A 72,089-nucleotide genomic window follows, 5' to 3' on the forward strand; every position below is an offset into this window, starting at 1 on the left:
ATGTTTACAAATTAAATTTTCTACAGTTTGGAATATGTTGCTCCTGAAGGCAAACAAGGTCAAGCTTATAATTTTCATAAATGTGATTTTGCAAATCTCATAAAAACTAAAACTCTTTTTACTTAATGTAATGAACAGGTGACATGCATAATGCAATTTTCACAAATGAAGGTAAATGCAAGTTCATATTTCTGTATTCAAGAAAATATGAACTAACTCAATAAAGATGAGCAATATTAACCTTAAGGAGTTAATCATCAGAGTGAATGAGGGAAAATAGTATAATTAGCAATATATGAAGGTACTCATTAAGGTGAACCAAGGCACGTAATAGAGTTTGCAATAGAATGTAAACAAAAGCCAAAGTTCCCATAGCAACACAAACTTTTCTCCAATGTACACATACTGGGTCTTGGATTGCAGGTTAGAGTTCTAAATTTATAGTTTCTTATGTATATGTGCAATAAGGGTATTTCAACATGGTTTCAGAACAATCAGATTTATAGATTCAGATTCAGATGAGTTTAAATTTGTAAGCTTCACATTTAATTTTCTGTATGATTGACATCACCTAATATTATACTTTATTTCAGGTGGGCACCATGAAATTATATTTGTCTTATGTCTGGCAATGTTTGTAAGCACCTTTATTGTTTAAGCCCATATGTTTTAGTATACACATATTATGTCCTATGTAAAATACAATTAAGAAGAATTTTGATGATTAAATCCAGTGGTGCTTAAATGTAAGGCTATGGCAATTAGGAAATTTAATACCCAGTCTAAATTATTTCACATAAGTGGTAAAATAGTACATACCAGAAAATGACATTCTTTGCTTAACATGGACAATTCTTTCTGCCAGGAAAAACTTGTTCCTTCTACAATTCTAGCTTAATAATGCACCCCATAATAGCTATATTTTTACTCTGAATTTTTTCTTTATACAATAAAACAGGGCCTTTTAAATATTTACATGTAAAATGTGCTCTACTATCATGTGTATACTAATCCTCATAAGATTGTTGTGAATGTGCCAGGTGGGTGATAACAATTACTTCTATTTTACATATGGGAGAAGAGGCAGACACTCAAGTTTACACAACAATGACAAATTGCTGATGTAGTAGTTTCTCAGAATGTTAAGTCCTACATTATTTATAGTAGGTGGGGAAACCAAGGGAATATATTTTGCATTTATTTCATAGTCACATATTTTATTCATCTACATATTAACACTTATTCATTTTGATTTAGAATCAACAATGGAACATTTAGTAAATCCTAGAGAATCCTACTGGCTCTCTATTTCAAAAAGTCCTTGGACTTTTAGAGGTTTAAAACAATTGACAGATTTTGTTCATTGTAAAAGAGTGGTTTAAAAGAGGCTTTAATTTTATTAATCTTTCCGTCCCCAATTTCAATTCTTCCACCTATTTATCTTTTTTGGAATTATATTGTCATAATGAAGGAAATATCAGTCTTTAAGTGAAGTTTAGTGTGATGTTTCAAAGTTAAACCATCTTATAATCAAAATTCTTAATGCCATGTAACTGAGCATATGATATATGGGAGGTAATATTATTTGCTTATAACTTGAAAAGGCAGAAAGAATATAAAAATCTTACCAAACTTTCCAGAAAACATAGATTTCCATTCTTCCATTGGGTAAAATAAATGTATTTGATAAGAATATATATAAGAAGCTAAAGAAGCTAAAAAGTAAGGCTAGGGATTAAAATTCCTCTTCAGTTAAAATGGAAACAAAATAACTCGTGGTAGGACAAGTAGAGATGACATTAATATTTTAGAGTTTTTATCACCTAGTAATGTTCTCATTCTGGTATGAATGTAAATGGTTTCATTCATGTTGCTATTAAAATGAAAAATACATGTGTCAGGATATAAATTTTAAAACAAAAACGTCCGATTTCAGGGGGAAAAATCATCCCTTTTGGAAATAATGATAAATATTCAAGTTTTCCTCCATGAAGGTAATATTTTTTGTCTAAATCAACATACTTTACCATTTTTAAACTTTTCTCATCATATTTTTGACAGCAGGTTTTCCAATTTTGACAGCTCTTTAAAAGTAATTTTAACAGCCGAATGATTTCTCTTCTAAGCAAAGTCAGATTATGTGAAATGTCAATGTAAAAACTATACACTCTGACACATAATCATTTTTAGTTGAATTTACTGATTAATTTTGCTTGCTATTACTAATAAAACATAAGTGCTTAGCTAATTGTATTGCTTTTTGAAATCTTTTAAGTATTTAAAACTGAATGCTTTTTACTACAAAATGTCTCACTTTATCACATTAGTTACCCTTCCAAAAATGGAAAAGAGGAGGGAATAGCAAGGCTAAATAGATAAAAGTCAATTGAGAGACTAAGTAAAGTGGCTATTGTAAAGCAAAAGTACAGACCTGCATTGGCCTAAACCAGGATGGAGACATAGTCATTGCCCGGAGAACCTCTGAGAAATTTATGCATGTCCCTTATCCCCTTAAACACACAGCCCTGTCCCCGTATTACAATCTCTGACATTCTGATATGCCTTCAGGATCGAAGAATAGAAAGTATTTCTTACCTAACCTTCCACTTAGTGAAAGCCACTGGAAGCAATTTAAATAAAATCTGACAATTCTGTCTGACTTAATCCAGTTAATTTCCTCAAACCTTTACTCCTCAGCCAAAGTGTTGCAGGAGGTGAAGCAATTAATTCATAAATATAAATAAATGGATTATCAATTCAAAAATCATCTTCATTTTATAATACTTTACTTTGGCGGTTGAAAATTTGCTTCTGCCAAAGAATGACCGTAATGATTTCAAAGGGAAAAAATAGTTTCACAGAGAAAGGTTGTAGTTAGTTGATGATCTACCATTATGTGTTAACTACCAGCTGACCACTATTCTAAGTAGAATAAAAATTCCAATAGGCCTAGCAAAATTTAGGAAAGTCAGATTAGTTTTATTGAATAAATTAATTCAGGATTTACATTGCCTAGATAATTATATGGGATTCTTATCAGTTTTTTTTTTAATAAATTCATTCAGGATATACATTGTCTAGATAATTATATTGGATTCTTAAATTAGCCTATGTTTCCAATCATTGTAGAAATACTCATTTTATAATGAGTAGACTTGTCTTAGGGGAACATTAATTATATTGTACATATAAACAAATAAATTAAAAAGTCAAAATAAAAAATTGAAGAAGTGGAAGTTAATTTAAGCTGTTTAATCCAACTTTCTAGTGCACAATATGCCTAAGAGATTGTGTCCCATCTTCTAATGGGGAAGAAATTACCATCATCCAAAGTAACACATTTCAGTTTTTAACACAGTCAATTTTTCGGTGCATCTCTTCATTTTAGAAAATTCTACTCTTTATTACAGAACTTCTACTTTCAACCAAACATTTTCCATTAATTGTTCCTAATGGTTCCAGTACCAGTTCTGCCATTCACCTTCTGGGTTACTCTCTCCACGTCTTTTTGCTTCTCTGGGTTCACTTTTCATCCTTAAATTGCTAGCTCTAGCTCCAGTCTTTTAGCACTCCTACTTATGCTGAACCCCATATTATCTTGCCTCCCTCCTCAAAAATCTTCAGTATCTCCCCATTTTCTAAATGCATGAAGCACAAACTCCTCAAATTGAAAGAAAGTTCTTTACAGATGGAATTGGTAACATTGCCTGAAAGCTTTGTTTGGTAGGTAGCAGGAGTAGATATTTTCACGGTATTCTCAGTCTCAAACAATTTAATAGATTTTCTTCCCCTCCCTAAATTCAGGCTACACTTCTGGAAATTCTTTATTTACCTCAGGATGCAGGCTTTCCTGGTCTTTCTCTTTGTACTCTCACTTCTCTTTCCTAGTCTTACTCCTACTCTGACTTCTCTTTCCTAGTCTTATTCATAGGCTCTTTGCCTATCCTGCAATTGTTGGTGCTTTCCAGATTCCATCTCTATAATTCCATTCACTCTCCTCTTGTGCCTCAATTTATGTTTCACCAGAGCAGTCAGTGAGTCAAGTACTTAAATGTAAGATCATTTATTTCATAAGTAATCCTAGGAAGCACATGTTAGGAAGTGGAAAAAGTGAAAGATGGAAGACTGTGTTAATGTATGGCCCACCACTACAGAAAACTGAAATTGAATACATTGGAAACCGTTTGAGGTGTCATGTAGAATGTACCTCAAGGTTATTAAATTGGGAGATAAGGAACGTGCATATTTATCACCTGACTTCTACCTTTCATTGTCTAAGGGTTTTCCCTAAGACCATTAAATCCATGCTACCTGTATGCTGGCTGAGCAAGCTCTTATTACACTGGAGAAAATTCTCAGGCATTGAAGCAGAGAGTCTCAGGAGCTTGAGGTAGAAACCCCCCAGTGATAAGAACCATCTACTCCGGATACAGGTGAACTCAGAGACAGCATTAAAAACTATGGGGTTGGGCATTACAGAGTCTGCCTACTGGATGATCTTATCCACACTCATAGCTTCATAAACTATGTGTATGCTAATAACTACCAAATATTCATCTCCATTCTTGACCTCTCTTTTGAGTTCAATTATTTATTGGTCTTCAAAATCAACATGTGCAAAACTGTATTCGCCATACATTGCTTAAAATCTTATACCTATCCAGAATAACCTAGAAGTCAACCAAGACCTTTTCCTCTCCTTTACCACACATGTCTAAATCATACATGTTATCAGGTCAACTTCTAAAAAAAATTGTAAAGTACTTTCCAACATCCCCATTGTCATTGACTTAGTTTGAGTCCTCATAAAAATGTTTAGCCTAGACTACTACAATAGCTATCTAGTTTGTCTTCCTCCTTTGAATCATCTCCAAGCAAATACCCTCATAATCACCAGAATCATTTGTTTTCATAGTGTGCAAATTTGATGGTGTCATTGCAACTCAAAATACTTTAGTACCTCATCATTCCTTCTAGGAAAAGTCCAAACCCTGTATAATGGCATATTATGCCCTTTGTGACTTTGCCTTTGCCAGTTTCTCCAGTTTCATCTCTTATCGAAAGCTCCCCCATTTCTGTAACTTCGTGTGTGCAGACGCAGATATCTAGAGATTTCTTAACTGCCTTGCTCACTTCATTAGCTTGTAGTAAGACTTTCAGACCCTAGTCATGGCATCTTCTCTAGGAAGCATTCCATGATTCTACCAAATAAAATCTACTATGTATGTGGGCAAAAACTGTATGTTAAGGATGTCAGAATGGAAAATCCCAAAGGAGTCTGATTCTAAAACCCAGCGCTATTTCCACAAAAAAAGGGGGAAGGGGAGGGGGAAATGCACATGTCGGCTGATCCTACTTTAGCAAATTTTCTAGAAGTGCAAATCAGTGACTTAAACTCAAGTTTTATTGGCTAGAACTGTGACACATGATACCAGACAAGGTTTTATAGTGTGCATGTTTCCATCCAGAAAAAAATCAGGACTTTATTAGTGAGGAAGAAGATCACAATGGATATTTTGTTGTCAACTAGCAGTGTCTTCTATAATAAGTGGTGTTATTACAGTCTTGTTACAAATGAGGAAATTGAGTCTTGGAGAGCTCAAGTATTTTGTCCAAGGCTACACAATTAATAATCAACGATTAAACCCAGACAGTCTGTCTCCAGTATCACTGCTCATAGCACTCACCATATATTTAGTTTTAATATAAATTTAAGTTCTGGCCCTCTGGCCATCCTGAGCTCCATAAGACAGGGATGATATATTATGTTGTTGGTATCATCACATTGCCTAGTACAGGATTTTACTCACCAGAAAATAAATTTAGACTCATTTCTGGATAATGATGATGTCGTTGAAGATTGTTCTATTTTATAAAATAATGGAAAACTTACATGTAAACACGTGTATGTTTTTTGAATGCATTTGTGTATCTCTACTCCGTCCACAAATTCTATGAAAATGACAGTTGAGCATGTGTGTGGGTGTGTGTGTGCACGCGTGCGTGTGTGTGGTGTGCACATAAAGGCACTGCAAAAGAACAAGAATAAAAGGAGAGGAAGTAAATTAGATAAAAGATGTCAACAAAATTTAGAAACTGCAGGGAAGAGATAATGCCACTGACTTACTTGACTATAGGCAAGGACATTGGAGCCAAGGGCAGAGATAAGTTACTACACTCAAAAAAGAACGGCTGTTGTAAGAGCTTACAGTCTAGGCTCCAATTTTCTGATAAGTACTTTCTGAAAGAGACCACAGTATATTTGTTCTTTTGTTTCTGGCTTAATTTGTACAACACATTGTCCCCAAGTTTCATTCAATTTGTTGCGGGCCTCATGACCTCATTTCTTTCTGTAGCCTTACAGTATTCCATCGTAAATATATATGTCACAGTTGGTCTTTTGGCTTCTCAGTGTGAATCCCTATAATGATATTTCTTTTAGCTTCCAGTGTTTTGGAGCAGCTAGAAGAAAAAACCTGAAAATGTGGAATAATAACCCATACTAATCTTTGGAATCTGTTCTGTAATTACTTGTTAAAATGTACTTTGAAAATTATTGCTACTTTTTTGTGTATTATACTTCACAATTTTTAAAAGTTTACAAAGAGAGAATACTCAATTGCAAGTTTGAATATGTACTGTCTCTTCTCTGCTTTCAGAGTACTAGAAACCTGAATTATCCCCTTCTTAAAAGAGATTGCAAGATTCCTCTGTAGGGAATGCTAAAACTTGGGGATCCTCCCCCCAAAGAAATACCCCAGTCTCTACCATCTCACCTTACAGAGAAACCCACTACAAACTGCCCCATCAGATCTTTCCCAAACAGATTTTTGATGCTGTTTGGTTGGTAAATATGAATGGAAAGCCATCAATAGTAAATACAACAAATAATACAAACAGAAAAAAATGTACTGTGAGGAAACAACCTCAATACTGGGAAATGAATATCTCTCAATAACTATACTGGATATCATGAGAAAGATAAGAGAGGATAAGTGCATCCATGGAAGAAGATCAGAATATTCTAAGACCAGGAAAGAGATCTTGGAAATTTTAAGTATGAGACACAAAATAGGTTATCATAAGTTAAGTTGACTGTATGTTAAAGTTGAAGTAATCTCTTAGAAAGTAGATGAAAAAGGCAAAGAGAGAGTAAACTGTAAGGAAAAAAAATGGGGGCCACAAAATTTGGAAGTCAACCCAGAAAGGTCAAAATCAAATAACATGATTCCAAAAAGGGAGAACAGAAAAAAATGTGGGGGAGGAATTTGTCAGGGCAACATTATAAGAATATTATGCACGTGAGGTTTCAGATTGAAGGGCACAGCAAAGCACCCAGAAAAATTAATAGAAAAGGCCCACACCCAAGCACATCATCATGGAATTTCAAAACAGAGATTGAGAAACAATCCTAAAAAGGAGAAACAGAGAGAGGTAGAGAGAGAGGGAGGGAAAGGGAGAGAGAGAGAGAGAGAGGTGTCACATACAAAAGATCAAGAATCAGAATAGGCTTTGACATCTCAAAAGCATCACTTTTAGTAGAAAGTGGAAAACAATGAAGCAATACCTTTAAAAATTCTGAGGGGAAATTATTTCCAACCAGGCTATCAATCAAATGTGGAAGTAGAATAGAATCTTTATTAGGTAGGCAATATCTTTACTGGGAATCTTTATTGGGAAGTTGTTAAAAGATGTTTTCCACCAACTTGAAGGAGTAAATCAATAAAAATAAAAACAGCAAGCAAGGAATTAACCCAGGAAAAACGAAGGTAATTTCCAGAAAGATGAAAACATATTTGAAAAAAAATAGCAATGCGGTAGGCTTAATGCCGACAATTCAGCCTGAATCAGATGAAAAGACGTATCCAAGAAAAAAATAAAAGGAAATGAATAGAATACCTGATATGTTTGAACATATAGAAATGAGTTTTACACTCTTGGTGGAAAGTTGGTTTTCTGAAATAACAACGGTCACAGGAAATAACTAAACAAATAGTGAAACAATTTAACTATGAACCAAACTCTAGGAAAGACAAAAGGTTGCATAAGAAAGGAAATGCAATCACAGGAAATATATGCCTCAGCTGTGAACAATATTTATGTAGTAAAAAACATGCAATCACAGATCATTGTTTTTAATAGCTTTATTGAGAAATAATTCACAGGCCATTAAATTCACCCTTTTAAAGAGTACCACTCAGCAGTTTTTCAGTATACTCACAGTTATGCAAACACCACCACTACTTAAAATTGGAATATTCTCACCACCCAAAAAAAGAAACCCTGTGCCCATCACTCTCTATCCTCCCATCCCCTGACCTCTGTTACCCACAAATCTGCTTAGTACCCATGTGAATTTACCTATTCTGAATATTACATATAAATGGAATCATATGATAAATGAATTTTTGTGACTGGCCTCTTTCACTTATCATGTCTTCACGATCCATTCAAGTTATAGCATGTACTCCATTCCTTTCTATGGCCAAATGATATTCCATTGTATGGATACACCATATTTTATTTCTCACTTATCAGTCAATGGACACCTTGGGCTATGATGAATAATGCTGCCATAAATATTCATGTGCACATTTTTGTGTGAATGTATGCTTTTATTTCTCTTGCAAATAAAACTAGGAGTGAAATTGGATCATATGATAACTCTATGTTTAAGATTTTGAGGAACTGCCAAGCACTTTTTCAAAATGACTGTCCCATATTACAATACCATTTGCAATGTATGAGCATTCCAATTTCTCCACATCCTTAACAAAATGTATTATTGTTTTTTTAATTTTAGTCATCCTAGTGATTGTGAAGTGATAGCCTAGTATGTTTTGATTTCTATAATGACTAATGATGTAAAGCATCTTTTCTTATGCTTCCTAGTCATTTGTATATCTTCTTTGGAGAAATGTGTTTTCAAATCTTTTACTCATATTTTAATTGAATTATTAGTCTTTTGGTTTTTTTGTTTAAGATGTCTTTATATATTCTGGATACAAGTCCAATATCAGATATATGATTTACAAATATTTTCCTCCATTTTGTGGGTCAGAATGTTTTGTTTGCTTGTTTGTTTTTGCATGGGCAGGCACTGGGAATCGAACCTGGGTCTCTGGCATGGCAGGTCAGAATTCTGATTGCTGAGCCACCATGGCCCGCCCAAGAATGTTGTTTTAATTTTGAATTTTAATATACTTATATTTTCAAGATAGAAATGTGGGAAGTGAGTGTGTGTGTATTTATGTTTGAAGAAGGAAATTGATTCACCTAGCAATTTTCTAGAACTTGAGAAGAGAACAACAGTAAACCCAGTTCCTGCCATTGAGTGATATAGATTCCTTTCATACAATGAAAATAATATGCAACTGGTGAAAAGGAATTTTTCATGTCCCTCATTTTCTCCATGATATCTGCTTTGTCTCCTCCACTCTATACCCCTTGCAATACAGTTGTATAGCAGGGAGCTCCAACAGAAAGAAACTGGACATTTCTTAAAATATTATTATAAACATAAAATAAAAACTGGTTCCCTAGAACTACAGAGTTAAAAGAAATAAGTGGGCAGGCCATGGTGGTGCAGCAGGCAGAGTTCTCATCTGCCATGCTGGAGACCTGGGTTCAATTCCCGGTGCCTGCCCATGCAAAAAACAAAAAGAAAGGAAGGAAGAAAGGAAGGAAGGAAGGAAGGAAGGAAGGAAGGAAGGAAGGAAGGAAGGAAGGAAGGAGGGAGGGAGGGAGGGAGGGAGGGAGGGAGGGAGGGAGGGAGGGAGGGAGGGAGGGAGGGAGGAAGGAAGGAAGGAAAAGGAAGGAAGGAAGGAAGGAAGGAAGGAAGGAAGGAAGGAAGAAGTAACTATGACAATAGTTTAATAGTTTTATATGTTAGACTTTCCAATTGAGAAAGGAAGATAGGTAGTGGCTCCTTGAAAAACTTCATTGTGGATGATGAGAGTTTAAAAATTATAATTAGGAGGAATGTGTGATGTATATGTATATATACACATGTGCCTATGTTCATTCTTAATTTTACTATGTAGGATTGCATTCGCTTAACATCCATGTATTAAATACTTGTTATGCAGCAAACGCAAGGAACGTGACAATGAAGAAAGCAGATACAGCCCCAGTTCCATTCTCTCAAGTGTTGAGTTTCATCCCTGGAAGGCAGAAGTATCTAGCACACCAGACCCTTATTAAATATTTGTTCATATTTTGGGGACTGATTATATGATGTGTATACAAATCTGTATGAGACAAAAAAAAAAAAGCACTGCTGTCAATAAGTTTAAATTGTAGTTATTATAAGATAATGAAAAATAGACATTTTCAGCAAAGTATGATGTCTTATGATAGGCATAAGTATGGCACTAACCTAATCTGCAGGGATGGAAGTGGTTAAGGGAAGCCTTTCTCAAAGAAAGTGACATCTAAACTGAGATTACAAGGGCAGATACTGGAAAGATGAAAATGGAGCAAAAGTACAGCAGGCCAAGGGAAAGATAAGTACGAAGGCCCAGAGGGGACAGAGCTCATCACACATTCCTCCTAATTATAATTTTAAAACTCTCATCACCCACAATGAAGCTTTTCAAGGAGCCACTACCTATCTTCCTTTTTCAATTGGGAAGTTTAGCATATAAAATTATTAAATTATTACATACATGATATCAGAATTTTGAAATTAGATACTGCATATAGCAGAACTGACAGGAAAGGCCAGAAGAATCAGAGAAGAAAAATATATAATTAATTATCATTTCCTTAATTCATGATACACAATATAGTTTATATACAATTGCAAAAAATTAAAATCTAATAAAATGTTTTCTTTTAGGCAGCCTTCCCAAAATCTTTGATTTCTTTATTCATTCGTTCAACCATCTACTCATTAAGCAGATCTGTATCAACTTATCTTAGGTAGTTTATGAGCACTGGAGATTTATGACTGTAGAAAATAGGATGAAAAGGACAAAATCATTGCCATCATGGAGCTTGCATTCTAGTAAAGGAGTCAAACATAAACAAGATAAATAAGTAAAATATGTAGTGTGTTAGTTAAGCATTATGGAGAAAAATAAATCAGAGGAGGGTGATAGGAAGCAAAGGAGTTGAAATTTTAGATAATGTGGCCAGAAAAGGACTCATTGACATTTGAGTAAAGAAAGTAAGGAATGAGGCATGTGTGTATAGGTGTGCAAAGGAATCGAAAGACTTCCAAACAGAGGGTGCTAAAAGTAGAAAGATCCTGTGACAAGAGCAGTTTGGGTGTCTTTGAGAAACAGGGAGGAGGCCAAAATGGCTGGATTGAGTGATGGAAGAGAGCAAACGGATATGAAATCAGAAAGGTAAGGAGGGGCACAGCTTACGTAGGGTCATTGCAAGAACTTTGGCTTTTAGTTTTGGTGAGATAAGAAAATAGTAGAAATTGGGCAGAAAAGCAATTATGTAAGTTAGATTTTAACAAGATTTCTTTGCTACTTTTTGAAGAAAGACTAAAGAAAGACAAGAGCAGAAGCAGCGGCTGCTGAAAGAATCAAGATGACTTGGGCCTGGGGTGTGGCAGTGAGGGTGATGAGAAATAGAGGAATTTAGAATACATTTTGAAAGTAGCACCAACACGAGTTACTGGTAAAATGAGTATTGGAAGGGCAAGGAAGTTAACCAAGGCAACTCCAAGGAGTTTTGGTCTATGCAACTCCAAGAATGGAGTTAACCTTTCTCTGCAAAGGTGAGAGCAGGTTATTGGAGAATACCAGAAGTTTGGTGTAGGCATGTTGAATTTAAGATACATACTAGATATCCAAGTGAGGACGTCTTGTGGGCAGTTGTAAGTAATGGAATTCTGAGAGATGTGTGACCCAATGATTTGTATTTAGCAGTCATCAGCATATCAATGGCAGTTAAAGTCTTGAGATTGGATGAGTATTGAAGCCTAGGAGCATTACAATATTTAGAAGTCAGAGAGACTAGAAGGAAACAAAAAGAAATCTGAGCTGTACCTTCCAGAGAGGTAGGAAAATAAACTAAAAAAAAAAAAAGCCAATATTGTAAGTTTGGAATCTTAGAAATCAAGTGAAAGGAACAGCGGCCATTTTGTCAACTGCTAGAGAGTGGTCAGGTAAGATGAGTCCTTAGAATTGACCACAGGATTTGGCAACAAGGAGTTCATTGATGACATTGGTAAAGGCAGCTTCAGCACAGCTCTCATGTTGAAGATCTGCTTAGAATGATTTCAAGAAAGAATAGGAGGAGAGAAATAGGAAACAGTGTGCATAAACAGCTCCTTCAGGGAGCTTTGTTGTACAGCAAACCAAATAGGAAGAAAGATTTTTAAGAGAATGAACCAGAAGGGAAAGTGAGTCAAAAGCAAGTTTTTTTTTAATATATGCAAGAAATAGAAGCATTTTTGCATGCTGATATGAACACTCCATCACAGAGGAAATATTGGTGGTATAGAAAAGGAGAGAATTGCTAGAGTCATGTCTTAGAATAGACGAGAGAGGTAGAATCTAGTACACAAGTAGAGAGCTGGCCCTTTCTAGAAAGAAATAAAAATTGAATGAATGAAAGTTAAAGCAAATTAGTCCGCATTCACTTAGGTTAGTAGATGAAGACGTGGGTGCTTATGGAAAGTCTCTTCTGTTTGTTTCAATTTTCTAGTGAGATAGAAATCATGATAAACAGTTTAGGACAATGATGGGGAAGGAGATATTGGAGACTTGAAATTTGAGGAAAGAAGGTATAAAACAATCACGTAAGTCTGAGTGAACAAAACTAAAAAAAATGCAGTATAATTGCCAGACAGCATTACGGGTCTGCTTAAGCTAAGTGATTTAGAGCTGAGATCAGTTAGCATTATATATTTGTCTTCTGCAGTCACTTTCAATTGCAGGTGGGAAGACGCAGAATAGGTTGAGGGTTTGATTTAACAAAGATTATGCTTCAATCAACTGAGCATGAGGAAGTAAGAGTGGGCAAAGGAGCGATGGTGTTTGCTGACCATCAAGAGTAAATCAAGAGACTTTCATAGAGATAAAAGATGTTTCCCTAATATAAGGACTTTAGAAATCATACCAGAGTAAAGTCAAGACACAGTTTAAGCATTTTTGGGATATTGTCAATCGTTAAGTGTTATAGTATTCTTTGACAGTATAGGAAAAACAAAACCACCAAGTTTTATGTGAAACTTCTCATTTTGGGGTTCTAGAAAACTTGCCTTTTTTCTCCAGAAGTATTAAACTGCATCATTTGAAAATCAGAGTCCTCCATCATCAACAAAGGAATTGGCAGACGAACTGCTGCAGAACAGCAGAAAGTGAAAAAAAAAAAATCAAAAACAAAAATCAAACAACCAGTAATGTTAAATTATCCTTAGAGTGAAAATAATTTAGTTCCTCGTTAACTTAATTGTTTTCCAGTAAAAGTGAAATGTGCAATATGCAAATTAAATAATATTACATGTCAAAGTTTGAAAGAAATATTCATTTAACATTGGAAGAGTTTTTTTTTTTTCTCCCAGGAAATCTTGTTCATTTATTTTGCAAGAATTTTTGTTTGTCGCTATTTGTTCAAAACATAATACAATTGTGAGACCCAGTGCCTGCTGGCAAAGTTGGAATAGCTGTCAGCAGGAAATGGCAAACTAATAATAAGTGCTGGTAAAATATTTATATTATAGTTTACTGGGAAGCTGAATGTATTTTGTATTTCATTAGTGCTTGAGGCAGTGCATAGTAACATATTTGTGCTCTAAAATAAGTGGATAGAATTCTAAATACTATAGTAACTTATCTTTTCACTATCTGCTGGGGGATAAAAAGAATTCATAATAATAAAGCCTTTTACTGGTTGAAATTCAAGAAATTTTAAAGGAGGTTCATAGGGCAGTAATTAGCATCATCTCACATTCGGTGTTATTGGACACTAGACTGCCAGATCAACCATTTCTGTCTGTGGCCTAGTAATTTAGCTCTGGTTCATAATTTTCAATAACAGAGCTATTCAAGAGGGAGGGGTGGTCTTAAACCACCAGAGGACATAGAAGTCTGGTGATGTTCAAGTACAACGCTGTGTTTATGTACTCCCCAAAGTGTATCAAAGCTCAGATCCAGAGAAATAAAAGAAAAGTCAAACAAAACAAGCATTAGACTGCTTAAAATAAGGTATGGACAAGGCAAACAGGTGAGGCATTGTTTAGGTGGCTAAGGTAGATGAATATCTATTCTTGCAAGCCAGGAATCCTGCCTGCTTTCCTCTGGCGCTCTGCAGATCATCTTACGGCTTGCAGACAGACTGTCGCCTAAACCCAACTGACAGACAACCTATTTCACCCTGTAAAAATCATACCCATCTTCTTTCTTTGTGATTCACTGAGGGGAGAAAAAAATGTAACTGCCAAAATAAAATAACACCAGATTGGCTTAACCACACATTAACACCAGTTTTCATTATCTTAATTATAAAATACTGGGTCCATTTTGTCTTCATATATAGTTTTAAGCTACTCAGTAAGAGGCAAGGATATTATGAGCATAGCAATGTGTTTGTGTGTTTTGGGTGTATGGAAAGGTGACCAAATTTATTCAAATAGTAAACATATGTAAAGCTCATAATAATTACTCAGTAAATATTAACTAAAGTCAATATTCCTGTTATAATAATTTTTAGAACTTAACAAGGAGGAGTCAAAGCAACAGAGACTGAGAAAAAGGTATTTATATCCATATTATAATTAATGGAAAAGAGGGACAATATTTAAACAATCTTGAAAACATATTTAACAAGCTCATAATAGCTGAACTTCGAATAAGTGAAAGTCCAGTTCTTTAAGTTTAGTGAAATTATAACATCAGTTTGCCTTGGTTATTCTGGTAAACTACAAGCCCATGCATAACTTCTAGTAATTTTTAATTTTTACTACATAATGTTTTATTCCAATGGAAAAATCAAAACTAAGAATTTTTTCCAGGAAAAGCACTGTACCGTAATTATATAAAACCAACCAAACTATAAAATTTGTCTTCTACTTCCATAGTGCATTAGAAAATTGATTATCCAGACTTCTAAGCAAGTTGAGCAATTCATAAATTTTTTACTTCATGTGCATAATTCTTACTGTAATATTTCCACTTCAAAACTTTGAAAGTTAGGGAACTGCCTTTCACCCCAATGAACGCAATGGTAACCTCTACAACAAAAGCTGTGTATAAGGAAGAAATCATAACAAAAGCCACTTAATAAAACAAACTATAAAGAATACACAATCCTCCTAATTCTGCTTTGGCAAATGGGAGTCATATCATATTTTTTTATTCTTGAGTATAGCTTTTATTGAGGCTTATCATTTTTCATATGTATACAGTAAGTTATAGATTTCATTTTATCCAGATTTTCATATCAAAATACATCCTGCTATATTTTCACCTGCTGAACTAATAAAAGGAATGACAATTTTAATGTAGTACTTAAAATACTAAGTCAAGATTGAAAATCATTATTTTCATGGTTATAGAGATTTTGCCTTAATCTTGAAAGTGGAAAGGTCATACTTTGTAGATGGATGCATATCATATCTCTAAGGATTAAGTGTATGTATTATATTCACTGTTTTAGTTTTCTACTACCTCTTTATGGCAGAGGAAATGTAATTTACTTGTCAGATTGAAATGTTTGATATAAATCCTTATGCTATTTTTCTGAACTAGTATTTCTGAAGCACTACGTTATCAACAACTGTCCTGTTTAATTAAACAACTACTTTACTCCTAATCGAACAAGAGGATATGATTATATTAATCTAATAGCAAGCTGTATGAATAGAATTTAAAGAAAATATTTTCAACTCGGCAAGGAGATATGATTATACTAATTTAAAATCAAGACACTTGATCAGAATGTAAACAAAATATTACAAGTTCCTGTCTTCATAATATTAAAAATAGTTTTATCTTAAGAGTTAAAATTGATCTGCTTAAGAAAATTTTAGTTTATATTAAGATTTCTTTTCCACATTAATAATTGACCTGCCAAGGTAAATTTAGAAGTCAATCAATAGTTTACTGTGATGCTTAAAGCTCTGTTTAGAGTGTAGAGGTAGTTCAGTGGTAGAATGTTCATGTTCCATGAAGGAGACCCGGGTTAGATTCCCAGACCAGTTACACACACACACATACACACACACACACACATGCACACACACCAGAAAAAAAAAGAAAGAAACATAGTTTAAATGTAAACAATTGTGATTTTACCAAGAAATTCATTTTACTTGTGTGTGTGTGTGTCTGATTTTCACAGCTACAGGTTAGCAATTCTGAAACATGTCGTAAACCTCTATTCTAACAAGAATGACAGCATGGAGAGGTAAATTCAGCTGAAGAATTAGGCATACTAGAATGTACATTACATATTTGTGTGTATATGCATATATAATATACATTTAAATATATATATGTCATCGTTTGAAAGTCAAATATAAATTTTACCTTCAAATGTCAAAATATGAAATAAAAGATTTGCTGTAATCATCCAAAGACACTTGATACAGAAGGTCAGTTTATGCTTAATGATCTATGGGAACAAAGAAAAATTAAAAAGTGGGTCCTGACCTAATCAAAGCTATAAGTTGTTTTTTAAAACACACATTGTTAGGATACTAATTATCTTTGTGTTTATTTAGTTAGGTAAACAGATGAAACATTTCTGATCCAGATGTGACAATCTCAGTGCTGTCATTTACCTTTCAAGGATCATAGAATTTTTGCTTTTAACACATTCCCTCGAGTACCTACATGTTTTCATATAAACCAGTAGTTGAGAAAACATGCCAGATGCTAAATACGAAATCCACCATGCAGGAAACATGGGGAAGTATAACAACCCTTTGGAAGAATATGTCTTGAAGTCAACTTACATTAAATCGTAAATGATTTGCCAATGAATTTTAATTAGCATTTACATTGCACACAACTTCAAACACTAAACAATTTCTGCTTAACTACTATAGGACTGAAATTATTTTTGTCAAATATGCTTAAAACCTTAAGCTAAAACATCTATGTTCTATAATATAAAAGTTTAGTGATGTAGATGTAGAATTTATAATATCAATTTAAGTTATGACACAAAAGGAACAAAATAGTTTAAAGTCTAGAGCACTTAAGCCCTCTTAATACTTAATAGATTATATGAAATCTCGTACAGAATATGCAGCACTTTAGGTAGTAATTTCTTATAGGAATATTCAATAACTTGTATGACCAACTAGACCAAAAACTTAGAAACTCTTGAAATGGTTCACATGAGCTAAAGTAGATGAAAATGAATGTTTTAGAATGGTTATATAAAGGTTATAATGGCTCAAATTGCTTTCTCAGTAAATTCTTCCTTGTCTTCATTATTATTCTTAAATTTCAGAAAATTAATTATTTAACACAACCAATATAATCAATAAAAAGCCATATACAAGGTAGGTAATGCAAGACAACTGAGTTTATAAATGCGTACTGCCTAAAATATTTTATCATCGTTCCTTATGACTACACACTTAACAATATATTTCTACTTAATAAAATTGTAGAACTGTCATTTCCTACCTTTTAAATGTGTATTTGCAAACATTTTCTATCTCAGAATTGTTCAATTAAATAATATGCATTTCCAATTAAAGAATTAATGTATTAATGGATATTCATTTTTCTACATTTATTTATTTAATAAAGGCTAAAGTTGGTTAGGCTAACACAGAAACTGAAATTATGATGTTAATTATTTTGAACTCTCTAACCTCCTTTAATTTGCAAACAGGTAATTACATGAAAAAGTGTAAAGTATGCTAAAAAAGCAGTCAGAAAACAACAAATATTTTATGTAAGAAGTATTAATCAGTATTATAAACACTCAAAATAGAAGTATGTACATGAATATATAATATAATCATCTAAAAGATGTCAGTTTTTAACTTCACTTAATTACTAAAATGGTCATTTCAAAATGTATCTTTATAAGTATTGTAAACATCTCTTCTGATTAAACATGGATAATAAAGGATAGTTTAATTTCTAATAGAGGATACAATTTCTTATCTGCATATTAATTATAAGAAAGTGATTAAACAATTGATTCCTTCCAAATAGTATCAATATAAATGAAAATACTCTAATGGAAAGGAAAACCTTAATATATATAACCAGTTTCCAACAGATTATTAGTGTTATTAAAATGTGGATGTTTGTTCAGTGGTAGAATGCTCGCCTTGCGTGAGGGAGACCGGGGCTCAATTCCCTGACCATGCACCCTCCCCCCCAGAAAAGTGGGTGTTTAAATTTAGTTGTTATCATTTTTAATTTATTGGGTAAATTGTAAAATAAACAGGGAGTTTGAATTCAAAGGCCATCATGAAAACATTAAAGTCTGTCTTATGGAAAGCCCTTGAAAATTTATGTGATAAATAAGTTTCAGTATGGAGAATTCTGTCATCAATAAAGTGGAACTTTAAAAAAAATCATATTTTGGAGTATCATAGAAAGATTACACTGTGAGTAAAGTTTACCATCACAGCAATTCTTTATAAAAAAAAAAAAAAAAAACTCACACCTAACGTTTCAATCCACTGTTTTTCGAGTATTGTAGTCACTTAGAAATCTCAGTTAACAAAAAAAAACCTTAAAAGCATTGACTTTTGTACCTCATTCTTAAGAAAACAATTCTCTATTTACTTATTTTACAGTTAATCTCCACACTAAATCTAAAAGTATGCTCTCAGTAGCACTAAATAGAAGAATGTTGGGATAATGACACAAGATGATAAAAGCAAGGAAAATGCTCATTTGAGGATATAATACTAGCTTTAAGTAGAAATGAGTAGGATAAATGCTCCGCAAAAAGTTACCCAGAGAATTTTCATAGAACAAAAACTTATCAAAAGATAGTAGAGGGTGGGCCACGGTGGCTCAGCAGGCAAGGACGCTCACCTGCCATGCCAGAGGACCCGGGTTCGGTTCCCGGTGCCTGCCCACGTAAAAAATAAAAAAAATAAAAATAAAAAAAAAGATTGTAGAAAGCCTCCCCAGACTCTAATTCATATTGATAAAGGCTTTCTAATATAAGATACATAGCTCTATAAAATTAAGTGCAAATATATTTCATAGTCAAGAGTTCCTCATCATCTTTAACTAATTGATGAAAATTTAGAGAAGAATCATAAAACAGTGGGGTTTTTTTGTTTTTTTTGGCATGGGTAGGCTCCGGGAATCGAACCCAGGTCTCCAACTTGGCAGGTGAGAATTCTTGCCACTGAGCCACCATTGCACCACCCAAGACTGTTTTTAGTAGTGGGGTTTGGTTGACTGGTAAAGCAGAGATCATGCTATGTGTTTAGTGAACCTATTTCATCTCTTTCTAAACACATGGCTTATTCTCAAGCCCCTCCTGCAGTTAGGTTGCACCATGTGTCTAACTTCTGGATGGTGAAATGAGAGATGTTTTTCAAGGTCCCAACCCAATACAGAAAATCCAGGGGAGAACTCCAAGGCCCTAGAGGATGGCAGAGCTGCTTCTGGGTCCCTAAATGACTAAATTGAACTGAATGGAACAAATTCCCACCCTCACTCTTCACCCAACTCACACTGGAATGTGACATAAAGGAGTAATAAACCTTGATTGAATAAAGACATTGAGACTTAGAAGAGGCTAAAATATTATTTATTAATCAATGTATCTATTCCTTGAATATTATAAACAAAGAACTATAAAGAGTTAGAAAAAATGTGATACTTCAAAGGAAGGTAAAGGTCAGTGATTGTATTGAACCTCAATATTACAGTAAGAGCAGTTTATAGAAACCATATGATCTCGAATATTCGGCAATTGGTCCCTGTTAGAGTCTTGCTAACTCAATAATATTCCAAATCTATTTCATTGCATGATTATATCAATATTAATTCTCTTAGTGATAAATGCTCAAAGCATTAGCTACTATTTATTGTTTTCCCCACTCTCAGCATAGTGCTCAGCACTGTGTGTGAATTATTTCAATTTAGTGTCTAAGTGACCCAATAGGAAGGTTTCAAAATGTAGTCATCATACAGAGAAAAAGGATACCTATACAAGTTAAGATGACTCACAGTTAATAAATGGTGACTCCAAGACTCAAATGGTCTTTTTCACTCCATTTTTAATATAATATATTGAAGTGTTGGCCCCCAAAAATCATTTGAACAATGGCAATGTACTCTTCTACCCACAAATAGAATCATGCCATTGTGTATGCATTTTCTCTGTCATGGGAAGGGCTCACAGAGCAGACCTTGGTGAATGTACTATAATCCTGGATCTGGTCATTATACTAAAATGATAGAAACTGGCTTTATGAACATGATGAAAGTTGATCAATCTATCAAAGGTAATAAGTAGTAAAGAAATCACTAATATTCTGACCCAAAATTCAAATGATCAATTTATGTTGAATAAGTTAAATGAAAATCGTCAATGAATGTCTGGAACATGATAATTGCTCACTAAAAAGTAACTACTTTTAAAAAACAGCATATCTAAAATTCATGTGATTAATTTCTTTTCTAAGAGCAGAGCTGCTTCAGAAGCCAAATCATAGGCAGAATATTGTTTAAAAAGCATGGATTCAGAATTAAGGCATGATTTATTTATTTATTGCTTTGAGGGAAGGAAGGAGGGAAGATAAAGAGAAATAGAAAAAGAGAGAAAAGGAGAAGGGGAAAAGGAGGGAAAGAAGAAGAGGGTAAAAAGGGTGTATTATTGGCAGGAGAGCACCATATTCCCCATCTGTTACCAAAATCTTCATCCAGACCATAATAGAACAAAATATCAGAGGAAGTTGCATTTTTATGGATAGGATGTGTAATAGCATCAAGTTTAAACAGCGTGATATTCATTCACAATAGGAAGGGCCTTGCCATTGGAATAGAAGTCCACTGGTCTGAAGTTCACTCCCTCCTCTCTGAACCATATTTAATAGGCTTTACCTACATTGTCTCTGAATTTCCTATATCTAACCTTTCATGGTTAATATTCCATCTGTGGATATGCTAATACCTTCAAATACTTAAATCAAGTCCTGCTGCAAAGGAGTTAGTCTACTTTTTTTTAGGTAACTTTGCACATCTTACTGTTGATCCATTTTGTGTTGACCTTGAAGTTTAACTTTCAAAGAACAAGCTCATCTTACTGGTACCTCTCTCATTATAGCCTATAAGCAATATGATAAAGGAATATCAAGAATTGGAAGAATTGATTCTAGGATAAGATAATCATATTTTAAAATTCTGCCTATTTCTAAGAAATCAGTGTGGATAAATAATAGCAGTTGTGTTTCTTTATCCTTTCACTTAAGGTAGAAGCAATATAGTCAGAGGATTCAAGTAACTCTCTTAACACTCCTCTTGATTGCTGGTTTGAAACTTGAGAAACTTCCTCTACAAGAGGTACCATGTCTCCTTATAATGGTACTAAACCCCATCCTAAGCTAGACTCTTACTCTGGAAGATGTGGCCCAGAATAAAGCAAAGTAAGTACCCTATGTCAGGGTCATGCCATCAATCTATCAATGAAACAACTAAGATGGTTCAGATTTCATGCTGCCACAGCGCAATGCACTTCAAGAGCATAGTCCAGTACCACATTCCTAATGGTACATTTTCCAACTAAGCAGATGCCAAGAGGAGCACTTTCTCACACACACACAAAAAGTGTGTGGGAGATACTAAATACAATAATAAGACTAATTAACCCACCAGGGTGCTTCAAGACTGGAATGATTCAGTCAGACAAAAACAAACAATTTTTATTCCTTTATTATTATCTCTTCTTTATCTGTGGAGCCAGAGTGTGGGAAAAGGACCAAGAATTCTAGACATAGACAGATCTGGATGAACTTAAAGCTTATTTAAAAGTTTAGAGTCTGGAGGATAACAAGGAAAGAAGTATTCAAAAACATAGAAAAAATGCTGAAGTGACTTTCTCTGGAGACACATGAGCACTGAAGTGACTGTCTTTCCTCCCAAAGGACTTTCTGCCTCATCCAGGTACTTTTCTTTGAGTTGGAGACGTCATACTTGGAAACCTCTGCTCGACAGCAGCACACCAATGAGTAGACATCTTCTGATGCAAAGTGGATGCTATGCCATCAATCTTCATCATATTGTCCAATGAGAAACCTCTGAAAATAACAACATGAAAAGGACAAGAAAATAGATGATCAGTACAGAAAAGGCCAAATTTCTTAGTAAGGAGAGAAAAACAGATGAAGATAAAGACTAGGTTGATAAAGCATACACAAATGTTAAAGTATACTAATACTGCATTTGTTATGTTTTAAATATGGCATTACATAATAAGTTTACAAAATTTTACTTCTATTAGTAGGATGAATTTGATGATAGAATGAGAAGAAATTCCATTAAAATAAGCATTGTCTATGGTCACAGAGATCTGAATACTCAAGCTGTTTCAGTATAGCAATAAAGGACACATATGAAGAAATTGTTGTATATACCTGAGCATATTCAATGTCCTCCCGCCAAAAAAAGAGAAAAAGATGAGTAAATAAATAAAGAACTTTCAAAAGAAAAAATGTTAAAAAAAAAAAAAGGTAAAAGAAAAAATGTTGAGTTATTTTTGGAAAAAAATTGCAGATTCTAAAAATTTAATTGTCTTAGTCTATTTAGTTCTTAGCAACTGTACAACTGGAAAAGATAAATAAGATACAGCAAATCAAACTTTCCAACTATCATGATTTCACTTGATTCTACTGAATAAGTTTCCTATAGTCAACAAGCTGAACCATATTAATAAAGAGAAATAATTAGAAACAGAGACAATTCTAAAAGAAAAATACATATTCCAGAGAAAAAAAACAAACAGCAAATAAAATACTCAAAGTCAGAAAGAACTATGTTTAGCAGAACTAATGAATGGAAAACAATAAAAAAGGAGTGAAACTTTACCATGTTTCCACTACAATAATAACTTGGGATACTTGTTCAAAAGCTGTACTTTTGGACAATCTCTTTTGGTTATTGTTTTTTCCAGCATTATGACTTAATAGTATGTCCGCAATAAATAAGTACTTGGTGTCAAACTTTTGCTAAGACTTTTAAAATAAAAATTACTTTCAAGAAACAATCTCAATCTTGATTATAATGGTGAAGGAAGCTTCCATTTTAGACTTGTCATTCCTATATAGTTATATTCCAATAGACAGGATTTGACTTTTAATTTTCAAAAAGTCATAATGATGAGGCTCTAATTTGGTCATGTAACAATGCTCTTCATCAAAGCATATTCTTCATAAAACTTCTTAGGGGAAAATCTTAAGATGCGTAATATAACTGCAAAATTAATTAGTATTTCCATTTCTAAAAATGGGATAGCAAAAGGAATAGAGTACTAGCCATACTTGCAAACTTTTCTTTAAATTCATGGGAAACTTGGAGCCTATGATCCATTATTTGAGTGGGGCATTTACTTTGTCTTGCCTACAGCAATTAAATAAGGTAATACACAAAAATGAAGGTCCATTCATCTTTACCTTTTTCAGTAAGAAGAGAAACTGCTTAGAGTCTGAATTACCTGTCCTGTTTCATAGGTAGCACCTGTATTGCTCTGACACATCTGTGGGAGCACAGTATCAGCCAACTGTTAATCAAGGATCACTTCCCTTCAAAGTGACTGATGATCCACCGTTAAAATAGCTTATAAAAATAACTTCTCCTTCAAAAAGGTGCTTCAGGGTTTTCAGACACATTTCACCATTATTGCTGGCTTAATGCATGTTTGAAAGTTAATTTCTCATTAATATTTAAAGAAGAAATGGTTTCAGAACAAATTTAAATGATCCATTACCTTTTAGAAATAAAATATTATTGGCATTATTTTCATTTTGATTACAGGGAATGATAATGTCCAAGATTAGCTTTTAAAACTGTTAATGAGCCCTGGCAATGTGAAAAAGATATGGATTAGGTAGATGTAATGAGATATGATTAAAAGGTGCAGGCACTGAAGGGTGTTGGAGAAATTCTTTTCAGAAAGAGTATAATTAGTGTCTGATAAAAGTACTTAGTAGATAAGATTTTTGAAGAAGAAAGGTTAAGATAAACACGTACTTTATGACAAACCTGCTTAATTCTTTCCCTTTGGTTCTCTTACATGCTCAATATTATGTTGAAGTTTCATACATAAATAACGTTTGTCGAATACTTGATGCAATTCTACCAGACAATTAGAGTGTTTTAATTGCCAGACACAGAGAGCAGAAAATGTGTTGAAACATCTTATTCCATTTTCAGTGTACATTTCTTTGTTGATTTATGTAATGTAGCTAATAATATGCAACGTACCCTGGTTTTAAACAAACAAATGAACTTCTAAAAAGCAAGCTTTCCATAAGTTGCTAAGCAACTCCAAAGGCACATTTGGTTAATAAATAACGTTTATATGACAAATCCTTAAGGAAGATTTCTAACTCCATTTTATGAAAAGTAGAAAATCCAAGGAGGTACTATTCTGTATGTTTCTTTCCAGGGCCTCAAGGATAGAGACACTGTCATTTTCAACAAGTCAGGCCCAGAGAATCACCATACAGCTCTCTAGAGTCAGGGCTCATGCTCTCTTCCCATAACTCGGGATTTCTCAACCTCAGAACTATTAACATTTTGGACTGGATAATTCTTCATTGTGAGGGGTTGTCCTTTGCATTGTATAATGTTTAGCAGCATCCCCGACTTCTACTCACTAGATGCCACAGTTGTGACAATGAAAAATGTCTCAAGGCATTGCCAAATGTCTCCTTGGGGCAAAATTCCACCACCATCCCCTCCCTGGTTAAGAGCCACTGCAACTGAATAATGGGTAGGTAAGTCAAATGAGAAAAGTGTCTTGAGCTTAACTGGTGACGAAAATGTCTTCGAGTTAGTTGCCATTCAGTCAACACCTACCATCCCCTATAACCACAAATAAGGAAGAATAAGAGGATAGAGTTGCCTCCAGAGGAACTGTGGCTCTTGTTCTATTCAAGGCTGACCATCATGTTCATTTCATTGTAATTTTTCATGTATAAAAACTGAGGAGAAGGAGCCTAATGATGGCTTTGTCTGTAGCACCTCTCTAGCAATATCACATCCCAAGCGGCAGCAAATCTTTTCTCCTGCACTTTATCCCTCAATTTTCCCCATAATCAGTAGTGTGTTAAGAATCATTTCAAAAACAAATCTCAGTTTTAATCATGATGCAACCTCTGCTCCTAGGCCCACCATAGGTCTCTCTGCTTTCACATACAAACTCCTCTGCTTGACCTTAAAGGGTGCTTGCAAATTTCCACGGAACTCCAACTCATCAAACATCTTTCTCATTCTCCATTTATACCACCAGTAAACAGTTTGCATATTAAAATCTCCATATGTGACATACAAAGGAAAAATTCATTTCCTCCATGAAAGTTTTCCCAATTAATTCTTCCCTTACTTCTTACCAGTATTATATAGCTATTAAAAGAATGACATGACGGCAAATTAATATGTGAAGCAATCACTGAATGTCTTCTATATGTCAAACACTGAACCTTGCTTAGTAGATGCTTCTATCAAATTTCATTTATATTATTTATGCCTAACTGCGAAAGTTCCCAAAGGATAGGAACCGGTCTTATTTGTTGTATTCCTCTGACACTTTCTAATAATGACGCTAATAAATATACTTCACATTTGATTAGCAATTATAACCTTTCCAATTGCTTTCATGGGTATCTGATTGGCTATATATTTTCAGTGTATTTACAGTCAATAAAAGTGGAACATTAAATACTATAGGGATTGGTCTACATGTCATTCAATTAGTGCTCAGTAGAATATGCATTTAAAACACGATAACTGAATCCAGTCTCACAGATTCACAACACTAAAATCTCTCTCATATTATAAAAAAATGTTCTTATGGCATTTAAAAATAAAATTATAAAGACCAAGAATGATATTCTGATGAAGGGGAACACAAAAGATAAGTGACTTCAGATTGACAAGGGTGTAACTATAATATAGCAGGAAAGCAAAGAGAAACATCTTAGTTTCTGCATAATGCTGGCTACAGTAGATGAACTTCATTCTATAAAGTCCCAAGCTCTTACCAGCGAAAGTAAAGCTGTTTCATAAGAAAGCAAAATGGAAGAAAAATCCACAGAAAGACTGATAAGCCTCCAAATTCTGAATTTCACATTATTTTACCTCATATGTATGAGGAAAGTCAAGAAAACATTTTCTACAACAGGAATTTTCCTTGTTTTTGGAGTGCCTTGAAAAAAGCAACACCCAAGTGCCTGAAAAAATTACTTATTTATCAACATCTCACCTGAACGCAACAAAACGCCCCAGAAGTCAGAGATCAGCTGAAGTTTGATGAGCCCCACCAACTCTAAGAACGACGTGGCCAAAGAAGTGACGTTTATTGCAAGCCTAAGGAGTGCAGGCACTGGCCAAGGCCCTGGGGGGGGAGGTGGGGGAAGAGGCCTAAATCACAGTTGCTGGCGTGAATTTGTGTACTGTTCCTCAAAAAGGAGCAGGTGACCTGAAAAGAAACGAGACAGTATTTAACTTCGATGGGCCTTTCCCTCCACTCCCCCCACCGCTGTGCCCTTCACCCACCCAAACACAAGGAAGTGAAGTAATGACAGGAAGTGCAAAGTTGGGAGGAATTAAATGAACAGGTAAAATTCCCACCAGCCACCATACAGATATAGAAAGCCAGTTTCCAGCGCCATTCGTGGGCCGGGTGCCTGGGAGGGAGCGCGGCGCGGGGGAAGCGCGGGAGAACCGCCCGGGCCCGGCTGGCCTGCAGACGCGCGGTCGCCCGGGGCTCTCGTGCAAAAGCGTCTGACCGCCAGTCCCGCCACATCACAGCGCGCCTTTGGCAATAGAGGGATTTTTTTTTTCTCTTTGAGCGTTTCTAAAGAGATTCCTCAACGTGGCGGTATCCTGGACGGGCTGTTCTCCGGGAACGATCCGCGCCCGCAGACCCTGGCCCGGAGAGGACCTGACACCGCGACTGCAGCCGCGCGAGGAGCGGGGACCTGCCTGTCGTCTGCCCCGCGGCGCTCCAGCCCGGAGCGAGGAAGGCTGAAGGGGGAGCTGGGGCGGGGGTCCCGGCGGACGCGACGCGAGGCAAGGGTGTCCCCGGAGGCGTCGGGGCCCCCAGGGGGGCACTGCAAAGCTGGGGAAGGGCCTTGCGGGGAGGCGGGCGAGAGGGGGAGGGGGCTTTGTTCCCGCCGCCCCCGCTGCCCGGAGGTCCCAGCCCCGGCCGCGGGACTCGCTCCCGCCGCGCTTTGTGAGCGGCCTGGGCGCGGGGGAGGCAGCGCACCCGGCGGGCTCTTTTCAAGTTAAATCGTTACGAATAAGGTTGTCTCCGTTTTTTTTTTTGGTTGTTTGCTTGCTTGTTCGTTTAACCATATAGAAAGAAGATAGAAACTCGGAGTCTTTTATCTTCTCCCACCCGAGCCCCAGTACATTCTGAATATAGCAGCTTGCCCTGCAAATGTGGACACCCGAGGAAAGGGGGAGCACCTCTGTCTTCCTCTTAGATCTCTCTCTCTCTCTCTCCCTTTCTCTCTCTCCCTCTCTCTCTCTCCCTCCCTCTCTCTCCCTCCCCACAGACCGCGTCTCGCCGCCTGTTATCTTCTTCATCCCACACATTTTCCTGTCCTATCTCAGGCACATCTTCCATATTCCACGAAACGTCCAGAGCACTCCACTTCGCTCCTTCTCAGCATTGGCCGATCTGTCTACATCAGAACAGGGAAGTTAGAGGGTTTCTTGCTGGTCTGAAGATAGTGAAAATGCACCATCCTTGCTTGTTCCCACAGGCGTGTGAGGGAGAGTGGGCTTGGCGCTGATGGTCAATAGATGTTCACAACATGGTTTACAAAATTGCTTTGAAGCTCTCCTTCACCTAGTCATCCCTGAGAATTCATTTGTGCACGGAAATTGCTTTCCAAATGTTTTGTTTTGGTTTGGTTTGGTTTTCTCGCCAATTAAACATATGACTTCGTCTCAACCCCCTACTCTGTTTGAAAGTCCAAAATGGAAGGGAAACTCTACGTTAGTTTCCAAAGGTCTCATGGCCGAGAAGAGTCTCAACTTTCCTGCACTGTCTGCTCCCCACCCTTCTGGAGATGAGGAGAAGCCCTGAGACGAATACTTCTGATTGTTGAGAGGGCGGGGGCTGGGGCGGGGAGGGGCAGGGGGAAGAGGACGGAGACGCATGAAGGAGAGAAATGGAAAGACAGAAAATACATTTGTGTTCATTTACACATTTCCTTTGCAGAACAAAAAAGTCCCACCATCAGCAAAAGAAGTCTCTTCATCCAAAATAGCAACTCAAGAGGGAAAATTAGAATATGCATAAATTCCTTCATTTTCTTTCTCACAGAACATGATTTCCGGCAGATTTGTATTTAAACTGCTCGATTAATCCCAATTTCTGAACAGCATTTTGCTTAACATCTTCCTAAAACTCACCTAAAGAATTTTGTTCTCCTCTCACTAAGCTGTTTTAGAGACTCCCTCCTGTCTATTCCCTAACTGCCAATAAAAATTTCATTGATTATACTTTAGCTCTATTTTTCCTTTCCATTGTCTTTTTAAAATTGGACTCATGCATTGGACCACACTTTTAATGCAAGCTGTGTGCTTCTCTGAAGCCGTGACTGCAAATGAGAGTCTAGTAAAAAGATGTTTTTGAAATGTGTATCTAATAGAGAATGAACATAAGTCCAATAGAATTGGCAGGTCCTCTCATGGGACAGAATCCTTTCCTATCCTGCCTAGGTCACATCCTCTCACGATTAACAAGAGCTAGGATGTTTGGACATCTACACACTCCACACCCACCCTCCCACCTCACCCCCAAAAAAGCCTTTTTTAAAAAGCATGATAGACAATTGCACAACCCTCTTCAAAGGAATATTACTCTTCATAAATATTCAGAGTGTCAGTCCATTAAGTTCCCTCATGGACCATTTCTAAGATATTTTGCTTTGCCACTTGAGCAACAGATCTGGCTCTATCTGCCTTGAAAACTTCTTTGTTGGAAAAAGATGTTAGTGAACATTATTTGAAATCATTCCCTTTCTGAAATAGAGCCCCTTAATTTGAGCTTACACTCTCCTGTTTATGAAAGTGTATGCTTATTGTATTTAATATTAGAATATGAATATTTAAAGAATGAAATTATTACACATTAGTTTAAAGGTAAAAAAGTGTATAGATCTTAATTCCACATACCCCTAAATTCCTCACTCTTGCACACCCCAAGACAATTTCTAAATCTCCATCATAATATAATCTGAACAGAAAGCTGTGGTTCTGATTTTCCTTCCATGTTTACAGGTCATATACAAACCCGATTGCTGGTGGTTAAAAAGTGATAAATATCAGTATTGTTAAGGTCTTCATTTCTACATTTAAAAAATCAACAAACATACATGTTTGAACCACATACAGCATGGGGTACTTAACATTGATGCATATGTATTTAAATACTGGTTTGCATTGGCTAAAGATTTCTTAAGGTTTTGGGATACGGAAGTCTATTAATTTTGTTAAATCAGTGGATGAACTCTTTACACATGTATCTCCATGACTTTTATTACTTCATGAAATTACTGCTTTTGTTGTTTCTTTTCTTTTCATCAAATAGCCCCATTACAAAACTGTTAAACTTTGCTTCTTTTAGTTATGAAAGACTCCATTGACTTGGAGGTTCTCAGTCATATACAATTAAAAGCAAAATGTTGGAAAAATAAATGATCAAATGCAATATATTAGGGAGTATACATAACAGGATTGAGGGCAACTTTTACTGGCAATGATGATTTCTTTTAATTTTCTTATTATAACAAATGATATGTTTGTTAATTGAAAGAACAATATGAACAAATAAAACTCACACTAGCTGGGAATATTTTCTTTAAAATAGTATCTTACGCATTACATTTTCTATGGAAAGCTCCAGTTTGATTTCAAGTTGCAAAGGAGCACTTCCAGAAGAGTTTAAGTGAATTTAATAGTTATCATTAGGGCACAGAGGAAGTCTGTGGTACCATTTAAGATAGAGTGGTATACAGTTGCAGCCAGAGCCGCTTTTGTCCCGTTGCAGACTTAGACAGGCGAGATAAAACTGAGCATCACTTCAGTGAAATAATTCCCAGAAATGAGAGTTCCTCGTTTTCTGCTGATCTTTCATGAAATAATTTTATCATGAATTGGATTTTTTTCATACTTTTTAAAATGAAAAGACGGAAGAGAAATGAAAAGTATTGTTCCACCTCCCTGCCTGGAAAGGTGCAGCGATAGATGCAAGGGCCTCCCAGCAGGAGGTTCTTCTTTCCTTCCCTTCCTTTCTTCCTTCAAATACTGTTCGGTTTAATGTTATGAGATGTGTGCATATGCAAACTTGATGCCAATAACTAAAGAAAAAAGTTTTGTAGAGGACACAACTGGCTATTGATACTTATGATTTTCTTTTGTAGGTCTTTTTTTTTTTTAAGGCATGCAGGGCTTGTTTTCTCATCAATTTTCAGGGATACCTCAATTTGTAGGAAAACAAAATAAAGCAAAAGCCTTTAACAGTCACCCTTCCTCACTCACAAACTGTCCTTCTTCTTTCTATATCTAACTTCCTTCTCCATTTGGCCCTAGCTGTTGGGCTGCCAGCATCCCCTCCTCTCAGCTTTCTCTTCTCTCCCATAACTGCCCTTCCTCTCCTGACCAGCTTTATTTCTTCTCTCACAAACGAAGGCAATTATCAAACAACCTGGTTTAACCCCAACATCTGCCTAATATACTTTGAATATAATTCTCTGCCCACCTGCTCTTTTTGATCAACTATCATTTCCTTTTATGGGAGGGAGGGGCACAGGAGATGGGGAGAAGGTTGGGCTGAGAAGAGAGTTGGATTTCTGCAGGTACAGACTCACCAGCAGCTTCTTTCTAGCCTGGTCTCCGAAACTGGTAGCTGTTTTCTTGCCTAGAATAATAAATCTTACCAGGTTTATATTTGATCAAAACCCCTCTCCCCACTTTTGAGGAGATGGGCTTAGCTTTACTCACTAGGCTACTATCAAATTCAAATCATCAACCTATTCTTCTCCTTCCGCTTCTACTCCCTTCACTTTACTGCTCCCTTCCATCATATATCCCAAAAGAAATCAAGAGGTCATCCTGGGGATCTAATCCCTAGCTTTTGTACCTTGCCCCATGGGCTGTTCCTCAGGGCCCGTGCTCTCTATGAGTTCACAGGAATTTTGGTTATTCTGCCCTTCTAAAATTCTTCAGCTTTGTGAACATGCTTCCCAAATATGGCGATTTGCCCACTCACCAACAAAGCTCCAGTCGGAAGACACCAGGTCCTTCCGTCCAGGAATTCCCTCACATGTTTGTCTCTGCTCCCAGCTATGATCCCCGACTGATTTATTTGGGAATGGCTACTGCAGCGGTACATATCCATAGAAATGAAGGAGGGGATTGGGTACCAATGCACTCAGTTTTATCGCCAACGGTATTACACCAAGGGAACCTCTATTAGGGAGCTTGGGCTGGGCTGGGACAGATCATCCGTCTAACCAACGAAACAAGAAGTATGAGGAATGCTGGCTACAGCCATGAAACACAAATTTCAGACTGAAATGCATTCTGTCTTCACCCTGTCAGAGAAATTATTTTATAATTGTTTCTGTTATTATTATTTGCATTATTATTATTAACACTTTATTTTTGGCATTACTGTTGCAGTTTTTAATCTTTGTTGTTGTTGCAGCTATTATACTATTCAACAGAAGTTTAGGAAGATTAGTCAGTTTAATTAGTTTATTGGTAATTTAAAGCTGAAAACTAGTAATTAAGCCAAAAACTGAAAATGATCAGAGATGATTCATACCGTTGCAGGATTTAGGAGGACGAGGATCTAAATTTTGAACATAAAATTTTGGCAGCTGTAAAATAAACACGACTTGGGGATCAAAGAATATAACTGAAATGTCCTCAGTCACCTAGCCTACCTCCCATCCCCCCACCTGCAAAGATTCAGGGAAGTTCATTACGTGATTTGCTTGGTGTGTGTGTGGGGGGGAATCGTATATTTCTGTGGACAGAGAACAGAGAACAAAGGTCCCATGTATGGTCCTCATGTTATTTGCATTTCCACATGGATTATTTCAGCTCAGGATCATCCAAACATCTAAGATCACTGCCCTCCAAGTTTGCTTCCTTCATCTTATGGCTCTTGTTACACATCTCACAGAAGAGGGGGCATCATATGAGACAGGTATACAATTTCAGCCCTCTCCACAGGCAGATTTCTATGGAATAAAATTCAATAATCCAGTTCTCTCCACAAGCTCTCTGCTCTCTTTCAAATATAATTAATGTTTTGATAGTGTAGTTCTTTAACTACATATATACACACAAAAACAGACGCACCCTCTAGCTTTGCTGTTTGTGCACCTAAAACAGAAATGGATGCAGTTCTTTTAATGACTCCTAAAATTCCACAACTCAGTCAGCCCACAGAGAAGAAATCTGTTTAGGTAATAAATGAACAGTCTGTTGCGTGCCCGAAAATATTTAAAACAAGAAGAAGATGCAAGACTCTTGTTTTTGATAGCCGTTTTTGGTCAAATTTCACAGAAAATAAAGGATACTCGGAATTGACATTCTGATACAGACATTTACTAGATATCAGTCTATATTAATAAAGCACTGTCCTAAACTCCTGGTTGTCATTTCCAGGTTTTGAAGATGAAAACTGAATTTCAGTATCTTCAATTTTATCTAGTTCAGGCTAAATAGGCACTGATGTATAAAATATTGCAACCATATTAACACAACTACAGCAAGTTCCACCAGAAATTGATTACTCTGTCAAACATTGTGGCTATATGTTTTAGGTGGATTAATTCATTTAATTGCTATCAGTTGTATATTGACATATTCATATGTGAAATAGAAACACAAACAGGCAGATAGATAAAAATAAAGCCAATAGGAGATGAGTGAGCAAATGCTGAGCTTCCATATTCAAATGCATCATGCTCTCACATTTCATTTCCCCAAATCTATTACTATTATAAGAGAATAAATAACCTTTTAGACTGTACGAGATGTTTTCATCTTTCATAAAAAAATAAAATCTATAATATATAATCCGATAAAATATGAATTTTAATCTCACATTGTTATTAAGTTAGAGAAGCTAGTTATTATTTGCCATCAAGACACTGATTTCCAAGCATCTTGGCTATTCTATTTGTTAAGTACATATAAAATTCTGGCAAGGGAAATATTTTACAAGTTTCTTCCCTCCTTCAGAAACTTTTTAGAGGGTATGCGTAAAAGGACTTAAAAAAATCTTTTGAAGTTTTTCTTTCTTACTCTTCATGTTGTATTTGAGATTTGGAATTGTGGTAGTATTTAAAAGAATGAACAAGGAAAGGGGCACGTGTGGGTGATTTCAAATAGCTCTTTCTACTGGAAATGAAAGAAACAAAAATATTTCCTCCAGCACAGTCGTGCAAAAAAAAAAGGTGGGGGGAGAGTGATTTGTGCGGGGCTCACTTGTGCTTTTTGTTATCGTTTTAGATGGTGGCCCATTAGGGTTCCTTTCCCATACTTTCCTACAAACTATTTTCCTTGAAAGCATAAGTATGGGATGTACTTATGCCTTCATTCTCTCAAAGGCTAGCATTATAAACAGCAAATATTTTAGTTAAATTTTCAACAGAAGAAATTGGGAGAGGTCCAAAGAGTCCAATCTTGGAAGAGGACAAATTATCAACCCCAGTTGTACGGATACAGTTAACTTGATATTTGCCTCTAGTAAGCTATAAAGAAATATTAAAAGGTCAGATTTTTTACAATGTTGACCAACAATGAAGAGCAAATTAGCAAAAAGGAACCTTCCCTCAGAATTTTTATATTCGCTCTGATTTCTCCCTCGTTTTGCCTTTCTATCGATTTGTTTTTGAGGCAGTAACACGACTACTCCGATTCTCAAATGATGTTTTTGTTTGCCTCGTATTAATATTATAGAAGATCACACACAAGGCTGGGAAATATTGTTATTTTTCTTTAATGGGGAAAATTGGACTCCCGCAAGTCAGATCTGTGGTTTTCCGAAGGGCAATGGAAATGGTACTGACATCACTTTGCACTTTAACAATCGGATTTGGTCAGGGTACAAGTTGTTTGTTTAACCCGACAGCTCGGTGCACCCCGTCGCACGCTTTGCACACTCATTAAAACGATTATTCACGACCTGTCGAGTGTTTTCGGGTTCATTCACAGGAAAGGCTCGGAGCTAGGGAGAGCAATTCAAGTCAGCACCGTCCACTACCCCGTGCACGTGAGGACGGGCTGGTGCGTGCGTGAGGACAGAGGGCGGGGGCGCGTGGGCACGCCTCGGTTCTGAGCCCTGTTCGTCTGATGCTTTGGAATCTCCATCGCTACAAGAATGCCAAAGGCGCCCGGTCCTGCAGGGGCCCTGTCTCTATGCTCATGTCAAGGGCTTGGCATAGGACAGAAGAATAAAATAAAAAACAGTAAACAATTAAACTACAGGGTCTTCCTCTTCTCGTTTTCCACCTTCCACCAAGCTTTGAGGTCCCCGGGCTAGGACCCCTCCTGCCCAGGCCGAGGGAGTGACTGCACGGCCCCGCCTCACACTGCGCGGATGGATGCTGGCGACCAGTACTTTCAGGAAACTGGCCATGGTGAGGAAATGTCGTTCTCAAGAAAGAATTCGGTTAATTTTCCGTTCTCTACATTCGTCGCAAAAATTTGGGGGTGGGAAGGGGGTGGCGAAGGAGAGGAAGAATAGGACTGTTACCACGCATTTGGTAGGTGTATTCCAAACCATTAGCAAGGAAAGATTCATCCTCCAAGCTCAGAGTAAAGTCCTATTGAACAAGGCGTAAATAGCCCTGGATAAATTCATGTGTTTGTTTTGTTTTGTTTTTTGTTTTTTTTTTCAGTTTTCAAGTCACCTTTCAGTACTTCTTAATGGCCAAGGGAGAAGTAAAACCACTAATGTTTCTCAACCTCCCACTATTGCTTTGTGCTCATAGGAGACATATTCCATGGTGTCTAGCTTTCGTGTTTGTTCAAACGAGCCCTGATGCATAGCATTCTCTTAAAAGAGGTCTTTAAGAGAAATTCCTATCTTCATAAAGGTACACCATACATATATGCTGTCATAGAATAGATGAATACATATATTTATTTAATATGTACTCAGAAACTTTGGAATATCTTGTTCAGCATAAGTACCCCTGCCATAACTTTAGAGTTAATACATGTTTTAAAACCGATGTCTCATTTCTATATTTAAATCCTGTTGCTCCTTGATATATTACCCACATTAGTAAATCTAGCGGCCACCTAATTGTTTAACGATAGCCTAGTCATGTCAACCGAAAGAGACAACAGGATTCATTCATCAGTTTCATTCTATCATATCTGACATCATAACATTATCTGGTCTTCTATTGTATTGAAACACATCAATACAAGGTGTGAGAAGAATGGAACTTTTCAAACAGCACGAGGTTGTAATCAGAAACAGGTTCCTAATTGCTAAAAAGCAAGTATGAATAAGTAATTTCATAAACTATCACTATCAGGTTTACTTAACATGGATCTGTCATATGCGTTTCCTCTATAAGCTCTTTCATTAAAACCAGCCTGTGATAATAATCAAGAGGCAGATGCTGAAATATGTAAGTAAATAACTGAAAGTCTCTGCATAAATAAACACAAATCAATGCAGCAATAGACAACACTATTGATGCAGAAATGATCGATTTTTGTCTTCCAATCTAAAATCAGAGCTTGAAATCTATATCTAAGAGTACATATTTTCAACTCCACTACTAATTACTGATACTATTACTATGCTTCTGTTAAAAAAATAACAAACAAATAAATCCTGCTGCCAGTTCTACCTGATTTAACTTTATTCCTTCTAGAGTATTTTGGGGTAAGAGGAGGGAGGAATACTCAGCCTTTTTAAAAGTAAGCTTTGCCAAACTTTAAAACTACATCATTAATTATAAAAATTATTAAAGTATCAAATAATAAAATTACCACCTTATTCTTGCTCGGAATTTTTCAACCTTCACCACAGCCCCTAATTATTCATTCAGCACATTTTAATAGGAAAACACACAATAGTACTCTCATTATTTTAAAAGATTTTTTTAAATACTGTATTACCTTTGGATTTAAAGATTCATTGGGCCTTTTGTTAAAGCAAATGAGAAAAATGGCATTTCCTGAATACAACATGGAAGCTCTCATACCTATGCCTGCATATGCAATCTGAAACAAGCATAGTGAAAAAGGCATTGCCATTATTTTAGAATTGTTACATATAATAAACAAATGAATATCTGAATAAAAGAAATAAATATACTTTGATTTCCAGAAATTCACATCTAAAACAGCATTTCAGCTATTCCTTAAGATTCAATTTTCTCTTATAGAAAATGTATCCCTTGGAGGGCAGAATTGATTTAGATTAGCAAGCGCTGGTGTATGATGAGCTTGTGTATTTAGGTTCTATATTTGAAAATACAGTGTCCATATTTTTTTCTTCATCAACAAAGATGCTTATTTGCAGTCATTCTTGGATCTAATGCGATCCATCTAAAGCACGGACCTTTAAAAGAATTTATTTTTGAAAGTGATTTTTTCCTACATATTATCACCATCACATAAACATCGATTTTGATTATCCATATAATATTATGTGACCAAGCATTCTCTTTGACTCTTCTCTTTCCCATTCATAACCAGGAATTCAGGGGACCCAAAAGGCAAATATAATCAGTTGCTGTTTAGCACTAATTTAACAGATAATTTAACTCCAAGAAACAACGATCAGGTCATTAAATTTCAGACCAGTGAGAAAATGAAAGAATGGAGTTGAAAATTCTCCCTATCCCTTCTACAGTTATGGGTCTTGCAGTTCAACCAAGAGAATCAAAAACGTTTTACTAGACAGGCATAGAGGAAGATACGTTTGCACCTTAAACCCACTACGATCCAAAGAATGAGACAAGAGGAGGCGAGGCAGGGGAGAAAGGAAGATTTCATAAAACCGAAGAGGGAGAAAGGAAGACCTTATAAAACCTAAGAAGTCCACCTCAGCTCGGGAAGTGCTAGCCGAGTAGAAAAATTCAACGTAAGCCGAAAATGAGTATCTAAAGGGGTCTGGCAACCAAATACTCTCTTTCGCTGGAATACGAATTTCCGAATCCCGCAACAGGCAACTTGCCTCCCGTCCGGCGCGGCTTTTCCGCAAGTCTGGAAGCTTCAGGTGCCCACCAAGGCCTGGCATTGTTTTTCTGAACGTGTTAGGCAACAGACCACAAAAAAGACGTAGGGCATTTTATCAACCACCCCACCTCCGCGCGCCCCCCCAACAAAATTTTGACAGTTGGTATTTTTTTGTTTGTTTGTTTTATTTTAAACGGCTTTCCGAGCACACTAATTTCGAGATTTCTGCCTACCTTTCATCGGGTGAGGATGGTGCTGAGGCATAGAAACAGGGTAAAAGAGGGTCTGATGCGAGGGGAGTCCGAAGTGGACAGACAATTCTGTATCGTCCTTTCCTTTCCGTGGTCCTCCAAAAGCAGATCGCCGCCTGAGAATTTTCTGCACACTCGGGGTTTTCTGTCTATCCCAACCCATACCTCCTTCATCCCAACCCAGGTCCGCTTCAGCAGGAAAGGAATTCCTACCTCGAAGCTACCTTTTCCCCTTAAGACGCCTAGGCCTTCGACTACAGTGTTTGCCATAAAAAGAAAATGGGGTAGAAAGCGAAAGGGACGTGGAGTACGGATTGGAAAGGAAAGAAAATGTCTGTTAGAGAGAAAACACAGTTTTATCAACCATCAGTTAAGTACTGAGACCTGAAACTGCACCGGTTAAACAATAAGAAACACCTTTAAGAGGAAAAAAAAAAAAAGAAGTGGGGAGGGGGAGCGGGGGAGGGTCAGAAGCATAAGAAAGGAAAAAGGGGTGGAAGCGCGACTGGCAAGGTTCTGGAATCAGTTTTCCTGGAGACTGCCTGCACGCGCGACCCAACTCACGGCTCTGCTTGTCCTAGACAAGAGCGCCCTCACCTTGCTGCTTCCTGCGCAGCGCTGGCTTCCGGCTGCCCAAACCGTGGCCGCAGCGCAGCCAAGCGCGCCTCTCCTTCCCGGCGGATAATGCGCCGCCAGTAGCGGTCCCGGCTCAGCAGATTAAGTCTTTCCTCTATGTTTTCCTAAAACCCCAGTAAACAAAGCCCCCGGGTCCCTGCCACAATGACTTCAAGTCCCTCCACGGTGCCCCTCTCCAACTTCACCCCGGAGTTCCTGAGGCGCCGGCAGGCTAAATGAGAAGCCGCGGCTAGGGACCCTAATGCGCTGCCGGCGGAGCCAACCTGCGTCTGCTGCGCGCTCGCAGCTCCTCTCGAGACAGCCAGAGCTCTCGAGTGAGCACCTCTGTCTCCTAAGTGGGCATTAAGAATTAATTATTTGCCGGAGATGCCCCAACGCCGGGAACTGGGATATTCCCAGCAGGGATAAAGTCAAACCCAGAACGGTGCTCATTTCCCGAGTCCTGCGAAGAGGCGGAAGAGCAGCTCCCACGCCCATTGTGCGCCGCAGTCTACCTGGGACAGCCAGGCTGAACACGGCCGGGACCCCCGCCCGACTTAAGGGCCGAAGCCGGGTACCGAGGACCAGCTCTGCGAGAAGTTGGCGATTTAAGTGTGCAAATAGGGGAAGAGGGAGTTTAACCAAAAAAGGAAAACAAACAAACAAAAAAATCTGAGTGCGGCAAGTCCTTGGCTCTGGACCAAAGAGCTCTCCCTCAAGAGAGCGAAAGCACAAACCTCAAGGTTAGAACGTTAAGGAAGTCCCGATAGGGGGTTCTCTTCTCGAAGACCCAAAAGCCATATTCCCACGAAATGAATCACTTTACACTTAAGGACCTATTTCAGTCTCTCCCTACCCGTCCTCCATACAATTCCATCTCATTTTCTCTCCATCAGCCTTTGCTATGTCTACATCCTCCTTACTTAGGGACCCACCGTGAATTTGGGGGGATGTGAAAAGATAATTCATTCTTTCAGTGAAATCTGTTGGTGGCGAGCCCGCTAAGGGAAATTTTCCAGGAACACTTGAGCCCCGGACCTCCAAGCCGCAGTTTAGCACCTCAGTCAAAGGCAGCCAAACCCCCACCATGCCCCCACCCCGCCCTCCCGCCGGGTCCCCTCCGGAAAGCCCTTTCACTTACCAGTCTAGGCCGAGAGCAGCACTCCCAGTACTTAAGTCTTTCGTCGGCATGCTTCGGACAACCTCTGGCAAAATCTGAGTAGAGGCGGGGGAAAAACAGAAATCGGGAAAGAAAAGAGACTTAAAATATGACCCCACATACCACGTATTATCCAGCCCTAAGCCCTTTTGGCCTACATCCTTAGAACAAGATCCATTCGAACTGACCATTAGAATGGGTAAGGGGTAGGTTTGGGGGCAAAACAAAGCAAAACCCTGAGATGGATTATTTTAAGTGCTGCTGGTTAGTTATTTTTGGGGGGGGGGGGCGGTGCGGTGGATGGTTACAGAAGAGGACTGATTCAGCTGGGAGAAAGCTTTTAAAAATGCACACGAAAGAAAATCAGAAGAAAGAAGCACTAACTGTGAAAGACAGCCCTTCTGAACTCTTACAGGTAGGTAGTTCTTAGGAAGAATGCAGACATGTGTGCGTGCGAAAGGGAAAATCTAGATGACCCCTATTCTTTCTGTATCTCTGGATCTGGCCTCAAGGAGAAAAAAAAAAAGAAGAAGTAGAAGAAGAAGAAGAAGGGGAATTTTAATTCAAGTTTCACCTACCCTGCTTGTTGGAATGGCTGCGCAGATTTTCACGTTGGAGAGTTCCATCTGTCTGGCAGAAGCTGGAGTGGTGTTGGGGGCAGGTTATCTGGTGAAGTAGGAATGCACAGGAACCCCGCCCTCTAGGCACAGTTACACAACCCCAGCAACCCATCTTAGCCAGCTCTAAAACCTCTAATGATCTTCACCTTCACCCTTTGTTAGCCTAATTCTCCAACAGGCTTTTAGTCCCAAACAACCAGCTAATTTAGCCATTCATAAAATTATTTTTGCTAAAGCAAAATTATTTCGATGCATGCAAATTCCTTAACAAAATTGTAGAAAACACTTGAGAACTATATGTCTAGATTTAGATTTCAGAATGTATTAGATTTATCTAGCAATCTGGAGTGAAACATACAACAATTTAAATATATATCTAAATCAGGACACTACAATAGTTTTTTTTTTTTTTTTCTTCAGCTCTGTCTGCCCTAGATGCTACACAAGTCAGAGAAGCTACATGAACCTCCCTATTACCAGACTGGTATTCAAACTTGTTAGTACTGAACTTCATGCTCACTTGATTTCCAACTTTATATCAGGAATGAGAAATCCTTTCACTGTCGTAGCTTACATAAATTTCTCATGTATCTTATGTAAATAATTTTTATTAAACTTTATAGCAGACAAATTCAAGTAAAATACTTTAAACCTGGAAATAAACTATACTTTGGGATTTCAAACTTTAAGTTGTGTTTTCTCTCAGTTCAAAAAAAAACAGCTTTGTTCTCATTTAAAACAATAAATACATAAGAAATGCTTCAAAAGCTTTGAAGTGTTTTTCTGGCAAAAGCTAATTTGAACTGGCAAAGGTTAGTAACAACAAATATCAATGCAACGTTACTACCAATTTGATGTAAAAACGTATTAAATGTCATGCTAGGCTGTCATATTTTTGAACAGATAACTTAAGGGATGATAGCTCAAGCTAAATGGAACATTCACATCAGGCCTCAGGAGGCCTTTACAAAGTTCTCTCTCTCTCTCTGTATATCCCCCTTTACATGTCTAGTATACCTATTAAACAAGCTATTCTTACTTCTAATCACATCCATTATATATGTAACTGGGACATCCATTGTATATGTATCTGTACAAGCAGAACTTCCATCAGTCTTTAGCTCCTATGAATTGAAAGTAGTCCATTTTACTCTTGACTGCAAAGTATGAAGTTTGCCATTAAAATTATATTTCTTGATCCTCCAAATAAACCCTTGTTGCTCCCAATAAGGATGGGAAAAAGGAAAAAGAAAAATATCCACAGAGAAAAAATATTTTTTGTTTATCTATAGCCCCTTACGTCAAGATCAATTTTCTTTTTTGACTTTTGGTAGGCAAAAGACTGTATTGCCATGTGCCATTACATTCTCATTCCACAAATAAAATCCATGGCAAAAGCAAATAATACATCATCACCTTTGTCAGCCTAAAACACATGGCTTTCTTTGAGCTATTTTAGTTCCCAAATGTGTAATGGGGATTTCCTCTCTAACCCCATTCACTTGGGTTCTATTGCAATTTTAAACGCTATTTTTAATTCAGCCATAGCTATAGACTGGACTTTTAAAGCAATCATTTAATTATCAGGAGAATTTTATTTCATGATTCTTTCTGAATAACTTAAATTTCAAGAAACTTAGGACTCTGGTGAAAAGTGTTCATAATACTAAGAAAATAAAATCATCTCCAGTCTGTTTAAAGGAGATAATTAAATGAGCTGCCTTGATATATTTTGGTCCAGACCCCATTTCTGCATATTTAGTTCCAGCTCTTTTAAATTTCCTGGCCTTTATTTTTCTTAGTCTTTCTCTTTCTCTCTCTCTCTCTCTCATTCATTCTTTCTTCTTTCTTTTCATTTCGGTGCTGGTGGAATTTGTTTTTTTCAGCATAGGCATCCTCTTTCTCTCTCTGCTTTCTCTGTCCACCCCCTCCCCAATTTTCCAATATTAATCATTCTGCTTTTCCATTTCAAATTTATCTGTGTTTGCTTCTCCCCTAAGCTTTTTTTCTCTCTCTCTCTTTCCCCTGAGCAACTCTCTAAATGTTTGGCGATAACATCTTGGGGACAGATTATTTTTCATTGGGCCCATTGTAAGAAGTAGCCAGCTTATTGCATTACCGAAGAACACATTTCAGACTACACAATTGTAACAAATGAACAACTTGTGCTCCGAGACTCACCACAGGGTCCAATTAGTTAGTAAACCTTTTACTCAGATTTTCTAATTATTTTCTGGAGTTACCACAATTGGGCTGCCAGAAACAATTCAAAAATGTTTTCATTTCGATATATATATATCTCATATATATATAATTGATATTTTTGGCAAGTTGAAACAAAATTGACTCTGAGTAAGCAATAGGAACAAATCTCTAGGTTAAATTATACAGACATATTTGAAAGGGAATTAAATAAATACCTCTATGTAGTAAAAATGAGGAAAAAAGAAGAGGCATCTTCTTCTGAACACCTAGAACTTTAAATTGTTATTATTTAAAAATAAAATATAAACATCGATCTGCAAGTCATTACAACAGGTGATCACTTCAGCAAAATCTATATTGCAACTTCAGCACATCTTTATTAGAACTCTCATTGTGGGTAAACAGCCACAAAAATAAATGCTGACTTAGAAAGTATAAATACAAATATTTTGAACAAAAATGTTTGCAGCATTCATAGCGCAAATTGTACCTGAACTGAAGGGCTCTCTGTGCCTATATATATTACATATGTGTGCATTATATTCACTTCTATCTAACCATATACATATATATTTATTTATAATTTGCCAAGTGCTATACAAGATACCTGAAACAAAATATATAAAAAGTAAGCATTCTATGAACTGATTTGAAAATTGAACACAAGGTAAATCGCTAAGCACATAAAATTAAATTATATCTTTTTGCTGTATATCTACAGAAACTTAAAAGATACCAGCTGAAAAGCCTATACTATTTTTCAAGCTAGCATTTATCAAATAGTCTGCTCCTTATAAAGTTTGATTCCACAGTGGGAAAAAAAAAATACTCCTTCCACTTAAAAATCTCAGTTTGAACCAAAGGAGCAGTTTCAATATTAGGTTGGCTGAAAGAGCCTTTGAATTCCCTATAACTTTAATGGGCTTTTAAAAATTAGCTCTATTTAACAAAAGAGACAAAAGTATCAAGATATATATGAATTTAGCCTATTTTTTATTTCTGTGTGTTCATAGTAAACATTTTTGTAAGTGACAAACACGGGCATATGACCACAGTATCACAATCAAGAAATTTTAAGACAACATTAACAATCACTCAAATTTATGCGGCATCTGCGCAACACAGGTTACATATTTGCAAGGTTTACCTATAAGTACAATAGGTATTAACATTTCACTACATTTAGAAAAAATAAAAGTGACCTGTTAGTGACCACATACATCAAAATATACACAACACAAACTGAAGGCAATCATTAATTTTGTCCCCTTCCAATTCATTTGAATGGGCAGTGCTGCCAACTGAAACAACTTTCCTTTGTTGCTGTTGATTTTTGTTTGTTTGTTTGTTTGTTTGTTAATACTTAGAATACCAAGTGCATTTTCTAGAACCCAATCTTTGGTCTAAAAGTAAACAAAAGAAAAAAACAGCTCTTTAAAGAAAAGGACAAAACAATAAATGGCCAAAATAATCTCTTGGGCACCTTTACTATGAATGCTTCTTAAATACAAATTACAGTTTAACATTGTAAAACTCTCCCCATAATTTAGGTTGTTCTCAAGGTCTGGTCCACCATCTAGATCCATGATAACTTATAATACTGCACACATGGAAATCTGGCGGCTCTCAGAGATAGACTCCTCAGGTTTGAATGAAATGGCAAAGCAGTCACTATTTAGATACACGTTCTACTATAATTTTGACTTCCGAACCTTATATTCTACAATGTATTCTCCTCACATTGCACCTCGCTGACACTCCACACCTTGTTAGAGTAATAAACAACCCTAAAGACTGAACAAACGTACAGAAATGGGGGCGGGGGGGGCGCTTAATAAAAAATACCTGGACTTATTTTTTAATTATCATTTACAATGCAAATGTGTGTAAAACGTTCACTTACAGTCTGGTCCCAGGGATGTTAATGTATTAAAGGGTTGGAAGAAGAACCCTGATTTTGATGTGTGAAATAATCAGACAGTCCTCCCGACAGTCCCGTCGTGAAACTTGGCAAAGAGGGTCTTAAAGACTCACAGGGCAGGGTCGAGGGGGCCTGCGGCGACGTGGAGGACGACGCCGCCCGGGCGCTCATGGACGTGCTGCTCTGCGAAGTCATTGACGGGTGCGGGACGTGGGGGAAAAAGTAACTGGTCTGGCCCGCGAGCAGATTGACCGAGCAGGGGTTGAGGGAGTAGGTCCCGGAGCAGGGCACCGACAGGCCGCAGGGCACCGAGGCGGCGAGCGCGGCGGCCGTGAGGTGGTGCGTGGCGTACGGGATCTCCCCGTTGACCAACCGGTCCACGCTCAGGCCGTTGGTCGTGGAGAAGGAGTGGTTGTTGCCCAGCGAGTTCTGAGTCAACACGGAGCTGTAGGGCATGGGGTGGCTGGGGTAGGCCGACGTGGTGCCGTTGTAACTCAAAGTGCTGCTGGCGCGGGGGTGGTGCAGGGACAGGAAAGGCGACATGGGCCAGTAGAGGGAGCCGGCGCGGTCCATGAAGGTGAGGCCGGTGGAGGTGAGGCGCGCCCCGCGCTTGAAGGCCAGCTTGGCCCGCGAGGTGGTGGAGCGGCGCCGCAGCTTGCCCGTCGTGCCGCCGATGAACACGTCGTCGCTCGACGGGTCCAGCATCCAGTAGTTGCCCTTGCCCGGGTCGTCGTAGTGGCGCGGCACCTTCACGAAGCACTTGTTGAGGGACAGGTTGTGGCGGATGGAGTTCTGCCAGCCCTGCTTGTTCTCGCGGTAGTAGGGGAAGTTCTTCATGATGAACTCGTAGATGCCGTTGAGCGTGAGCCGCTTCTCGGGGCTCTGCCGGATGGCCATCATGATGAGCGCGTTGTAGCTGAACGGCGGCTTCTCGTACTTGCCGTTCTTCTTCTCGCCCTCCTTGCCCCCCTCCCCGTCCTTGCCGCCCTCGCCCGCCCCCTTCTTCTCCTCCCCCCCGGCCGCGGCGCCCTTCTCCTTCTCGTCCGGCCCGACGGGCGCCAGCTCCCCGGGCCCGCCGCCCGGCTCGCCCTTGCCGCCCAGTCCGTCCGCTTTGGCCCCGTCCAGGGCGGCGGCGGGCGGCGGCGGCGGCGGCGGGAGCAGCAGCTGCTGGGGGCCCTTGTCGTCGTCGGCGGCGGCGGTCGGGGCGCCCCGCGCCTGGGGGGGCTGCGGCGCCGGGGGCGGCGGCGGCGGCGGTGGGGGCTGCTGCTGCGGCGGCGGCGGCGGTTGCGGGGCGGGCGGCGGCGGGTGGTGGTGATGGTGGTGGTGGTGGTGGTGGTGGTGCGGGGGGTGGTGGCTGTTGTGGTGGCCGTGACTCGCGTGGTGGTTGTCGTTCTGGACTGCCTCGGGCACCAGGCTGTTGATGCTGAACGAGGACTTGGGAATCATTTTCACCTCTTTCCTATCTCCCATGTCCAGCATCACCCAGTCGTCGGGGGGAAACGGCGGCGGCGGCGGCGGCGGCACTGGAGCCGGAGCGGGGCAGCGGCGCGGCGGGCGGCGGCGACCGGTGGGTGCCGAGCGGGGCTCGGGCGGCGCGGGCTGCGCGGGCGGCGGCGGCGGCACTGAGCGCTCCGGCAGCAGCGCAGTTGGACCGCAGGCTCGGGCGCTGGCAAGTCATGTAGCAAAAGCAGCAACCACCCCTCAGGAATTAGAAAAAAAAAAGGGGGGAAAGAAAAAGAGAAAGAAAGAGAAAAAAAGAAACAACCACCGCCCCGGGGGTGAAGCTCCCTCGCTCCCAACTCTACTTCATGGTCTCCCCCCCACCCCCCGGTTCCCCCCCCCCCCTGCTGCTTCCTCCTCCTCCTCCTCTCGCAGCAGCAGTCACAGCAGCAGCAGCAGCAGCCCAAAGGGGGGGAGAGCCGGGCGGCGGGCGGGCGCGTCCCGGAGCGGCCGCGACAAGGCTGGGGAAGACAGCGATCGAGGCGGCTATAGCCACAATTAATTTTCCGAGCTACAGGCGCACACTAGGGCTGTAAAAAAATTTTTGGTTTAACCTTTCCTATCACTGGGCCAATCAGAACCGGCGGCGTGCGGGAGCGTCTCTCCTGCGGTCGGCCAATCGGCGTGCCTGGGCCCTCCCCCCACCTCCGCCCCGCCCGCCGGCTCCCGCCCCCTCGGGCGCTCGCCTCCCCCTCTCCGCGGGCCTCGAGCCCCGCGGCCGCGCCGAACTGCGCAGGGATACGCCGGCGGGAGCACGCTGCGCCGCGGCTCCACGGCGCGGCCCTTTTCTGTGCCCCCTCCACCCCCTCCACCCCGCTGGCTCTGCTCAACCGAAATCCCCCTCTTAGGGCAAAGAGCTCACGTTTCCGGCTTCCTTGTCATTGCACTGGGTCATTTTCGTTATAAGCGTCAATACTGTTTCCTTATTGATTAAAGTTCGCGTCCAGTTTTATTTTTAAAAGCGGGGGTGGGGGGAAGGCAGAGAGTGGGAGCTCCGGGGAAGGATGCAAGAAAAGGGCAGGAAATGGAGGAAGAAGCGATGAGAAACTCTCTGGAGTCGGCTCTGCTGGCCCGGGTCTGGCATGTTTGAGCCCGTAGGGAAATTGTGCCCTTGTAGGTAACATTCGAACGAGGCTTTTGATGGTTGGGAAGGGAAGGCCCACCCCTGGCGTGGGGGGGGGGTCCTCTACCTTGGGGGAGGAGAGTCTAGGAGAGGTTTGGGAACCGTGGGATGAGGAGGAGGAAGCGGGCAGGCGAGTGCGGGGCCAAGCAAGGGTTACTTACTCGGTTCCTGCGGCCCGGCAGCGGCCAACTCGGGGCTCGGGCGCCTCGGGAAAGCCAGGCCTGTGGCTCCCGGCGCGGCGGCAGCGGCGGCGACGGCGGGCGGGGGCGGCTCAGTGGTGGGCGTCTCTGATGGTCTCCCGAAATGAGAGGTTCCCAGAGAGAAAACAAAACCAAACAATCTCGAAATAAACCAGGTAACACATGTTATATATGTGCCTCTATTCCTTTCCTTTCTCTCCTGCTCCACATCGTCGTTCACGCGCGGGGTGACTCGGTGTCTTTTCTTCTCGCCGCTCCAGCTTCTCTTCAGCTTCTAATTCGTATTGGAAGCGAGGTGGCCGCGAGCCATTACCCTGGAAATGTTTTCATTTTGCTCGTTGACATTAGACGGAAAATAAGGGTAGGCGTCTCTTTCTTTCTTTCTTTCTTTCTTTTTTAAATTTTCTTATGTTCAGCCCCCTTTTTTCTTTCCGTTTCTCAAATGCCTTTATTTTTCGCGGGCCTCAATCCTGAAGCAACAGCATCCTGAAACCAGCCCCTTCCCACCCTGGATGCTGCTGGAAGGCTCCTTGGAGCCATGGGAACGTGGGTCTCACAATCTTGGCCTTTGGGGCTGGGAAGGGTTGGTTGAAGGCTGAAATGAGTGGGGAAATTGCGAATCGGGGGGCTTTAAATGGATCCCGTGGCCAGGGGCAGGGCTAAGGCCCAGCATTTCCCAGGGATTGGAATTTGGTGGGGAGTGCACCGATCAAAGACTGTTTCATCCCACATGGGCAGGAAACACACCACGTTTTACAGAGGATGTAGCCTGGGAGGTGAGGGAGGTGGATAAAAGAAAAACACCTTTTCCCTCCTCCCCAAGGTAAATAATCATAAAACACAAGCGTTTCTTCACTCTGATAAACCCTCCGTTAAATTATCTGGCTGGCTTGGTAGTTAAGAAAACGGAGGAAGAAAGATGGGTGTTGCGTGCGATGTTGAAAATTAAAGTTCAATTCTAATATAAGGACTGCAGATCATTATTCCAGTGCCCCCCACCCCACCCCACTTCCATACACCTGAAATCTTGAGAGAGAGAGAGAAAAGAATTACAATTGGCTAGTGACTTTTTAATATGTATTTCAGGGACGCCACAAAGAGCTTTGGATATTAGACCAGATTTAAACAACCTTCCACTGTATGCTTTTTTTTTTCTGTCCACACATTTCCTTACTTTAAAACGCACTATTTACATATGGAAAAATTCAAGGGTTCCTGCAATCAGCTTAGATAGTGACATGGCCCCCCAAACATTGACTCTTAAACTCGGGATTTCTCACCGAGCCCGGGGAGCTAGTGGGCTTGGCCACCCGGTCTGGAGAGATCTGTGGCTCTTCCTCTTCCAGCTCAGCTCCACTCCTCCCACACTTCTCCCCTCCTCAGGCCTGTTCTTTCTACTTTTCCTAAACTCTCTTTCCTCCCTCCTCCCCTCTTCCTCCCTTCTTTCCCCTCCCTCCCTCCACCCTTTCCCCTCCCTCCATCACTCTCCCTCTCCCACCTACTCCTCCCCATTTCTCCCCCCCCCACCCCCCTTCTCACCATCACTTATAATGGCACGCAGGGCTCCCTCTGAGGTGGACGGCCCGGTACGTTTTCGTAGTCGGTCTAGCGTGAAATGATTCGGTGTAACCGGATTCTTGGGAAAGGACAGGTTACGTAAACATTTACTGATGTGGAGTAACTATACTATTTGTACTCTGATATGCAGGAAGGAAAGTGTTGATTAACACAGAAGAAAAAAAAGCGAAATTAGCTGATTGCATGCTCATAAGTGCAAGCTGTCATTGAACTGCTTTTAAAATAGACACAGCTGGGTGTTTGTGTTGAAAAATTTCTTGTGTTTTTGCTAATACTGAAATAAGCATGATTTTGTATACCAAACATTTTCAGATCATTAAAATTTGTAATCTGTGCTGGTTTTAAACACAAAGAAAAGAAACAGCATCATTTCGATGTAAAATTTGCTGATATTATATTAACTCAATCAGGTCTGTACAAATTGTGCATTGTGCCTCCTAAAATCTGTTTGATCAATTTAATACACAAAGTGCCAAACGTGGGTATTGTTTGTTAACATTGGACATTTTATTCAAATCCGAGCTCTGCAGCAAACTGGAGCAGCATTCCTTGAATACAACGCCAGCTCTGCCTGATGAATTTTTAATGTTTTAAGGTGTTTCTTAGGTCAAAGCTGAGAGGGCATTGTTTTGTAAGCCAGTATAAAAAATTTTAGCAGGTGAAAATAAGTTTTTCTTCTGTTTACTTTCAAACAGCAAAAACTGGGGTTTGCTAATGAGAGTTGTAATAATCTGCTTTTATGTGCCAGGAACTTATATTGACTGTGAAACATTTTCATGCAAACCAAGAATGTGCTATATTATTTTAAGGATTGCAAGGATACAGGACACTCAAAACAGGGTATCTGTGTAAGAGCAAATGGTATATAGTTTAATATAATCATATTAGAAATCTATTCTCCCTGATGACAAAGGTCAATTGCCATGTTCAGGGAAGTGGGTTTGAATACCTCCTATTAATTTAAATGCCCTTTATGGTGAGATAGGGCGATATATATATAGTGGGTAGGGTTGTTCAACAAAAGATGCACTGTTTACTCAGCGGCCCACGTTTGTCTCCCCAATGGCTTCTTTTTAGAAATGCTACTTGCTGAAATAGAGGGGGGAGGGGTTCTGGGACTGAGTATTGTGTGAGTTGAAAGTCCTTGGACAGGGCTTTGTACATCCTACCAGCCAATTTGGGGTGCAAATTGGATTTGAAGCCCTGCCCACAACCACATAGGGCCTCTTCCCAAAGCACATGAATCCCTAACTCTGTATTTCTAGCCATACTCAGTCTGTGATTACCTTTAGAAGATATCTAGTTATCTCACATCTGAAACAAATTCTATATTATTTATTTATGTATTGCTTATGATCAGTTTCATCTCTGTCTCTCTCTCTCACACACACACATCTATAAATGTGCTGTTAGTGAATAAAAGCAGAAGTCAGAGCAAATGTAATTTTCTGGTATGATGTAAACTTTTCTTCTTCTCTCCTCCCAAAAGAGGACAGGCCTTGTAAAAAGTGAGCAATTCCAGCGGAAGAACTGATTGGGAAATGGATTAGATTATTCCCTCTTGTCTATTAATTAATAGCAGAAGCTCCACGGCGTTCTGCCTCTGAGTAATGTGCGGCGAATTCCATCTTTCCATTTGGTGGTGTTGTATTAGCTTCCTTAGGGGCTAATACCTGCTTCTGGTCTGTTCTTCGCTTATTTTCCCCTTGCTACCTGCTGGTTAAAAGAGGTGGACCCTGTTTACCTAAAATCCATTCTGTTTTTGGCTCCCTGGACACGGTGTCCTTGGAGCGGTGCCCAGTGCCATGCTCTGGCTAAAGCTCTTTTCCTGCAGATGCATAGGGAGTCCCTGACCCCGTGACGTTTGGGAGCCAGCGGAATCCCTGAAGAGGCATCCAGGTATTTCCAGAGTAATTCTGTGAGAAGTGAGGCCTGCCCTAGCTGGAGCCAACTCTTCTGTAATCTCTTCCTAACAGCAGGTAATGATGCTAACATTTAGTGATTAGAAGTTATTCTTTAGCGTGTTGTATCCTTGTTCTGTGGGTTTTGGTTACAGGTTATACGATTAGGTTTGCGAGAACAGTAGTGAACTAAACTTCCCAGTAAGAGGTCTTCACACCAGGGAAGTGTTACTTTTCTGCAGCAGCCCTGCCTCGTCACTCATTAGGGAGCCGCAGGTTGTCAGCGGCTGCTCTCAGCACGCGCGCTCGTGCACCCTCAGCATCCCCGGGGGCGCGCACATTCGCGCGCGTGAACACACGCACACACAGAGCACTAAAACTAAATTAAGAAGCCGATGATTAAGACAAGCGTCTACTAGGCCTGTCATTTCAGCATCCTTCCATCATAACATTGTGGCACCGGCAATTTTGCTTGAGAACCTCAGGAAAAAAAAAATCTATGGGAGAGCCTCGTATTAAAGAGTGGAAATGTTTAACTTGTATATGGTAGGGAACCACTTCGGAAGCAAGAAAGTCCAACATAAAATGAGAAGGCCTAACAGAGACCCCTGGGACTCCCCAGGCAGGTCGCTGTGACTCTGCCAGGGATTCCAAGCTCTCTGAAAGCAGGTACATGCACATCCAAAGGAGTTTTCCTGAGACCTGTAGCACGTGCGCGGGAGAGGTTTCTTCCCAGCGCTCCCCTGCGGAAAGCCAGGTGCGCAGAGATCCACCACCAAATATTCCGGCCTCGTGGCAGAGGGTCCTTTAAGTGCCTTGGAGAAGCTCTCAGTGTAACTCGGCACGTCTCTTGTAAATATAAGATGTCCACAGCCTTTTGCTTGCTTCTCATTATTTGCCGGCTGCCTCGGGACCTTCCAGGGTAGAAGATTTGCTGAGGGGGTTGAGTCCGATCGTGTGAGGGGAGGCCTCTTCCGTTTCTTCACCGGACCCAGATGGGCAAAACGGTCCCACACGGTCCGGGCAAGTGCACTCTCATTTCTTCTCTTGGGGTCCAAGTAGGAAATGACACAGCCCGTCCTTCAAAGGGGTCAGGAAAAATCAGAGACAAAGACAAAGAGGTGGAGGAGTGGTGGTGGTGAGGGAGAATGAGGGAAGCTAGAGTTCAGGGCCCTGGATCGAACCCTTCAGTTGAACTGAAAAGGGAACAAATGAGAATTGACAAAATCCAGCCCTCAAAACGCTGCCTCGGATATTCCACCAGTGGGACACCGAGGTAGAAACATTTATGAGTTAATAAATACATGTCAGGCTGGAAGAAATGCTTACAGACCTCAGGATGCTCAGAGTCTGGATTCCTAACTATCCCATCACTTCTCCTTAATTAGTTGGAGCTTCGATTTAATTTCCAGTAGAAGCCTGAATAGTCTACTTTGGGGAGGTTTGTGTGGCCCTTCGGACAGTGTAAGGGATCAGGTCCCTCTATTTTGAAGCAAACTTTCAGAAGGCACCCAAACTCCAGGCCTCGCGAGGAAAGCTGGAAGGGGGTGAGAGGCATCCATTCCACTCCAGCTCTGAGCTCCTCACCCTCTCACTAGGTAAAAACACACGGAGCCCACAGAACAGCCCTAGGCCCGTATGTGGGATTGATGAGTAAGTTTCAGGACATGCTCTCACGGCTGAGATCTATAAAGGATGAGGGGAGAGAAAACTGTGGAATTGGGGGTGAGCAGGGCAAGATGAATGCTGAGAACCTCTGTCCCAAAGTCCCCTTTCACATGGAGAGGCTCATAGGCGAGAAAGTAAATCATTTACTAATCAAATATCTGCTTCCTTTTTAAAAACCCGTGTAGACAAATAGGTCATTTTTTTTTCACCCCTTGGCCGTCGCATACTGGCCTTCTATTTTTCCCTCTCTCTTTAACGGTAGATCTCCCCTCCCCCAACTCCATGTAGTGAAAAAATCTTTGGGGGCAGCGTTTCCTGTCAGGTTCCCCAGCATCTCTCTCCCCTGCCTAGCCCCTGGGAGCGGTAGCAGCGGCGGTTCCCGGCGATGAGCCGGGGCTCCCGGGCCTACGCGCCGCCGGTGTCAGCGCACACCCGCGCGCTCGCCCTGCGCTCCTTTGTCGCCAGCGCCCGCCGGGCGCAATCGAGCCAGAGGCCTTGCTTTCAGGTTTCATTTCCAGATCCCCCTCCCCTTAAAATTGCCTTTTCAGCCTAGATGTCTCCTGTTTGCCCATAAGACGGAATGCATATACACACAGATCAATATTTTTGGGCTAAGAGGTCATCTGCCACCGTGAACAGGAAAAAAAACAGAGACCAGCGAAAGGGTTTAAGCTCATGTTGGAATTAAGCACAGCTCAGGGTTAAATGGGGTGCAGTGAAGGTGAAGCTAATTCGAGTGTTCGTTTACTTTTAAGGGGGGTGTGGAACCCAGTGGAAGTTCAGTCTCTACATCTCTTCTGCCCTTCGGAAGGAGCCGGGAGGAGAGGAGGCACAGGGTAAGGCAGACGGAGAACGGCGCCAGGGACAAGTTCCCGTTATCCAGTGAAAACGAAACAACTCGACTCACCCGCTGCAGCATCTGGGACAACAAAAGTGGTGGTGGGGTGCACTTTTATTTTGCAAACAACCCTAGGTGGATTCTGGTTTATAAATTTTAATATTTTCCTTCTGGTTTGTCCTAAGGCACGCAAGGGAGAAAGTAACGTTCAAGAAGAAAGCACGGGCAGCAAGTTTGGCTCGCGAGTGTGTGAATCGCCGCGGTGAAGAGGTTTTCTTCTCCTCCTTCCTCCCCCCTCTCCCGCCCCCTCTATCCTTTCTCTTTTCTCCTGGAGCGTGAACTTGCTAGATAAGATAGAGGAGGCCATGAGAAAACCGTAACGCTCATTTCGGAATCAGCCAGTGCTGCTCGCAGGCGGCGGCTGCGCGCTCTGCGCTGAGAGGGGCCGGGCTCCCTCCGCACTGTCCCAACTTAAGCGTCCCCCGCCGCCAGCCGGGCGGGACGTCTCGCTCAGATCGCTGCGCTAGGCAGCCTACTTTAGGTCTTAAATATCCAGAAGATGAGAGGATGGCCGATAAATGAACTGAGTATCTGCTCTCACGTCCGGAGCACAAAACGCGGCCCGCAGGTTTTCCTAGAGGACGTTGTAAGTCCTGACCACTAAATAACCACAGGGTAGAAAACACCAGGTTTTAAGCAAGTGTAGAATCGTACATGAAATACGTTTTTTTTCCTTATTAATCAAAAGAAGTTCCCTTTCTCTATTTACATGCATGAACACGCTATTGATTATATGCCCCCATTTATTTGGAAAAAAAAATATTTTCGAGTATCTTTAGCACGTTTTGTCCCTTCGAAAAATTTCAGCTGATCGTGTGGCTGGTTGGGATCAATTAGCATTGGATTTTGCCTCGGGATTGCTCCCCAGGGCGGACAAATGGAGCCAGCTCATCTCCTGCTACTTTCTTCCCCCACGTGTGTATCCACGCCAGGGCTTTAGAAGCAATTCAAAATCCTCAGCCTTGGTTTCACTTGATTTTGTTGTTGGTGTTATTGATAAATATTGGGTCAAACACAAGCCACTTGTCAGAGCCTTTGGCTCTACTTTGGCTCCATCTCGCTGCTGTAGCTCCTAGCGGGGCGTTTGAGTCCTGCCCTAGGAATGGAGGGATTGCCTGCGAAAGGAAGTGCATGTTCTTTGCCCTTTCGGTTGCAGACGTGGCCCTTTAATAGCCTATGTCCTCTCTGTCTTCTGTCACATTTATTTCTTGATTTGTTCCAATATGTGCACGTTGACGTATATGCCTCTCTTTTTTATTGAAATGGTCTAAAGAGAGAAACTATTGATCCAGTTCTCTGTGTATGTCTATGTGAAACCCAAATGAACATAAGCAAGTAGACAGATAATTGTGGTAATTGCGGGGGTGGGTGACTAGGTAGGGCTTTTGGGGGTTGTGTAATTGGAGTAATATATACAGTTCATCTTTCGGTTGCGCTGTGTATACCCTTTCCCTTGATACATACTGCGCATGAACTGAACCCATGGTCTACTTGCCTTGGCATGTTGGAAGCCCCAGACACCCAACAGTATCATTACAGGAAAGAAACAAAGCCCCGATGACTCCATACAGGGAGGCGGCTGCCTTTGGGGTGGGGACTGGGGAGTTTATCTGGGCGCTGGACTTTTGGGGACGCGCACCCCCTCGCTCCGACCCCCTTGCAGCGCGGAGTTCAGGTCTTCCCCGCGCTCAAGCGCTGGGAGAGGGTGGGAAAGGGGGTGGGGAAAGAAGCAGATGATATTCGACATTGCAAAGGGACTCTTTCTATTTATCAGTGTTACCGAAGTGTAAGTTACTGGAGAAACAACAAAACAAGCATAGAGCAGCAATTTTCAAGAAAATAGGATCCCCAAATATAAAAATAAAAAAGTAGCAGATAAGATGTATAATTCAATCAAATTACACAAAATTGCTTGAAAATCCAGAACAGTAGCGATCCATTATGCCTCTGTTTTATTAGTGACAAGTACAATTACTCTAAAATAAAGAACACTGGTGAATATATAATTGGCTGTAATCATGTTAGTGTTTGAATAAAAATGACGGGAACATTTAACACTTTGACAACAAAATGTTCAGAAATAACTTATTTATTCAAACAGTTTTTATTTTCCACCAAGTGAAGGAGAAACACAGTTTGCTTAGGAAAATCAATGACTTTTCCCTGCAATAAATAAATATCCAAAAGGGGAAAAAAAACAGCCCCGCACCTCCTTATTATTACTATTATTATTTTTAACCAGCAAGAAGCTGAATCCGGCGCTTGGAGTCAGCCCTCGCCCAGGGATGGTTCCGTGCCGAAGTCCGCCCCCTAGAGGAAGAGCTCTGCATCTCCCCCTACGCCAACCCCTTTTCCCGCGGTGACCTCAGGAATCAAAGTTAATATTTCTTTGTAAATTGCTCTTCAAAGCAACTCCCTCCCCACACCCCCTCACATCCCCTTCAGCCCTACAACATCGTCACAATATTTTCTTAGTAATTGCTCTGTACGAGTCTTTCTCTTTGGCAATTGACAGAAGCGCCGAGTCTCCGGCAAGCGCCGTGCTCTCCCAGGAAAGTCGAGGGCGCTTTAGGGAAGCAGGTCAGGGAATATTTGGGTCTGGAAAGAGAATCCATCGTCGGGCAAAGTCCGTTCGGAACAGTCTGAATTCGGGCCTCCTAAAAGGATGGCTGATGCCGGAACCACCATATTTCCAGCGCTTTGTTCTTGCTTTCTTAGAGAAAACACAGCTCGGATCCCTCTGCCGGATGGCTAGTGCGCACCGCCGGGGCTTTTCCCCTACTTTTCCCAAGTCCACCTCCCCCAACTCCAACGCGACGATGTCAGATCCCAGCCTTCTCTAATCAGTTCCCAAAGCCCCCTGTGTTCTTTGCTCCAGGTACCGAGTTAAAGGCGTTAAGGGAAGGCCATATTTGGATGGGTATCCCCGTGGTCAGGGAGACCTACCGAGGGGAAACCGCAGGTCTTTGCACTGAGTCCGGAGTTTGGGGAAATTCCCACGTTGCGCAGAGGAACTTGGGGCTGGAAGGACTGGACGACTTTCGTATTTTAGGGTGGGTGGATCCCCACCGCTCCTCGTGCAGCAAAAGCCAGATTCACTCTCCGACCTCCCTTGACTCCTTTAAACCTGCTTGGGGAAAGGAAATGCTAAATGAGGCTGAAGGGGCTTTGGAAAGAGCTGTAGCAGTAGTGAGTACACTAAACGTCTGGTTAATGTATCTGTACTGTAGGCTCGGTGGAAACCAGCCCGCCGGCCCCGCCAGTCACTTTCCTCCGTCCCACCCGTCCGAACTTTTGCTTTGTTTTGTTTTAATGTAACTAAAAGACGGTTTAGGCCGAAAGTTTGCTAAAAAGGCCAGGGCTGAACCAGCAAGTGTAATTAGCTTTGGAAAAACCCTGTAGTAAATAATTGGACTTCAGTTAGGCTTCATTCCTTCTGTATCTCTCTCCCTTTCTCCCTCTCTCCCTTCCTGGCTTTCTCAACTTTTTCCTCTCTCCTCTCTTCTCCCTTTTCACACTCTCTTTCTCTCTCTGTCAAGTGTAAGATGAAACGAAGCACCGTGGAGGTGGTGGCCATTTTTTTTTTTATGCTGAGTTTTGGAACTTCCTTATTTGTCACTTTTCAGTCGCGAAGCTCGAGTTTGCAAGAGACATCCGGAGAAGACTCTTTCTCTTGTCCTTCCCAGACGCCACTGACTCAGAAGCTCGTCCCTTACTGTAGAAATTGTTTTTTTTTTCTTTTTTGATAGTCAAAAGAATACATATTTCAAAAAATAATCGAGCCGCTATCCCAGGGCATGCCTCCCCTCCACCCACCCCCTACGAACTTGAATCCTGCTCAGAAACGTTTCGTTTTGTTTCATGCAAAACTCACGTCCACTGCCAACATCGAGGTCCGTCATTCCTCGTCCCATTCTATTAACAGGCGATGTGAGCCTCCCCCTACGTGTTTAGGCTGCTAATGCGGGCTACTTAACGCAACAAAAATGCTCATCTGTGGCGAATTTTCCAAGGCTAGCTGCGAGATTGGCTCCTTTTCTTTCTAGAGCACGTCCATTCCTCTCACTCCCTTCTTTTCCTGAAGGAAGGGTTAGAAAACGGGTTCATTATCTTTGAGAAAGTGTGTGAAATCTACCCCCTCTTTCTCCTGCCTGCCAACTCACCTGGAGGGGTGATGAATTTTTGGTTTTGCTTTGTGAGCAAGAATAGCTGGAAGCTCCAATAGTGGACACTTGGATGCCTCTCAGTTAAGTTGTCTTTTCTTTCTCCTCACCTCAGTCTGTGAAAATAGTTCAGTATTGCTCTAAGAACCATGTCTGCATCTGTCTTAGCCCCAGTTTTCTGAAGAAACTCCACTAGCTTTCTTTTCCATTGGCAGGGAAGCTCGTTTGGAGATGCTGTCTGTTGGTTGTGTGTGCATTGTGCATGTTTGTCTAGTTTTAATAACTTTATAGAGGAGACTCTCCTATGCTAGTTAATATCTCTCCCATGGGGAAGACTTTCCAGAGCAAGTAATTACCTGAATTTGGCTGATAAACTTTTGTCAGGTCCTCTTCCTCTCTTAAGTCTGGCCTGGGAAAGCCATGTGTCTTCATAATTCATATGTACCCAGTTTTAGGAAGCAGTCCATCAGGGATAAAGTCATCCAAAAAATAATTTAGTGTATAATAAATATTATTCAGTGGACTTGGTTTTAAATGATGATTGACTTCATTGATCACACATAGAGCAACTTTGCTTTTCCACAGGTGGTGAATTGTAGACGTGAAGAAATGCAGAGACGGAGAACCGTTTTCTAGCTCAGCCTCTGCAATTGCTATCTATGGATCTTTAGGCAAGTGACTTCAGTTTTCCAGGTATTCTATACTTCATGTGAAAAAACAGTGATCTGCATTCATTAATACATAAAATATTCACCCCAAATCCTCGCAACAGTAATGATTAAAAAAAAAATCTGAAAACCTTGAGAATCTTTTTTGGGGGGGAGCCAGGCATAAAAATCTCATTCAAATGGCAGCAGCGACATCTAGTGACTGAGATGCTCAATAGCCATGGTGAAGGTCTGGGATAGTTTACTCAGGTCTGTGTTTTCAGAGGAGAGTACTGTGATTGTTTTCCAAAATTGTAATAGTCTGTCTTGAAAACAGTCCTTTTTGCATATCAAATGATATTGTACTGAATTTATCTTATGGTAGTAAGATAGATAAAGGAAAATATGTTTACCTTATATCTGAAAAATTAACAAAATTTAATAACATCTGCCAGTGTTTTACATTCTATGTGGAAACTAGCTCTAAAAAAAATGTTGTGGGTTGTTCTTTATTTAACTTATTTTCCAAACGGTCATCTGATGTGTTTCTACATGGATGGTTATCAGAAAGTAGAAATCTCAGAAACTTCTTTCCTCTAGACCAACCACTTTGTTGATTTGAGATTGCTGTCTCTGATCTAGTCAATATCAGGAACCTAATTGAAAATAATACCATTCTTTAAGTAGCTGTGATCTCTCTTCTGTCTATATCACCTGTGCTCAGAAATATTTTAATATGCAAAGAAATAGGATTCTAATTCATGCATGGCCTCCATCTCTTTTCCCTTTAAAGATTCAGTGGAATATGTTTGGGCACAGGTGAAGTCTTAGCAATGTCATAGAGACTACCCAGCACAATCCTTTCAAGAATGATAAATTTAGGGTAGTTCAAGTGCTCCACCTACCATGCGGGAGACCAGGGTTTGATTCCCAGCCCATGCATTCCAAAAAAAAAAAATAAAAAAAAAAATAAAAAAATTAACAAGTGGTGCTACAATATTAGGATATTTACATGGAAAAAGAATGAAATGTGACCCCCACTGCACAGCATCCCAAAATAAAAAGAATGATAATTTTAGCATAGATTGGAATTTAACACTCTAGGGAGAAGTAGTAGAAAGAAGTCATCTCATCTTCTGTGAGTTTATAACCTGGGTATAGTTTTTGGGTGCACTCACTCTAACATGAGTGTGTTTCCTTTTCTATTAGCAAAGAAGCTGATAAATACAGGGATATGTGGATCCATTTTGTAACTTTAAAGGTGGTCAAGTATGTTTATTTAATTTTATTTTTAACCAATATATTCTGTGCTTTTATTTTAGAATTTGGCTTATGATTGGCATGCTAGTTAGCCTAGCCAGGTAGTAGTCTAGGGTGATAGATAACTGGACTGGCTGTTAACACCTGGGAGAACTCGAGCTTATCACCTAATTCCTCTAGAACTTGGTTTACTTGTACATAAATTGAGGAGGTTGGATACTTGATGATCTCTTATAGCTCAAAAGATCTATGAATCAATAAATCAGTGGTCTTTATTTGGGAAGACATGCGTCTGGTAGGTCTTGTTATTTGTGATTCTTGAGTGTCAACTCTGAACTTCCCAGTTAGGCATTCCATTAGAAATCAGAATTGATGACCCCTCTTTCTGCTTTATGTCCTGCCCATCTGCCTTTTTTTTCTGATTTCAAAAATGATAAAAATCTTAGGCTCTCCAGTAACTATTTACTAACTTATTGGCATGTACTTAGGTCTCTCTTACTGTTCATCAGAAAAATCATACTGTGGGAACAGGACTAAACTGAACACAAAGCTGAAGCAGCTGTATTTGATGTTTTATAACATGTTCCTACATCCTCATGGTGATGATTATTCATTATTGTTATTAATCAGAGCTAAAGTATTCTGGCTGAATGTAACCTCATTCCCTTTCTGCTTCTGTGGCCCTGTGAATAAATTCCTTCAGTAAGCGACAGGAAACTATCTCCAACTCTATCTGGATTGGAACACACACAAATTAGCTGGGAGAAGACTGCTCAGGCAGGCAAATATCACTCTGTGAGGCAAATATGCTTAGTATATAATATGGGCCCTGGTGAGCTGAAGACACATAGGAAAATCATATCTATACTGAGGAATGGTCTGAGACTGTCAAAGGTTTATTTCTTTGACATTTTTCTGTGGTTCTCTAAGTATCTTCCTGTTCTACAACTCAGACCAGTAAATGAGCAATTTATATTTGTCTGAAGCCTTATCTGGAATGTTGAATTATGTACCCCGGAAAAACATGTTCTTAATCTTAAACCATTCCTGTGGGTGTGGATCCATTATAATTAGGACCTTTTTTTTTTTTTTTTTGCTTTTAAAAGGGGAATTTAATAAGTTGCTAGTTTACACATTTAAAGCTGAGAAAATGTCCCAATTAAACAAGTCTATAGAAATGTCCAGTCAAAGACATCCAGGGAAAGATACCTTGGTTCAAGAAGGCCAATGAAGTTCAGGGTTTCTCTCTCAAGTGAGAAGGCACATGGTGAACACAGTCACAGTTTCTTTCTTGGCTCAAGTGAGAAGGGCACATGGTGAGCAAGGCGTCCTCTGCTGGCTTTCTCCTGGCTTCCTGTTTCATGAAGCTCCCCAGGAGGCATCTTCTTTCTTCATCTCAAAAAGGTTGCTGGCTTGTGGGGTCTCTGCTTCTTGTAGCTATGTCATTCTGCTCTCTCTGAATCTCCTTCATTCTCCAAAATGTTTCCTCTTCTATAGGACTCCAGAAACTAATCAAGACCCACCCAAATCTATGGAGACACACCTCCAGCTAATCCAGTTTAACAACCACTCTTGATGAAATCACGTCTTTGGGGAGATGATCTAATTACAGTTGCAAACATACAATACTGAATAGGGATTAGAAGAAATGGCTGCCTTTACAAAATGGGATTAGGATTAAAACATGGCTTTTCTAGGGTACATACGTTATTTCAAACCAGCACACACTGCTTACCCTCTTCCTCCTGCAAGTCCCTCTTTGAAGCAGAACATATAAATAGGACCTTTTGAAGATGCTATTTGAATTAAACTATGGCCAACTATAACAGGATAAATCTTAATCCAGATTACAGAAGTACTTTATAAACAGAAGAAATTCACTAAGAGTAGAGAAAGCCACATGTAGGAGTGGAAGTAGGGAGTCATCAGAACCAGGAAAAGAAAGGAGATGACATTGCCATGTGATGGAAAAGTCAAGGAATCCCAAGAAGTACCAGCAGCCAGAAGATACCAGCCCTGGGGGGAAGTAAACCTTCTAGCCTCTGAAATTGTGAGCCAATAAATTCCTGTTGTGAAGCCAACCCATTGTATGGTATTTTTTTTAACAGTTGGGAAATTGAGACACTATATATGGCATGTTTTTTTTTTCCCTCTCTGTGAATTCATTTCTGACTCCATATAGACAAATTTTATTTCATTTTAGAAGTGGAGAAACTGACCCAGAGAGGCTAAATGATTCACCTAAGTTCACATCACTAGGAAGACACTGAAAAAGAAGTATGAAAACTAGTTTATGGATAGGTTGCAACTTGCTCCTTATCACCCTCAGGGTTTGGGACTGATGTGACTGGGAACCCTGGTTACTGACTGATGCTGCTGCTCATTAGGTCTCACCACGATTCCACTGCACTCGTTTGAGAAGTCTCAACTTTTAGAGGATTCTAGGGAAACTTTGCAACATGGTAGAATCTGTGCTTGCTACTCTTCACTCATGCATGGTTTTCTTCTCTTTCTCTTTCTCTTTCTTTATTAGAGAAGATGTGGATACAGAATAATGATCTTCTTCTCTTAATGTGAACAATTTCATATTCTTTCTACAGCAGTGATAATCTTTGTGAAAAGAATGTACTCAAATACAGGGAGCCCAGAATAAGAAAGAGGTCCTTTAATCCTGTATAGATTATTGTAATACTTGAATACGTCCTAGTGTATATTAAGCAGGTAATCAAAAAGTATTGGCAATGTCCCTTGAGGGATGGGAGAAAGAATATGGGACTATTGACCTCACCATCAGGGAATCCCCTGATATTGTGTCAAACTTTAGGGACACCCAAATCAATATGCCCTTGATCCTGAGGCTTACTCTTGTGAAGCTTAGACATGCCGAAGAATTACTTCTGGAGGACCTCTTTTGTTGCTCAGATGTGGCTTCACTCTCTCTAAGCCCAACTCTGCAAGTGAAATCATTGCCCTCCCCCCTACATGGGACATGACATGTAGGGGTGAAAGTCTCTCTGGTGACGTGGGAGATGATTTCCAGGGATGAATCTGGCCCTGGCACCATGGGATCAACAATTCCATCCTGACCAAAATGGGGGAAAGAAGTGTAACTAATAAAGTATCATGGCTGAGTTAAAATGGAGTTGAGAGGCTACTCTGGAGGTTGCTCTTACACAAGCTTCAATTAGACCTTGCTACCTATCATAACCTGCCAAACCCCAACCAGGACCATTCCAACTGATCCTAAAGAACACCTAGGGCAATATATAAGATTCCACAAGGGTTCCACGCACTAGAGTAACTTTCCAGAAACGTACAAACTCCAGATGGGTCCCTGGTCCAGATAAGTCCTGAAACATAGAGGGCCCAGCCTCTCCAGAACATCACATAGTTCCGTCTTCCTACCCCATATTAGTGACAGACCCTTCCAATATGAAAGTTAGAATGGCCATAGCCCAAACACACCTAAAGAGAGAGATGGAAAAAAAAATGTACTCAAAACATGTTTGCTCATCTTGGGATCCAAGATTTTGGAATTGGAAGGAACCTAAATCATCATCTGATTCAGCGGCTCTTGAGAGAGATTGCTATCTGAATCAGTGGTTCCTGGAAACTGTACTAAGCCAGAGTCTGGATCATTCTGGGTATCATGATGTTTCTTCCTGCCCCCACTCCCTTGGCTTCATGTCTTCATGTATTTGGGAACGCCATTCCTGCTGGCTGTCCCGTGGGCTGGCTTTCCAAATGGACCACCTCTTCAAAAGCACAGTGGCTCACACTCTTGTCAGCTGGGCGCTATGAGATCTTCCTTCGGAATGCATTTTATCTCAGGCTCTCTGCTGCCCTCGACTGGCATCCAGCCACCAGAATTAGCTTACCTTCTTCCCAGTCTTCACTGACCCACTGCAATTACCAAAGTGATTGCCACTTTGTCACTCCCTAAAATAGCTCTTCTGAGAGCCCCTGCTATTGCTGACAATGATGATGGTCTCTCTTTCCTCTTCTCTTTGTTTTCATTCTGTTCTCTTTCTATGTCTTTTGCTTTTCCCACAGATGAACTCTAATAGATATCACTGACCAAATGGAATAAGTGTTTCCTTTACTATATGACAGAGCTACCAATCATAACTTAGCAGACACAATCCCCTGGTCTGTCTTCTCTACCAGGTCTGTTCCAAATGGATGTTTGTCCCAGGTGAAAGGCAATCGGATTGGGAAGAAACAGAATAGCAAAGTAGTATTGGTATTACTTATAGACACTATTTTTTTAAAAGGCTGTATTGGTGGAAGAGCTCATATGAGTGTGATGTGAAGTGCCCAGGGCCACAGCAAGCTGTCTGTTCTTCATCAGGGGTAATCCCAGGTTCTAAGCCATCCACCAGATGTGTATGAACTACTTATCAGAAAAGCAGTTTGCAACTCTTCTAAGCTCTGAGGTTTAGGTTATTTTATACCCTTGTTTCTGCATGAGCTTGTAGAGTGAGTTGATTGCTACACTGAGCATCATGGTAGCACAGGCTGAGGGCACAACAGACGCTTTCAGTAATTGAACCCCTCTATTACATACACAGCAATAAGGGTCCATTTTGGCAGGGAAGAAATCCCATCGTGGCCGGCTTCTCAGGATGACAAAAACTGCTCAGGTCGGGGTAGGTAAAGTGACAGGTTTGCATGCCCCACTTTGCATCAGAGAAGAGAGACAAATCTATATCCTTTGAGGGTGGTATTTATTCAACTGGAAGGACGGGCCCCTGCCACTGAGAATTCCTGCCTTCATAAGCATCTGTCACTGCTTGTTCCAGCTTCCAGGTTTAAAGTCTGGTCAGGCCTTTTCATTAGACTTAATGAATGGCTGCTGTGGAATGGAAACAGACTGAAACATCATTGCACAATAGGGTAAGAGGCAGGGAAAAGGCAAGGGCTGGGAGATGGCTGCTGAAGGTATGTCCCTGACTTCCCCAGCAGTCTACCCTTGGAACTCTTGACCAGGCCTAGCTGACTCCTCCACATCCTCTTTCAAGTCAGCCTACCTCCTACTTTAGACATCCAGGTGGAGATGGCTAGAGCTGCCAGCCCATGGCTCTCAACAATGTTAGCAGTAAAGGTTTGGGAACACTGATGGTTTCACCTATGAATGCCATTACTTCAAGCTGGGTGATCAGGCCTGTCTGAAGTAATGGTAGCATCCTAACCTCCTGTCCCAGGAGCCAGGTCGCATATAGAATCTGTTTGTACACTTTGTAGCCAATCAGCTGGTGTTAGGATTTTAGTCAACTCCTGTTCCACTTCCCCTGCTATACTAGCTCACATATAGCAGGAGGTGTTAGCCATAGCATTTATGCCTCCCTGTTGAGCTAGGAAGACGAATGCAATGCGATTATCAGACATTACTTTGGCTAGAAAGTTTAAAGACTTTTGCTGAACCTGAAAGGCCAGTGTTGTGAACTCACCAGTGTCAGCTAAGGTGGCTGATAGATTGTGTATCATATGTTCATTGGTGAATAAGTTGGAAAGATGACTGAGGCATTTGCTGGTTTTACTACACTGGGAGTTGTTGCATCCTGACAGTCTGCCACAGGGACATAGGGAAGAGGGGTGTATAGCCAATGGCTGTGCCACTGTCTTTGTCACAGGGTATAAATGAAGGACATCTGGTGCTAGTTCAAATGTGAAACAGGCAAGATCAGGTCCTTAGATGTCAATCTGGACTAGGGAGAAAGAGTGAGGTATCAGATGGCAGATCCAACTGTTGGTCACATTCCCTGCCACCGCAGTGGCCTGGGTCAGCTGGATGAAGGTGTTTTCCTTTCAGGTCACTCCCAGGTAAAAACTGTAGAAAAACAGGAGAAGGGAGAAGTAACTAGCCCTGACAGGGTAGATGGGCAACCACTTCCTGTGGGAGATGCTTCTCTCAGTCTATTTGCAATAACTTATTTTTCCCTTCTAAGCTCACCCAATCTGTCTGACCCTCTCTTTCCCTGAGCTGTAAGGTCACCCCTTTCCCATTGATTTGAGCGCCTTACCCATATCTTCTGGTCCACTTCCACCCCCTCTTAATGGATGGAAATTGTCAGGGCTCCTAGAAGTTGTCCCACGGCCATTTCCAAAGGGACCTGGAGCCCAACAAAGTACTTCATGAATGTCACCAAGAGTAAGTTCATTGTTCTCACCCTCTCTCCTAGGAAGGTCTCCAGTCTCCTTGGATGTGAAAAGTGGCTCAAAGCAGCCTTTATCAGGTAGGTCATTCCAATGACGTTCATCATGACACAGCCCCTTGCATCAACATGGGTAACATAGATGATGCTTTTCCATACAGTCAGTTGTTTCCAAAGGTCTCTTCCCCACTCTGGGGAACCTTTAATTCTTCAGTCATTCTCTCCATGAACCTGACCAGACTGCTATGCTGTTGGTGATGGCTCATGAGACAGTAAACAGAGACACGGAGGTGTTTGGGTCCAAGTGTTCCAGGACTAAGGATGGCTCGCAGCTTGGCTCATGGGCACTTTTTCCAGTGCCTGAGATGGTGTATAGTTTTCCTGAGACAAGGGAAACAGCAGCTGCTACCCAATGGATGCCAGATGGCTTCAGTTTAGGGGATCCATCAGTGAACCAGTGCTGCACATTAGTAGGACATCCTTGAGTTGGAGTCCTAAAAAAACCAATGCAGGGAGGGAAGAGAACTCATCTGATGTTGGAATAGGATCTTTGTTGTGGAGTCCTCCACTCACTCGTGCAAGTGTCACTCCCTGGAGGTCCAGGTGAGCACAATCCTGAATGTCCCACTTTCCTTTAATGATGCTCTGTTGTTGGGCACTGCCAGGCTGAGTTCTCTGATTACCCAGGATCCAGGACATGATGGAGATTTCTGGCTTCAGGAGGACACGAGAGTCTTGAGTGACCCTCTGTTTCCACTAAAGCATAAAAGCACTTCTGAAGTTACCTCTTGAAGGGCAGTAGTGCTGGGCTGCATCTGGGAACTTCTTGGTCCCAAAGCCCAGTGGTCTTTGAATTTCTGTTGCTCTCTCTTTCTGCTAGAGGGACCAGTTTGCATAGGTCTGGGTGGAAATTACCTATAATTCAAGTGGAGGACCATTTGAATTTTGTCCTATAGGCAGGTGGCTGAAATGGCCACTTGTACTTTCTGCAAGGCCTGTTCCTACTCCACTTCCCAGTGGAAAGTGCCTGCTTTCCATGACACCGATATAGGGGTGCCATGAGGATACCGAGATGAGGCATGTGCTGGGTCCAATATGTAGATAGCCCAGTTAATCACTGGTCCATATGTTACACCAAAACGTAACCTTCTGGGATGGACCTTGTATCTTGTCAGAATTTAAGGCCCTGTCAGAATGTTGAAGTCCAGTTAACAATGTGTGCAATCCCTGGGCAGTTTGTTCTTCACTCTGTCCCACCTACATAATGCAATCAATATGGAACAGTTCGAGTCCTGTCCTACCTACTGGTGGCATATGGTGTGAGAGAGTTTAAATATCCCTGTGGTAGTACAGTGAAGGTATACTGTAGGCCTTGCCACTGGAAAGCAAATTGATCCTGGTCCTGCTCCCAGAGCGGGATAATGGAAAAGGTATTTGCATACCGAACATTGGTGGAGGCCACAATGGCTTCTGTGAGAGTCACAATGTCTGGAGCCACCAGTGCCAAAGGAGGCACTTCTGTAGTCAAGCCCCAGTAATCTATAGTTAGCTGTCATACTCCACTCACCTAGTTCACTGGCCACACATGGCTTTTATAGGCAGAGATAGTGGAGCTGAGGACACCCACAGGTAGAAGGTCTTTTATGGGTTCAGTAATATCCTTTTCCCAGGAGGCCATGTTGCCGCTGCTGGACAACGTGGCAAGAGATGGAAGCACTGGGGATGCATGGTCTTTCATTCACCCAATTGTGGTGGCCAGAATTTTTTGAGATGGTGGAGCATATCCTCACAATCCCTGCTGGGAGGTATAGAAGCACAGAATATAATTTTTTATGATGCATTCCCTGGGAGGAAACATAACCATAGGAACAGCCAGAGGGCCATAGAGTCCAACCCACAGGGTGGTAGTAACCTCCAATGTTCATACCAGTGTGGAATGCTCAGGACCTCTCAACACCATTTGCAGTCCCCTCCCTTCTGCATCTCCTGAAATATTAGTGTCCTGGAAACCTGTATCCAAAAGTGTCATAGAGCTGGTTTGTTCCCTACCCCCACATAGCATATGCACTGGATCATAAGATCTCATAAGATCTTTACTTTACTGATTTGATCAAATGGAAGAGGTGAGGTGCTAGCATGTTTTATTTGATGAAGATATTGTTTATTGTGAAGTGAACAGTTTTATAGACTATGAAGAAAGAAAAGAAATCATTGTCAATTAATCTGTGACATACCATAAATTGTGAGATGCATCCACATACCATGTCAGAGATGTTAAAATAAAAATAAAAATGCAATTTACAATCAAATGTGATGCAGTAATTCTTCATCTGCCTTAAGATGGATTCAGGTGAAATGATAGTACAGCTACTTAGGAAGATCCATGTAGTAATAGATGCATATTTACCAAAGTAACACAAAGAACTAAATACCAGGATAGTGGAAAAAATCCTGCGTATATAACAATTACATATTTAACTGTGTTCTCAGACATTTTAAAAATAATTGCTGGGAAGTCTTTAATTCTTAATAGGAATTATGAGAAGTCTCACGGCTTCTAAATAACATGATTGAGTTGAATGGAAAAAAAGATCACATTTTGGAAAAAAAAGCTCTAAATAATGCAGAATTGATTCTGGCTTGTTGGGTGAGAAGCCTTATCCTTCCCTTCCAGGATTTTCCTTTGTGGCACTTTTGTCTTTATGGCATGATTTTTCTTTTATGGTATGGTTGTCTCATACCAGTCAGACATGCAACATGTGGACCACTGTGACATGTGGATCAGGGCAGGAGGTAAGAAACTGCATTTGAAGACCCATTTGTCCTCATTTATTGCATGAGTTAGAAATGTAGACCTATGAATGAATTATTTGAAAGGCCCTTACCTTTTGTCAACTTCTGATTTCAGCTATAACATAACCTTGCTGTAAAAATTTCCAGTATATTATAAAGAGGAAAATATAGATATATCACTCACTGAAGCAAAACTTCACTTAGCATTTTACATATTTAAAAAACCCAGGTCATTTCCCATGTATATATACACATATACTATATTTTATATAGTAAATGATTTGTGTCATTCTTAGGGTACACTTTGCATTGTGCCATTTTTTCAGTGTTATGCCTTGGGCATTTATTCTACGCTAGTTTGTAATTTGAAAACCACTATTTCAAATATGGACGAACAATGATCAGTTTAATCAATTTTCATTAAATCTCCCTTTACATTTATGTTGTTGCCGATTTTTCATCATGAAAGTAACTTTCAGATTGCATGTTTCACATGAATCTTTTGCTCCACCTCTGGTTATTTCCTAAGATGATTTTATTTTAGGAGAAGAACTTTTCAGGGTCACATAGTATGAATTTTTATAAAGCAGTTAGTTGCTGCATGTAATAGTTTCCTAGGGCTGTTGTAATAAATTATTAAAAACCAAATAGTTTAAAACAACAGAAATATATTCTCTTGCGGTTTTATAGGCTAGAAGTTTGAAATCAAGATGTCAGCAGAGCCATACTCTCTGAAGATTACAGGGAAAAGTCTTGCCTTGCTTCTTCTAGCTTCTGGTTGTTGCCAGCAATCGTTGGCATTCCTTGGGTTTGTGGAAGCATCCCCCCAGTCTCTGCCTCTGTCCTCACGTGGTCTTCTTCCTCTTGTGTGTTTGTGTCCAGATATCCTTCTTCTTATAAGGACAGCATTCACTGGATGAAGGCCTACCCTAATCCAATATGACCTCATTTTAATTTTATTACAATTGCAAAGGTCTGATTTCCAAAGAAGGCTACATTCCCCAGTTTGGGGTAGACATGAATTTTGGGGACACTATTCAACCCAGTTCACCACATATAGTTGCATTGCATTTCATTAGGATTGGACTAATATATGCTTGCCCTGGCAATCTATGAAAGTGTCCGACTTTTGTCAAAAATTACAGTTTCTTTTGCCAGGGAAAAAACATCTGAAAATGCTTTAATGTATTATTCTTTATCTACCAGAAAGATAAAATGATTCTTTTTCAAATACTTATTAATATTTCATATTTATTCTGTAATCTACCCATTATTTTTTGTTCTATGTTAGGATAGTGTGCTTTTCTTATTAATTTTAAAGGACTTTTCTTTATATAGATAGTCTATATATGGATATTTTTCTCATCTCACTTAAATATCTTTTACAGTTTTTCATTGGCCTTTTTAGTTTATTAATAATGTTTTGGTTATAAAGAAATGTAAATTTTATGTATATACATGTTTAAAATATGATGACATTAAAATCTAAAAGTTTAAAACATGGTGGCTAAAAAGTTCAAGCTCTGGATTTATACTGCCTGGGTTTGAGCCTGTCCTTATCACTTTTTGGATGTGTGACCCTAGGAAAATTACCAAATCTTTTTGTGCTTAAGTTTCACTAAACGTAAAATAGAAATAGTAATGGTAATTTTCTCGAAAGTTTTTGTTGAGGATAAAATTGGTTGAATTTATAAGGAAGGTATATAGAGATGTTCCAGGCAAATTGTGAGTCCAAAGTAAAAGTTATAAACTCAATTATTGTTTACATCATTCAAATTTATGAAAATTTTATGTTTTTTCCATCAATTCTAATGATAATCATAATGCTTTATATACCTAAAGATAAATGAAATATTAATGTTTTAGTAACTAAATTTCAAGATTGACTGATTTTGGATACATAGTCTTATAAATTAAATAAATGATTATTCTGGGGGAAATATTATTATGTCTTCTATTTACTTATCTAATATTCATCTATTCATTCATTAAACAAATATTTATGAGCTTCTACTGCATGTCAGTAACTGTAGTTGAGCAAAACCATGAACGAGACAGATAAAAAAGAACGAGACATTATCTTGCTCATGTGACACTTACATTCCATTGGGGAGAGGCAATAAACAAAATAAATCAGTGTAATGAGAAAATATAATGGAAGATAATGAAGGGAAGATGAAGTATAAAAGGTAATGGTTGCAATTTTAAATAGGATTGTCAAGAGAGTGTATTAGTTTTCTATTGCTGTATAACAAGTTACCATACATCTATTGGCTTCATATTTATTATTTTCTTGCTTCTGTGGATCAGGCCAGGGTCCTTTGCTCAGTTTTACAAAGCTGAAATCAACATGTCAGCTGAGTTCTTTTATTACATAGAGATTTGGGTCTTCTTTCAGGGTCATTCATATTGTTTGCAGAATTCAGTTCCTTGTGGTTGCAGGACTGAGATCACTGTTTTCCTGCTAGCTCTTGGATGAGCTTGTCCTCAGGTCTTAAAGCTCACCTGAACTTCCTTTGCTTATGACCCTCATAGACAGTTCATACCATGATAACTTGTGTCTTCTATGAGACCAGCTACTGTGTCTTAAACACTTCACCTTATTTTAAAGTCTTCTCTGATTAATCAGGGTCCCCTCCCCTTAGGCCCCTAGCATAATCAAAATAATCTCCCTTTTGATTAACTCAGTGTGGACTGGTTAGTAATCTAACCACACGAGGGATCTCCCTTTTCATTCACAGTTCCACCCACACTCAAGGGGAGGGGATCATACTTTAGAATCCTGACTGTCACACCGAGAATGTTTTATCTGAGCAGACACCAAGGGGTTGAGAAAGCCATGTGGATATCTGGAAGAAGAGCATTCCACGCAGAATGAACAGCTCTAGCAAAGGCCATGAGTCTGAAGTATCTTGGCATGTCTATGCAATGCCAAGGTTTGTTGAGCAGAAGGACTGAAAGGATGAGATAATGAGGTCAGAAGCAAAATGGGCAGGGGCAGATCATATAAAGCTTTTACTATGAATGAAATATGTGCATGGATGAGCTAATGTGGAGGGTTTTGAGCAGATAAGTATTATAATCTGACTAATTATCCTCCATAACCTGCTGAGAATATATTGTTGAGGGACAGGGTGGGACTCTCATAGACAAGTTAGGAAGCTATTGCAATTCAGACCAGAGATCGTGGTGGATTTGGATTAGGTCTTTAGTGGTGGAGGGAGTGAGAAGAGGTTTTGGTTTGCATACATTTTGAAGGTAGAGTCTGTAAGTTTTCCTGATGGGATAAATAGGTGGCATGAGAGAAAGAGAGGTATCAACATTGATTAGACAACCTTTGGCTTGAATGACTGGAAAAATAAAGCTTCAATTTACAGAGGAGAAGAAGACTTTGGATTGAGGAGGTTTGGACATGACATTGGGAGACTGTCTTTAGTTATGTTATAAAGCTTAATTGACATCACAGTGGAAATGGCAAGTGGATATGGATCTGAAGTTCAGGATACAGTTAAGCACTGAAGATACAAATTTGTGTGTCATCAGCATAAATAGATGCTTTAAGCCATTAAGGCTAGATAAGCTCACCAAAGAAATAGTATATAGAGAAGAGGACCAAGGACTGAATCCTAGTGAACTGCATACTAAGAGGTTGGGGAGAAGAGGAGGAACCAACAGGGAGACTTAGAAGGAGCAGTAACTGAGATTATGATGTTCCACAACTAAGCATGCATGGTGTCCTGCAAGCCAAAGAAAGGAAGGTTGGTGACTGATTGTGACAAATGCTACTGATGGGTCAAGTGTGATGATGACAGATAATTTATTGCAATTATCAATATGGAGGCCATATGTGAACTTGAAGAGAGTAGATTTCATAGAATGGTAGAGATAAAAGTCTCTTTGGTGATGATTTAAGAAAGAATGGGCCAGAGCCTGCCCATCCCCCCTCAAAAAAAGAAAGAAAGAATGGGGAGAAAAGAATTGCACATAGATAATTTATTAAGCAGTTTTGATAAGAAAAGAAAGAGAGAATAGGAGCATTAGAGAGAAGGTAAGCAGAGACAAGAGTTTTTTTTT

General features: G+C 40.0%; 1 protein-coding gene across 4 annotated transcripts; it reads right to left on the reverse strand.

Moving 5' to 3' along the window:
* Window positions 1-21,834: 21,834 nt before the first annotated feature.
* On the reverse strand, window positions 21,835-47,004 carry FOXG1 (forkhead box G1). 4 transcript variants are annotated; one of them, XR_013162230.1, is made up of 5 exons: window positions 46,914-47,004; window positions 39,962-40,023; window positions 39,366-39,439; window positions 26,383-26,598; window positions 21,835-22,198 (listed from the first exon to the last, which is right to left on the reverse strand). XR_013162230.1 is itself a non-coding variant. In XM_077127047.1 (1 exon), exon 1 carries the CDS (start codon window positions 45,606-45,608, stop codon window positions 44,130-44,132), a length of 1,479 nt encoding a protein of 492 aa, XP_076983162.1. In that variant the 5' UTR covers window positions 45,609-45,659; the 3' UTR covers window positions 43,185-44,129. The 4 variants fall into 4 exon arrangements, 1 of the variants encoding a protein (XP_076983162.1); XR_013162231.1 differs by lacking the exon at window positions 46,914-47,004 and adding an exon at window positions 46,184-46,251; XR_013162229.1 differs by lacking the exon at window positions 46,914-47,004 and adding an exon at window positions 44,112-45,659.
* Between the last annotated feature and the right edge of the window lie 25,085 nt (window positions 47,005-72,089).

This window comes from Tamandua tetradactyla, chromosome 14 (genome assembly GCF_023851605.1).
Source record: "Tamandua tetradactyla isolate mTamTet1 chromosome 14, mTamTet1.pri, whole genome shotgun sequence".
Lineage (NCBI taxonomy): Eukaryota > Metazoa > Chordata > Mammalia > Pilosa > Myrmecophagidae > Tamandua > Tamandua tetradactyla.

What these genes read in the sequence shown, in the direction of transcription:
- FOXG1 (XM_077127047.1), bottom strand. Translation starts at nt 45,608, where the DNA reads ATGCTGGACATGGGAGATAGGAAAGAGGTGAAAATGATTCCCAAGTCC.